General features: G+C 41.9%; 2 protein-coding genes across 5 annotated transcripts; both read right to left on the bottom strand.

Moving 5' to 3' along the window:
• Positions 1-904: 904 nt before the first annotated feature.
• On the bottom strand, positions 905-34,542 carry NUDT9 (nudix hydrolase 9). Of its 4 annotated transcripts, none has more exons than XM_036339218.1 (8): positions 34,399-34,542; positions 18,739-18,978; positions 16,339-16,434; positions 14,350-14,436; positions 8,090-8,201; positions 4,632-4,778; positions 2,767-2,851; positions 905-1,421 (listed from the first exon to the last, which is right to left on the bottom strand). In XM_036339218.1, the coding sequence occupies exons 2-8, from the start codon at positions 18,933-18,935 to the stop codon at positions 1,243-1,245; spliced, it is 903 nt and encodes a 300-aa protein (XP_036195111.1). In that variant the 5' UTR covers positions 18,936-18,978; positions 34,399-34,542; the 3' UTR covers positions 905-1,242. The 4 variants fall into 4 exon arrangements, with proteins under 4 accessions (XP_036195111.1, XP_036195101.1, XP_036195089.1 ...); XM_036339208.1 differs by lacking the exon at positions 34,399-34,542 and adding an exon at positions 33,143-33,355; XM_036339196.1 differs by lacking the exon at positions 34,399-34,542 and adding an exon at positions 32,390-32,712.
• Positions 34,543-45,175: 10,633 nt separating this feature from the next.
• On the bottom strand, positions 45,176-47,178 carry LOC118654401 (zinc finger protein 143-like). The gene has a single exon (XM_036305750.1). It carries the CDS (start codon positions 47,082-47,084, stop codon positions 45,210-45,212), a length of 1,875 nt encoding a protein of 624 aa, XP_036161643.1. The 5' UTR covers positions 47,085-47,178; the 3' UTR covers positions 45,176-45,209.
• Between the last annotated feature and the right edge of the window lie 9,840 nt (positions 47,179-57,018).

Raw genomic sequence — 57,018 nt, 5'->3', positions numbered from 1 at the left:
TAGTCCAACTGGAATGAAGATGGAATTGAGACAGACCCCACTTCAGGTTGGCAGGAGTTGCTATCATGGGATAAGGCAGTGTTGTTTTCTTTCCTCCTCCTTGCTCCCAAGAGCATCCTAAACACCATCTCTTTTCCTTTTCTCTGGGAATTATATTAACAGGGAGTCCCTCAAAAGCCTATTTCAGTCCTTAATATGCCTAACCTAACAAAAGCACTGACCCCCAAAGACTTCCCTCTGTCTGATTTCAGTTCCTTTTTAAACATCTATTTTAATTCATTTATAACATGTAGTTACAGTGGAATAAAATAAATATACATATTAATTCAAATTACTAATGTCCTGGACATATTTTTTTAAATATATTTTTATTGATTTCAGAAAGGAAGGGAGAGGGATACAGAAACATCAAGGATGAGAGAGAATCATTTATCGGCTGCCTCCTGTTTGCCCCATACTGGGGATTGAGCCTGCTACGGGGATCAAGCCTGCAATGCAGGCATGTGCCCTGACCGGGAATCGAATCCTGACCTTCTGGTTCATAGGTTGATGCTCACTGAGACACACTAACCAAGCTGGACATATTTTTACTTCAGAATTTTTGAAAATGAGAACATCAGCTCTTATTTATTGATCTTTATTAATTAAAAGAGGGCTGAAATTTCCTCATAAAACTGACGGCTCTAAAGACAAGAATAAAGTTTCCATTTGTTAAATCAGCTTCAACAAGTACATGTAAAGCAAGATGTTAAGCCAATAATTAAAAGATAATTCACACTGCATGATGGTGGTGCTCCTCCTAAAGGAATTTGATGTGGCAGGAACACCCTTCAGACCACAGAAGAGCAAGGGGAACAGAAAAAAAACCAAAACTGACAAACAATAACCAGATGGAAAGCAGAAGTCAGGGCTCATCAGAAATTTATCTTTATTCAGATTACAATTCTTCAGAGCATCGAAGCTGTTTAAATTTGGTTAAAAGCATGCTTAAATTGAATATATATAAAATATGATTATTTATGTTTCTTTTGACTGGAAAGCAGAAAATACCATGTTATATTTCACCATATTTACTAATTTTATTCTGATGTAAAATCTTCTACATGAAAAAAAAAATCGTTTTAAAAGTGAATAAAATAATTTCCAAGTCACCAACCCTGCTTGCTCGTTTGAGTTCTGTGATCCTGCCTTCTTTGCAGTACATGCTCCTCTGTTGGCCTTTGGCTTACATGAGGCTGTGAGCTACAACCCGTGGCAGTCAGTTTCAGAGTCCTCACTCCAGTGTGCATCTCGTTTCTCTGCCACAAGTTTGATGAATTGAGCGTGACTAGCATAAAGCTTGAGTTTATCACTGATGTCCACCCACTTCACTTTTCCAGCATCATCTCCAGCTTCGAGGCTGAGGTTATCCATTATCTCACCTGGTTACCAAAGAAAAAACATCACCAAGAAAAAGTAATTCATTTATTCATTTCTTTTTCAGCAAAACTGTATCTTCAAGTATTCTTACTAAAAATAAGTAAACAATCATCGTCTTAAGTGGCCAAGTGAATTAAAAACTAGGATATTCCAAATTTTCCAAATGCCCAAATTTTAACCAAGTTTCTAAATTTTAAGTGGAGGTACCAGTAAGAAAGCTTTTCTCTTTAGAAAGCAAGAATATTATCATAAAATTCATATTAAATAAGCATGAAACCTTGTATCAAAATAAATTCCAGAGCAATTAGGGATTTAAATGTGAAAAAAAAAATTACTGGTGACTTGTTTTATAGTCTTAGGATAAGTGGAATTTTCTAAGTATGACACCAAATAAAAAACCATAAAAGAAAATATTTATCAATTACATTAATAAATTAAAAATAAGTGCTCTCACCTGGAGGTTTCCCCCACTTTGCTTCCTCCCAATCCCTAATCTATAACCAACAAATTTCATGTAACCCACTTACAACTCCTCTTTTGATAGTAATGTATGGAACATTACTATCAAAATGCCACTTTTCCAGAGCATTTTTTCAATCCGCCAAGACTTTGCTTCCTGCCAATTGTCAGTTTGGCTCCAATAAACTCACAAAAATTCTCCACAGGTTTGAATTATGTTTATGTTGAAACACGCTTGTTATAAAATTATTTCAAACAGTAAGACAGATATAAATCAGAGTTATTTTATCCTAGCCATACTTCCTACCCAAATCTCCAGTTGCTTTTGTTTTTTATTTTATACAAATGGATTCACACTATATAATTTAATAACTTTAAGGCACATCATTTTAGTCCATAAATTCAATCTTAATTTTATATACTACCAATGGATTAAAGAAAATACTTTTAAGGCTTTCTTTTTTGTTGTTGTTGCTAATCCTCACCTGAGGATATTTTTCTATTGACTTATTTTTTGTAGAGAAAGTGGAAGGGAGGGGGAGAGACAAAGAGAGTGAAACATCGATGTGAGAAAGACAGGTTGATTGGTTGCCTCCCACACCAGGGCTGGGGATAGAGCCTGCAACCAAGGTATGTTCCCTTGACTGGAATCAAACCTGGGACCCTTCAGTTCACAGGCTGATGCTCTATCTACTGAGCCAAAACAGCTGGGGCAAGGCTTTTTTCTATGTATTCTTTTAATATCAACAATTTTAAATATAATCCCATACTTAGTAGTTGACTGGTTTAAGTTATTAAAATAGTCCAGATTTAATTATGCCCTAGAAGGCTGCTAGACTTAGACTGATCCTCTAACTCAGTCAGTTTAATAAACATAGGTAAAATTACCTGTTTCATCATGGTAGTTCACAGCTTCTGTCTCCATCCATGCATTATCAGTGTTCCGAGGATCGTCAACATATCCCTTATATATCTATTTTTATGAGGAGGCAGACAAAAAAAAGTGTAGGGTGAAACAGGAATTCGTGGAGCAAAAGCGTGTTAACTGTCGTTAAAATCAGCAATGTAAATATCTTGTTCCAAAGAAACATGCATATAATTAACACTAGAGGCGCAGTGCACAAAATTCATGCATGGGAGGGAGTGTCCCTCAGCCTGGCCTGCACGCTCTCCAATCTGGGATCCCTTGGGGAACATCCCTCTCACAATCCAGGACTGCTGGCTCCTAACCACTCACCTGCCTACCAGCCTGATCACCCCTAAGTGCTCCCCTGCAGGCCTGATTGACATCTAACTGCTCCCCTGAAGGCCCAATCGCCCCCAAATGCCTTCCCCTGCCATCCTGATCTTGACCCCAATTGCCCTCCCTGCCAGCTTGATCGCCTCCAACTGCTCTCCCCTGCCATCCTGATCGCCCCTAACTGCCCTCCCCTGCTGGCCTGTTCGTCCCCAACTGCCCTCCCCTGCTGGCCTGATTGCCCACAACTGACTTTCCCTGTTGGCCATCTTGTGGCAGCCATCTTGTGATGACATGAAGGCATCGTACGAGGGCAAGAGGACCACCTAGGCTTTTATTAGTATAGATAACTGTTCACTTAAAGTAGTTAAGATAGTAAATTATATGTGTTTTTACCACAATAAAAAAAATATAAATACCTTAACACCTTTAATATAGCATTCCTTATGCTTATTTTAAATTTCCCAAAGAACAATATTCTCAAGAACCTTTGAGGCAGCTTTAAAATTCACAAAACCCTCAACACCTCAGATTCTAATTTCAGAATTTAGTAACAATAATATTTGGGTCATATGGTTTTTTTAAAGTCTTTATAATTTAAGTATCTGTTAAATGAGATATATAAGTAAAGTCAGTAAAGACTAATATTTAAACTATTAATACATGAAAATATTTGGATCTAGCTAACACAAATGTGAACTGGATGATACAGATAAATAATTAAGAAATCCTAATTCTAAAAAGAAAACAAAGCAATAAAAAAAGCCAACAAAAAAAAGAAAATCGGTCCTTTTCTTATTATTAGTGTACATATACCTTATAAGGTGATTTTTAAATTTTTACAAAGGATATGTAGACAAAACAGACATGAGATTTAAATGGTTATAAACCAGAGAAACCCTGAATAACATAATTTCAAATGTAAATGTCCTTTCAAAAGAGCTGAATTCATGCAAAAAAAAAAAAAATTAATGTTTTCTGTTGGATGGGTGAGCTCAGTATTACATTAGCTCACACCTAGTCTGAACCAAAAACTAAGAGAAAAAAATTTGTTATAATAATTTAGAGGCCCAGTGCACAAAATTTGTGCATGGGTATGGTCCCTAGGCCTGGCCGGTGATCAGGGCCAATCGGGGCCTTCTGGCCGCTGGCTGGGGCCTTTCTTCCCTGGCTGCCGGCTGGGGCCTTCCTTCATTCTGCGTCGCCCCCTGGTGATCAGCGCACATCATAGTGAGCAATCGAACTCCCAGTCTCCCAGTTGAACTCCTGCGGAGGCACTCTGCATATTAGCCTTTTATATATATAGATGAGGTAATCGAACTAAAGTTGGGCTATAAAAATAAATCTATTTACAGCGTAGATGTACTACAACTTTAAGTTATTTTATGAACAGGTATTACAAACATACAATATTTCACTTTATTCAGAGAATGATCTACCAGATTTCCAGGTGAACTTTAAGAAAGTCTCACTAATGCATAGGACTAACTCCTTCCTGGGACCCACCATTTCTTACCACTAGATGTTCCTGGCTGAAGAGTTTGTGCAACTGTTCCTCTAATTGTTTTTTTTCAGCACTGGATTTCTGTAAGGAGTTGAGAGCTTCCTCACCAAATTCTCTCTTCAGTGTAGCACTAATCTTCTCTCCTGGGTCCACCATTCCCTAAGAGCACATTTAAAAAAGAAAAAAAAAGTAAGAAAAGTAATAAGCTTTAATTTATCCAACAAATATTTACTGAGTAATGCATGGATCTTTACTGGTCTATCTGCCCATAAACATGATCCCTATTCTTCCGTCATATATTCTTCCCCAAACCATGTGTTTCTAGTAGAAGCAGCCTATCAGGGTATCTCAGATATATCTGACTACAGTAATTAGACCAAGGTTAGCCTATGGTAAACTGAGTGAATCAGACTCCTTTCCAGTTAAGGAAGGTAGGCCTGGAGGCAAGAAAGAATACAGAAAGTTGATACTTTCCCCATCGTCCATTCCAGCCACACTGACCTCCTCAATGTTCTTAAGACATGCCAGACATACTCTCATCTTAGGGACTTTGCACCTGCTATATTACTTCTGTCCAAGATGCTTTTCCTCAAGATATCCACATAATTCACGCATTCACCTCCTTCAGATCTTTACTAAAGGTCTTCTCAGGGAGACCTTCTCTAACCTCTCTGTCTGAAATGGCAAAATCTCCAACACGTCCTAGTGTCCTTCCTTAAAATGTATCACCTTCTAAGATATAATTAGTTATTTATCTTATGTTATCTGTCTCCCCCACTAGAGTGTGAGCACCAAGAGGACAGGGATGTTTGTTCATGTTGCTCTGTTGCGTCCTCAATGTCTGCATTGTTAGATGACAAAATATACTGATTAGATGAATGACTCTCAAAATGATATCAGTGACAACAACTGCCTGACTAATTGGAATTTCAAATGAGAATAAAAATATAAAATCCTATGACAAAATCATTATTGCGTTTTGTACTCAGTATGAGCAAAGTTTTACTATTCGGCTTGTAATAATTAGCCTAGGCCAGGGGTGGGCAAACTTTTTGACTTGAGGGCCACAATGGGTTCTTAAACTGGACCGGAGGGCCGAAACAAAAGCATGGATGGAGTGTTTGTGTGAACTAATATAAATTCAAAGTAAACATCATTACATAAAAGGGTACGGTCTTTTTTTTTTTTTTAGTTTTATTCATTTCAAACAGGCCGGATCCGGCCCGCAGGCCGTAGTTTGCCCACGGCTGGCCTAGGCTTTCATCACGGTCAGCTGATAATCATTTCCATTACATTTTTATCTTACAAAGAAAAAACAATTCTTGCAAATAGGGGTATGTGTATAAAAAGTCATCCTCTTGTAAAAAAATCTCCATTTAACATTAGGGCATTAAATATAAAACTCTCTGCCATACATATAAACATTTTTTAAAAGTCATTTAAAATATGCTACTGGGCCCTGCCGGGGTGGCTCAGTGGTTGAATGTCAACCTATGAACCAGGATGTCATGGTTCAATTACTGGTCATAGCACATGCCTGGGTTGCAGGCTCAATCCCCAGTGTGGGGTCTGATTCTCTCTCATATTTGATGTTTCTACCTCTCTCTCCCTCTCCCTTCCTCTCTAAAATCAATAAAAATATGTAAAAAAGAAATATATATATATATTTATTATATATATTATATATAATATATATATATATATATATATATATATATATATATATATATTTCTTTTTTACATCTATACCATTGATGTGAAGTCAAAGTACACTCTTCCTGCTGATATGGAAATTTTTAAAACTGTAAGAATTATTAAATAATAAAAGTTATATAGTTTGCTATGTCTAAAGTTATCACAATTCAACAACAAAAAATGCTAAAAATCTTACCTCGGGCTTGGAGTAGGGGTTGATTTCTGAGATGGGACCCAAATTAGTGAGTACCTACTGTATAACCACTGCTCTGCATTCTATTTCTAGTAATCCTATGAAGTAGATAAGATGATCTTTATTATAAAGACTAGAGGCCCGGTGCACAAATTTTTGTGCACCGGGAGGGTCCCTCAGCCCAGCCTGTGCCCTCACAGTCTGGGACCCCTCGGGGAATGACCACCTGCTGGCTTAGGCCCGCTCCCCAGGTAATTGGGCCTAAGCTGGCAGTCCGACATCTCTCTGGCAGCCTGGGAGCCCTCGGGGGATGTCCACTTGCCAGTGAGGAGCAGGCCTAGCTGCAGTCGGACATCCTTAGCGCTGCTGAGGAGGCGGGAGAGGCTCCCACCACCACCGCTGTACTGGCAGCCATCAGCCTGTCTTGTGGCTGAGCAGAGCTCCCCCTGTGAGAGCACAATGACCACCAGGGGGCAGCTCCTGCATTGAGCGTCTGCCCCTTGGTGGTCAGTGTGTGTCATAGTGACTAGTGATTCCCAGTCGTTCTGCTGTTTGGGTCAATTTGCATATTACCCTTTTATTATATAGGATAGAGGTCTGGTGCATGGGTGGGGGTCGGCTGGTTGGCCTGAAGGGTGTCCCGGCCCAGGGTGCGGGTCCCGCTGGGGTGCCTGTCCAGCCTGGGTGAGGGGCTGAGGGCCATTTTCAGGCTGGCCACAGCCCCTTCAGGGTGGGGGTCCCCGCTGGGATGCCTGGCCAGCCTGGGTGAGGGGCTAATGGCTGTTTGCAAGCTGGCCACAGCCCGTTCAGGATGGGGGTCCCCGCTGGGGTGCCTGGCCAGCCTGGGTGAGGGGCTGAGAGCCATTTTCAGGCTGGCCACAACCCCTTCAGGGTGGGGGTCCCTGCTGGGGTCCCTGGCTAGTCTGCGTGAGGGGCTGATGGCTGTTTGCAGGCTGGCCAACCCCCCCAGCAGGAACCCTCTCCCCATGAGGTTGTGGCCACCCTGGGTGTGGGGCTGATGGCTGTTTGCAGGCTGGTCACAGCCCCTTCAGGGTAGGGGTCCCCACTGGGGTTCCTGGCCAGTCTGGGTGAGGGGCTGATGGCTGTTTGCAGGCTGGCCAAGCCCCCCAGCGGGGAACCTCACCCCATGAGGGTGTGGCCATCCTGGGTGAGGGGCTGATGGCTGTTTGAAGGCTGGCCACGGCCCCCAGTCACCCAAGCTCCCAGTGGATGCTGGCTGGAAGCAGGTATCTGGGATTTATTTAGCTTCTATAATTGAAACTTTGTTGCCTTTTTTGGAGGCCACAGCCGGCCGGGGCAATCGGGAAGCTTGACTTCCTCTATTGCCGGGGCAACCAAGCCTCCTGCTTGCTCCAGCTCCATGGTTGCTGGCCACCATCTTGGTTGGGTTAATTTGCATATAGTCACTCTGATTGGCTGGTGGGCGTGGCTTGGGCATAGTGGTGAGGGATGGAGGATAGGTGGAGTAGAAAAGGTCCATACACAATGATCTTGTGGTAAATAAAGCAAATAAAACTAAACAGAATTTGAAACATTAATTTGATTTAATTTTAATGCTCACCCCTGGAATTGCCCATTCTCCACAGTCTTTCCTTTTGATTGCAACAAACTGTAAGATGTTTTTCCCAGAAATGGGGTGGGTGATTTTATTTCCACTTTTATCCCTTTTCCACCTGTAAATAGTAATGTACGATCATAACCAATTTAGAACAAAAGCCAAGATTCTAGCTCAAGCTTGAGTCAAAGTTATAAACATGTATTTCTCTTTATAACAGAGTACACACAAATTTACCTCAAAATCAGCTTTTTTTACCAAAAAAAAAAAATTTTGTTTTAGAAATATGTCTACTTTCATAATGAAAATTCAAAATATAAACAGTTTTTACAGTACTAAAATACAACCAAAAAAATAAGTTTAAAACCAGGACAGAATTTACAGGAAGGGTCACAGAAGTTTTTTGTTTTTAAGTCCATGGATCCTTTTTAAGAATTACAAGTGCCGAGTCAGAAAATAGGGAGAACCAAGATGGCGGCATAGGTTAACGCTGGAGTTTGCTGCCTTGAACAACTACTTCAAAAGTGAAACTAAAAGACGGAACGGACATCACCCAGAACCACAGGAACGCTGGCTGAGTGGAAGTCCTACAACTAGGAGGAAAGAGAAACGCATACGGACACTCAGAGGAGGTGCAGTGCTGAAGTCAAATTCTGAGGTGCGGAGTGCGCTGAGCGGGCTGGCGGCGGAGGGCGCGGTTGGCGTTTTCAATCGGGAGGGAGTCGCAGACTCTGAGGTCCAGATACGGGTGAGTCTTTTGGGACCCAGACTCAAACGGGAGAAGCGGGACTGTCTGGCTTCGGTCAGAGCGAGTGCAGCTTTCTCTCCGAGGTTTGCAGCGGTCGCTGGGACTCAGAGAGGCAGAGCCCCTGGGGACAGGACTGAGAGCCGCCATAACTGCTCTCTCCGGCCCACCCTGTTGATCCTGTGCCACCCGCCCCGCCCAAGCCCTGCACACAGGCATTTGCTGGATAGCCTCAGGCAAAGGCTAGATTAGCACCTCCCTAGAGGACAGAAGTTCTCTCACAGCAGACACAGCTGATTCTCACAACCACTTGGCCTGGAGGTCAAACCCTCCCTGGTATTAGCTACAACAATCAAGGCTTAACTACAAGACTGCGCACAAAGACCACTAGGGGGTGCACCAAGGAAGCATAACAAAATGCGGAGACAAAGAAACAGGACAAAATTGTCAATGGAAGATATAGAGTTCAGAACCACACTTTTAAGGTCTCTCAAGAACTGTTTAGAAGCCGCCGATAAACTTAATGAGATCTACAAGAAAACTAATGAGACCCTCGATGTTATGGGGTACCAACTAGAAATTAAGCATACATGGACTGAAATAACGAATATTATACAGACTCCCGACAGCAGACCAGAGGAGCGCAAGAATCAAGTCAATGATTTGAAATGCAAGGAAGCAAAAAACACCCAACCGGAGGGGCGGAATGAAAAAAGACTCCAAAAATGCGAGGATAGTGTAAGGAGCCTCTGGGACAGCTTCAAGCGTACCAACATCAGAATTATAGGGGTGCCAGAAGATGAGAGAGAGCAAGATATTGAAAACCTATTTGAAGAAATAATGACAGAAAACATCCCCCACCTGGTGAAAGAAATGGACTTACAGGTCCAAGAAGCACGGAGAACCCCAAACAAAAGGAATCCAAAGAGGACCACACCAAGACACATCATAATTAAAATGCCAAGAGCAAAAGACAAAGAGAGAATCTTAAAAGCAGCAAGAGAAAGAAACTCAGTTACCTACAAGGGAATACCCATACGACTGTCAGCTGATTTCTCAACAGAAACTTTGCAGGCCAGAAGGGAGTGGCAAGAAATATTCAAAGTGATGAATACCAAGAACCTACAACCAAGATTACTTTATCCAGCAAAGCTATCATTCAGAATTGAAGGTCAGATAAAGAGCTTCACAGATAAGGAAAAGCTAAAGGAGTTCATCACCACCAAACCAGGATTATATGAAATGCTGAAAGGTATCCTTTAAGAAGAGGAAGAGGAAGAAAAAGGTAAAGATACAAATTATGAACAACAAATATGCATCTATCAACAAGTGAATCTAAGAATCAAGTGAATAAATAATCTGATGAACAGAATGAACTGGTGATTATAATAGAATCAGGGACATAGAAAGGGAATGGACTGACTATTCTTGGGGGGGAAAGGGGTGTGGGAGATGCGGGAAGAGACTGGACAAAAATCGTGCACCTATGGATGAGGACAGTGGGTGGGGAGTGAGGGCGGAGGGTGGGGCGGGAACTGGGAGGAGGGTAGTTAAGGGGGGAAAAAAGAGGAACAAATGTAACAATCTGAACAATAAAGATTTAATTAAAAAATAGAAAGAAAGAAAGAAAGAAAGAAAGAAAGAAAGAAAGAAAGAAAGAAAGAAAGAAAGAAAGAAAGAAAGAAAATAAAAGAATTACAAGTGCCGAAACCGGTTTGGCTCAGTGGATAGAGCGTCGGCCTGCGGACTGAAAAGTCCCAGGTTGGATTCCGGTCAAGGGCATGTACCTTGGTTGTGGGCACATCCCCAGTGGGAGATGTGCAGGAGGCAGCTGATCGATGTTTCTCTCTCATCGATGTTTCTAACTCTCTATCTCTATCCCTTTCTCTCTGTAAAAAATCAATAAAAAATATATTTAAAAAAAAAAAAAAGAATTACAAGTAGTATAAAAGATCTGGTAATATTTGCTTTTTACAGTTATCAGAAAAGCAGATTATATGATACAGATTTAGCTGTTCTCAAAAGTAGTAATTCTCAATCTTTATGGTCCTTTTTTATTTAAAAAATATCTCACTCTATCCTTAGTTTCATTTTAAGTTTTGAATTGTATATAGTGTTTTTAAATAGTATCAAGGCTATGTTAATTTCAGAATGCACTTTTTCTTACCACAGCCTCTTCCCCAGAAATATTGATAAATCTTCCCCCTTTCCCTGCCCTACCCTCACCACATTTACCTCCCTCCACCCAATTTCAAAAATTGTTCTAATAACTCCCTTAGGCAAAGAGAAAGATTTTGAACTTCTAATACTAAACTAATACATTTTTATTGATTTCAGAGAGGAAGGGAGAGGGAAAGATAGATAGAAACAATAATGATGAGAATCACTGATCAGCTGCCTCCTGCACACCTCCCATTGGGGATCGAGCCCACAACCCAGGCATGTGCCTGAAAAGGAATCAAACCTTGACCTCCAGGTTCATAGCTTGACACTCAACCACTGAACCACACCACCAGGTCACAACATCTGTTTTTAAGGATGCCAGACAGACAAATCACAAGTGAGAAACGAAGTTGTAAAATAAAATGATGTGTTCAACACACAGAGTTCCTAGTCTGTTGCTTTAAAAAAAAATTACTTATTTACAATATCTTTCACTGGATAAAAAAATAAATAAAATGTGTTTAAGAAAGTGAATGCAGCCCTGGCCAGGTAGCTCACTTTGTCAGGATGTCGTCCTGTACACCAAAAAGTTGCAGGTTCCATTCTGGATCAGGGCACATACCTAGGTTGTGGGTTCAATCACCGGTAGGGGCACTTACGGAAGGCAACAGATCAACGTTTCTCTCTCACGTTGATGTCTCTCTCTCTCCTTTCCCCCCTCTCTAAAACAAAAAATCAATTAAAAAACAACCAACCATATCCTCAGGTGAGGATTTAAAAAAAGAGAGAGAGAAAGCACAATATTTACAGCCAAATACCTGATTCAAATTTCAGATCTACAAGATTTAGGCAAGTCATTTACCCTCAGTGAGTCTCCATTCAGATATACAAAACAGATGTGTTAATACCTTCGTTGAGGAATTTTATGAGAAACAAATGGAAAAACTATTAACACCTAGCAAAATACCTAGAGTAGAGCTATATTTTTAATCATTTGTTTAGTCTTGTTGATTTTTCAACATCTTTCATTCTTTGCTTCCTTCCCTTCCCACAACCACTCCTCTATTTAGAGGAGCTCATCGTTTAATATATGCATTACTGACCACAAAGAACATCAACCTAGGAGCAAAGAACATCAACCTAGGAGTACAGCTGAAAGCTAGATGTCACCACTTGTGGGCTCTTTTATAGCCTGGACCATCATCTCTAAGGCTTCAGTTCTCTCATCTGTGTAATGGCAGAGTTATGCTCATAAAGTCTACATTTCAAAAAACATGACATAGAATTGCCATGTTTAATCAGAGCTCATATTTGGTCTACCACAGATAAAGATAAGCTAATTAGAGGCTAACTTTCCATTCTCTGGCTTCTTTTGCTGCTTCTTGTCCCCTTATTAGCATTCCTCCTTCAAATGTTTCACACCTTCCTGCTTTTAGCAAGCCTCACCAAAATTAGGAAGAAACTGATACTGCCATTAATACTTACATTATTTTATTTATATTCATTAATAAGAATATATTACTCTTCCTATCTCATTTAAACTGTAGTTTCTAAAGTAAATTAGATGAATAGATAGGCATGTTGATAGGTTTTGGGTTCAATCAGCTCTGGACTTGATCCAGGAGTAGATAAGTAGGTAGTTATATGAGTGGATGGATGGATGGATGGATGGAAGATAGATAAACAGATAGATGAAAGATAAAACTGAGGTGCAATATAAAGGAGTAAGATTAAGATCCCTTTCGGCAGAGGAATAGAAAGGGCAAGTAAAAGAATCAGATGGGGTGAGTATTGGTACCCCTTCCGATAACCTGAAAATAAGAAAAATAAGCTACTTTCCTAGAGTTAAATTATGAAATCATTATTATATCTCAGATGAGAGAAAAACAAAGTCTCCTGTGAGAAGGAAAGGCCCTTAAAATATCAAAACTAAAAAAGTAAGAATATTGAGATTATTTGCATTACTTAAAGAGGAAAAGTAACAACTACATGTGAGAAGAGAGTTGGTCAGTGAAGAAATCCTAAAAATAAGAACAAATAATTTTAATGATGACAGAGATGACAGAAAATTCCAGATGTGTTAGAAACATGATTTCTAGAAACTTATGCTAAGTCCATCTAAACATTAGATTCATCTTTTTTATACTGATTTTTGCTCACCAAGGAACCTTCAGTGTATGATTTAGCCTACCAGATAGATCTGCCTCGGAAAGAGAGTGCCTTTTCCCTGTTATGAAACCTTCAATGTCTCCAGTTCACATTTCTTAACTTTGGCATTTAATATTCTCCACAAGAGAATTGCATAAAAGTTAATTTTAAGTTTAATGTACCATTCACTATTCTCCTACAAGAATCTAACCATGCTGGTCTTTTCATTGTCTCTCAATACTCAAATAGGTATTACTACAAGGCTTTTTCTTAGGCCTCCTCCTGTCCCCCATCCAGGCCTCAAGTTCAACTCTAATCTACCTCCTTCATAACGCCATTCTCAGGTACACCGGTTTACCATCATCCTGCCCACATGCAATCTTCTAATTCTCTAAAGCAGTGGTTCTCAACCTTCCTAATGCCACGACCCTTTAATACAGTTCCTCATATTGTGACCCAACCATAAAATTATTTTGTTGCTACTTCGTAACTGTAATTTTGCTACTGTTATGAATCGTAATGTAAATATCTGATATGCAGGATGTATTTTCATTGTTACAAATTGAACATAATTAAAGCATAGTGATTAATCACAAAAACAATATGTAATTATATATGTGTTTTCCTATGGTCTTAGGCGACCCCTGTGAAAGGGTCGTTCGACCCCCAAAGGGGTCGCAACCCACAGGTTGAGAACTGCTGCTCTAAAGCATCCTGTATCACCCATGTTACTTAGACATGTTTTCTTACTTCATATCTTCCATCTTGCAAATGAAGCCATAGCTCTTCAATGACAGGGAGCAGAAATTTAGAACTGTTATACTTTTTTATATCCTCCAAAGCACCTACTCAATTCTGAGAACAAATAGATGCTCAATAAATATCTTGATCAATTAACTTTGTTTAGATAATGCCTAACCTAGTCATACAACAAACTACAGCTTCACACTTATATCACATCACTGTAATTTTACATAAAGTCCTTTTAACATATAGATTTTATGTGTGTACATATGTATATGTTTGTATGTGTACATATGTAAACGTGTATATACAAACATATATAAACATGTATACTAGTATATACAAACACATAATACATGTATACATATGTGCATACACCTATATCTGTATATGTAAACACATGGTTATAGTCTGTATTTTTTCAATCACTTAGCTCTCTGCTATTAAAATGTTTTTTAGTTCTTACCTGGTTATGATGGGATCTGCAGCATGATTTGGGCCCCATCGCCCCAAAAGCCCTCGGCCAACCAATCCTGTGCGTCCTGCAGGGTTTCTGAAAAGAAAAAGAAAAAATCAACTAAATGGGTTCATCTTTTTTAACCTAACTTGATATGACTCAATAAAAGGTAGTAAGATCAATAAAAGGAAAATAGTATCCCTCCCTAATTCAGTAGCACTATCACACATCTGTACTGAAAGCACATACTGCCTTACATGGATTGTTATTGAACTTTCTTCATGCATGTCTTCAGCTCTGGACTTGATCCAGGAGCAGGATCATTTCCAAAGCTGTTCTACGATATAAGAACTTGTCACCTGTACTCCTAAATTCAAACTAAAACGTTACTGGACTCTTAAATCTTGGAGGATAAAATGCTCTGCACCTAACCATCTATCTCTACAGCAATGACCACTTATTCAGGACGCTCACATTTCTCTTCACTTTCTCATCAGCCTCTTTTTTTACTCCACTCTCCTATAACCCTTTCCATTAAAATATTTTTTTGTTACATTTTGAAGTCCATTTTTCCCTCAGTGTGTTCTGAATTTTTATTACCAGTAATATGTATTTTGTAGCATATAATGTAGTAGTATTAAACATCTCAAAATTTCAAGTATTCAATTTTTAAAGAAAACTATTTTATAAAAATGCAACTTACCATTTAACCTAATGCCACAACCCAATATTACAAAATCTGTCAGATAAACCTAACTCATGCCTGAGCGTTTTTCTTCCAATCAATATTCCTTAAATGTTCAACTTTCATCATTATGCATCAATAAAACGCCCCAACCCACAATTTTAACCTCTGTAACATTATATCTTTTGTCCTCCTAGTAGATAAAAGCAAATAACTTGCCAAAATTTTTCTTTCAACCATCTCTTCTTATTCTGGTCTGTTATTAAAATTAAATGAATTTTTATCTTATTTTGTACTGGACTTAGAAATATTTCAGCAAGACATGCAGACAAAGACAGAAAGACAAAACACCTGGCCAGGTGACAATAATTCTACTTTGGGCCACTTGAAATGATCCTATAGGGCCTAGACTAAAGATAAATCTCACTGTTTGCTGTAGGCAAACTAGAGTTGGTTTCTATTAGTCCAAGAGTCTGGACTAAAGCAACATGCTACTTGGCTTTGCTGCCTATCCTTTTATATGTGTACGTCTCTTTTAATATATTTTACCAAGAAAAGAACCTAAGGAATAAGTCAAATACAAGGACAGTTTGACTTAAAAAAGATCCAATAACATACAAAAGTGAATAAGTTATAAGCAAAGAAAGAATTTAGCAAAACTGAAGGACCAGGTTGCAGCAAGAGCAGCATAACTATTAATTTCCTTGTCCTAGAGAAACTAGGAACACAAATTGCAACATTTTTGCAAGGTGAGAATCATGATTACAAAACTGTGAGCCTCCCTTTGTTTTATTTGGGGTGTGCTAATTTTTACATTTCTCCTAAACTTTTATAATGCCTTCTTAAAGAAAATGGAAATTTTTGGAGTTGTGTAGAAAAATCCTTTTTAAAAGTATACAAAGATTTTTGATATTACATTATTGGGTTATTTTATTTTTACTCTTGTTTGGATAATTCTTACTTTAAGGCATTATCACATTTAATAAATAATTACATAACATACAATTTTCAATCCTTTCTCTGTTAATTTATTCAATTATTTCTACCTTCAAGGTTGAGTTACAACAAGATGCACTCAGATCCTGCCTCTGCCACTTATGAACCATATGCAACATCACTTAACATTCTCTCTCTTTATTTGTAAATGGAACTAGAAATATCAACCCACAGAGTTATTGCGACAATTTAATTAGATCACATATATAAATTCTTTTGTACAATGTCTGGCACATATAAGCACTTGATAATTGTTCATTATATTTTCTACCTTTTAAAGACTCCCTATTATAAAAAGTTCCATTCCCAGTACCTACCTAGGTCTTCCATTTTCAATCTCATACCGGCCATTCTGGCTCTTTCTCTCAACATGCCCATCTTTTTCATTAAACTTGGGAGAAAAGTTACTTTCACTGTAACGAGAATACCGATGCAAAATAAGAAATAATAGTCGAGTACTACCAACAGCTTAATAATGCCAACCTGTTATTTATAATAAGTAGTATCCCTGAAATTAAAAATTTTAAGACTTAGTTTTCATTTATAAATCCATCTGACCCCTTCAAAACAGTTTCTGAGAAAAAAAAAAATCTGTTAACCAAAACACTTTTCAATACAAGGATGTGTAACATAATCAAACTGTGAAGGACTCATGGCAGAAGAACTGGACTTCCTCCCACATGCTACAAAAAGTCTATACAGTGGGGCCTTGACTTACAAGTTTAATTCGTTCCGAGACCGAGCTTGTTAAGGAGCTCATTAACTCAAATTACTCTAACAACTCAATGCAAAAAATCAGCCGAGAGACAGCTGGTATCTCAAAAAACTCGTTAGTCGGGACACTCCTAAGTCAAGGCCCCACTGTATTACTATTAGTAAGAAGGAACTGTCTGTGGGCAAATTATGGGATTTAATGATTTCTATGTGGTTCTAAAAGTAAGACTCCTTCTGGTATCTTGATGTCTCTAATTTCTTCAAATGTACACTGACTGTAATTTTTATCAAAGTAAACCCACAAAACAGTGACTTTACCCCACAAGCTTCATAATAAATACAATGTAAATTAAAATAGGAATGCTGAAAATGTTCTAGAACTTAATTTGGGTATTAGCTACAGAGCTACATAAACATAAAATTTGACTGAGCTACACCTGCACGCTTAAGAAATTTGTAGTTTATGCCACACCTCAACAAAAACATTTTAAAAATGGGTATAAGTAAACTACTTTCCTCCCCATTATGAAATCACTGACATAATTGCACTGTCAGTGAATAAAGAATTGTATAGCAGTGGATAGTTTCTGGACAATTCTGATATAAGTTTCACTTTTTTCTTGCTTTAATTCCAGTGACCACAAAATATTTGTACTCTGTTTTGGGAATAATTTCCAATTTGAATAATCCAAACATTTAAGACTTCTAACCAATCTTCCACCTAACACACAAACAAAAAGAACTAAGTGGTTAAAATTATAAAATTATAAAACCAGAATTACAATGCTCTTGGGGCTCCAAAAATTTACCATTAAAATAGAAAAAGTACAAACTTAATTATTATTAACACATTAACGTTAGTAATAAAGCTCAATTTAGATGGTGATATATATTCAAATGTTAAAAAATTGAGTGAAAAATAAGAAAATGTATTTGATCTTTCTCTATTTACACTATATAGAACCCCTGCCAATGTCATTAATTTTAATTGTGCATAATGTGTATTTATAATGCATATATAAATATGTGCATCCTCTAAAATCCGGGAAATGGAACAAGTTAAAGCTAGTAATTTTTCCACAGGTGAGCTTTATTATTAATTCATATTCCAAGTACTATTACAAAGTTACAAACACATCTTTGGATAAAATAAGGAAACTGTGGGTCAAAATCAAATGACAACAGTGGTAAAGTTTAACAACCTAATGAACTAATACTGGATCTACTCAACTAGCAAAACTTTTTACTTAACTGACTAAATGATGTCTCAAGAGGACTATGATTTACAATAAATTCACCCATCAAATATATAAAAGGGTCCCCTAGCTTGTTTTTCTATAAAGTAGAAATAATAACCCTGTTTGCCTTCCAGAATACTTGTAAGAATAAAATAATGCTTATAAAACATTTAGTGCAGTGCCTAGATCAAAGGTAGTAAATTTTTTAAAACTTATCACTGTATTTACTAAAAGGAATATAAGTATAAAATATGAGTCATTGTAGCACTTTAGTGACTTTAGTCAAAGCACTTTTTGCTCAATTATTTTGCTTTCCTCCTTCTCGCCTTTAACAATCCCTTTTCTATTTTTTTACACTGCTCTAATTTTATCATCACGCCATTCTTAGTAATTTGGAAAATATTTCTGAAAAATATTTTCCCCTCTTCAAACACAAGTCTAGCTATGTTGGAAAACAACCACAAAAGATGTTCTATTGATAACTGAGACAGAACAAATGAAAACAGACACTACTTGTCATTTCATAAAACAAAATACTCAGTAACAAAATAGACCCACTTAGAATGATCATCATTGAAATCTCAAAAAAATAAATGAATATGGACTATCTAGCTTTGGCAAGAATTCAAGCAAATGTGGAAATTAAGTATAATAAAATCAGGCACTAGATAAAAATAGTTCAGCTGTCAAAATGATAATTTACAAATACAACCATTACTTTCTATAACAGTCTTACAACCCAGCAATGCCAGCTAATTTGCTCACCTTATCTGAGGATCTGCCCACCTAGGTCCAGCCAAGACAGAGACTGCAGTGTATTCCACAGGATTATAGTCTTGCCACTCAACAAGCCAGCCTACTTTCTCATTAGGAACCTGGCTGCGTTGAACTTTTGAACCTGGGTAAGGAGATGTCCGAGCCTTCTTATGGGAATTCTCTTTAGCACCATTAGAACCAGACATGATGTTGGAGTTACGATGAAACCCACACGATGAAAATGAGCTTCTGGGAGAGGGAAAAAAGAAAAATATTTTAAATAAATAAATATATATGTATCTATAATAATAAAAGCATAATATGCTAATTAGACCGGATGGCCAAATGACCTTCCAGATGACCTTCCAGACAAAGCCAGGCTTCAAGGGCCAAGGCACGCCAGAGCTGCGAGGGCCAACGCAAGTCACGGATGCGAGGGCTGAGCCCCTTGCACAAATTTCATGCATTGGGCCTCTAGTGTGTGTGTGTACACTAATAAAAGACAAACATGCAAATTGACCGTACCCTCGCTACACCTTAAGCCACGTCCACCAGCCAGAGCACCTATATGCAAATTAACCCAACCAAGATGGCGGCCGGCAGCCACAGAGCTGGAGCAAGCAGGAGGCTTGGTTGCCCCAATGATGGAGGAAGCCAAGCTTCTCGCTTGCCATGTCGGGCTCTGAGCTCCACTCAAAGCAACAAAGTTTCAATTATAGAAGGTAAATAAACCCCAGATACCTGCTTTCAGCCGGCTGTGGCCACGTAGCTGGAGTGAGCAGGAGGCTTCCCTCCCGCCTGCCCTGGCCGGCTCTGAGCTCCTCTCAAGGCTACAAAGTTTCAATTATAGAAGATAAATAAATCCCAGAATAAAAAGAAAAAAAGGAGAGGCTGGGAGCTTCCATCGCAAGGGGGCTTGACCAGCCTGAAAACAGCCCTCAGCCCCTCACCCAGACTAGCCAGGCACCCCAGTGGGAACCCCCAACCCTAAAGGGGGTGTGGCCAGCCTGAAAACAGCCATCAGCCCTTCACCCAAGCTGGCCAAACCTCCATGGGGTGAGGGTCCCCACAGGGGCGGGGGAGGGGGCTTGGCCAGCCTGAAAACAACCATCAGCCCCTCACCCAGGCTGGACAGGCACCCCAGCGGGACCCCCACCCTGATCCAGGACTCCCTTCAGGGCAAACCAGCCAGCCCCACCCATGCACCAGGCCTCTATCCTATATAATAACAGGGTAATATGCAAACTGACCCTAACAGCAGAACAACTGGGAATGACTGGTTACTATGACACACACTGACCACCAGGGGGCAGACGCTCAATGCAGGAGCTGCCCCCTGGTGGTCAGTGTGCTCCCACAAGGGGAGCTCTGCTCAGCCACAAGCCAGGCTGACGGTTGCCAGTACAGCGGTGGTGGTGGGAGCCTCGCCTCCTCAGCACTGCTAAGGATGTCCAACTGCAGCTTAGGCCTGCTCTCCACTGGCAAGTGGACATCCCCCAAGGGCTGCCGGGCTGCCAGAGGGATGTCTGACTGCCAGCTTGGGCCCGATCCCCCAGGGAGCAGGCCTAAGCCAGCAGGTGGACATCCTCCGAGGGGTCCCAGACTGCAAGAGGGCATAGGCCGGGCTGAGGGACCCCCACGAGTGCACAAATTTTTGTGCACCGGGCCTCTAGTGTGTGTGTGTGTGTGTGTGTGTGTGTGTATGTGTGTGTATACACATATATATATATATATATATATATATATATATATATATTTCAAAGACCACAAAACATACTTTTCAATTTCAAAGACTTAAAATTCAGAAAGTACAAGTTTGATGAATATTGGTATAAAGGTCCAACACATATGAAAGATTATTTTCAAATATGAAAATTTGGAAAATATTCCTAAACTCTATTAATTGGAACCTATACTGCACTTATTTTTATTTATCTATTTATTTTTATTTCAGAGAGGGAAGGGAGAGGGATAGAGAGATAGAAACATCAATGATGAGAGAGAATCACTGATTGGCTGCCTCCTGCACACCCCATACTGGGAACAGAGCCCTCAACCAAGGCATGTGCCCTGACCAGGAATTGAACCGTGACCTCTTGGTTCATAGGTCAATGCTCAACCACTGAGCGACGCCAGCCTGGCTATACTGCACTTATCTTAGTTGAGAAAAAAAAAGACAGAAGTTTACTTTTATTAGCACAAACGTTGGGGAATAGAAGTTTATTATGAATATTCAACCATAGGAACAAATGTAAAAGAAGATTATTTAGGTATACATAAAGAAATAAGTATTTTAAGAGCAGCCTACAATCTAACACACATGTATAAAATGTATGACAAAAATAGCACAAAGGAGGAATAACTGGAAAATATAAATATACCAGTGATGGTGAACCTATGACACGCGTGTCAGAGGTGACACGCGTGTCAGAGGTGAAACGCGAACTCATGTTTTTGGTTGATTTTTCTTTGTTAAATGGCATTTAAATATATAAAATAAATATCAAAAATATAAATCTTTGTTTTACTCTGGTTGCAAATATCAAAAAATTTCTATATGTGACACGGCACCAGAGTTAAGTTAGGGTTTTTCAAAATGCTGAAAACTAAGTGCAGTCACTGATTCTGGGTTGGTTCCTAAACCATAAAGGAAAATAAAATTGCAGAACAAGTGGTGAAATTTGAATGGGGCTGTATAAATAATTTTAAAAGGTGATACAAAAACCTTATTAATTTACTTCCAACAAACAAAAGCTAGGACCACATAGTTTCACTGGTGAATGCTATTAAACATTTAAAGAAGAATTAACACCAATGCTCCTTAAACTCTTCTGAATATTGAAGAGGAGAAAATACTTCCAAATTCTATGTAGCCAGAATTATTACCTTGATATCAAAAGTAGACAAAGACACTACCAGAAAACTATAGACCAATATCCCTGATGAATATCAATGCAAAAATCCTCAACAAAATAGTAGCAAACAAAATTCAACAGCACATTAAAAGGATTATACACCGTGAGGAAATGGGATTTACTTCTGCAGTGGAAAATGTTTTAACATACAAAAATCAATCAATGTAATATACCACTTAAACAGAATGAAGAAAAAAAAATAACAAATGTCCATCTCAATTGAGGCAGAAAAAGCCTTTGACAAAATTCAATGTCCTTACATGATAAATACATTCAACAAAATAGGAATAATAGGAAATTATCTCAATATAATAAAGGCCATATATGAAATGACCACAGTTTTTTGGTTTATTGATGAAAGACTGAAAGCTTTTCCTCCAGGATTAGGAACAAGGGTCCCCAAATAACCAAAACAATATTGAAAAAAGAAAAACAAAGTTGGAGGTCTCATACTTCTTGATTTAAAACTTACTACAAAGCTTTAGTGTAGTACTGGCATAAAGACAGACAAAAAGACCAATGAAATAGAACCAAAAGCCCATAAATAAACCCTCACATATATGGTCATATGATTTTGCAACAAGGGTGCCAAGAACATTCGGTGAGGAAAGACAGTCTTTTCAACAAGTGGTGCTGGGAAATTAGATATCTACAAATGGTTGAAGATGGACCCTTACTTGGCAGCATATACAAACATTAATTCAAAATGGGTCAAAGATGCCCGAAGCCGGTCCACCCTTGCTGCTTGACAAAGTTGCTGCAGGGAAAAAAACATCTGCACAGCTTATGTTTCAAGGGACCTGGCGTATATGGCATGTTTGCTCACCCTCCTGATGCTATGTGTTTTAAACAGGACCACCTCCCTGAGAAAGGTTGTTTCCCCAGCTGAGGATTTTTCCCTGGAGTTAGGGAGAGAATAAAAGTCCTTAACTGAGAAACCAAGATGGAGGCACAGGTAAACACCGGAGATTGCTGCCTCGAACAACCACTTCAAAAATACAACTAAAAGACGGAACGGACATCACCCAGAACCACAGGAAGGCTGGCTGGGGGGAAATTCTACAACTAGGAGGAAAGAGAAAGCATGCCGAGACTCAGAGGAGGCGCAGTGTGGAAAATACAAAGGTGCAGAGGCGCATGCGGAGCGGGCTGGCGGCTGAGGGCGCGGTTGTCTGTTTCAATCCGGAGGGAGTCTCAGGCTCTGAGCTCCAGTTCCAGGCGAGTCTCTGGGGACCCAGACTCAAACGGGAGAAGCGGGACTGTCTGGCATTGGTCGGAACTCGAGGGCAGCTTTCTCTCCGAGGTTTGCAGCGGTTGCTGGGACTCTGAGAGGCAGAGCCTCTGGTGACGGGACTGAGAGCAGCCATAACTGCTCGCTCCGCCTGCGCTGTTGATCCCCTGGGACCTGCCCTGCCCAAGCCTTGCACAGAGGCATTTGCGGGATAGCCTTAGGCGAAGGCTGGATTAGCACCTCCCTAGAGGACAGAAGTTCTCCCACTGCAGACACAGCTGATTCTCACAGCCAGTTGGCCTGGAGGTCAAATCCCCCCCAGTATTACCTACAACAATCAAGGCTTAACTACAACAAGAATTCGCACAAAGACCACAAGGGGGTGCACCAAGAAAGCATAAAAAATGCAGAGACAAAGAAACAGAACACAAGTGACAGAAATGGAGGATATAGAGTTCAAAACCACACTTTTAAGGTCTCTCAAGAACTGTCTAGAAGCCACCGATAAACTTAGTAAGGTCCTCGAAAAGACTGGTGAGACTGCCGATAAATATAGTGAGATCCTCAAGAAATCTAATGAGACCCCCGATGTTGTGATAAAGAACCAACTAGAAATTAAGCATACACGGACTGAAATAAAGAATTTTATACAGACTCCCAACAGCAGACTACAGGAGCGCAAGAATCAAGGCAAAGATCTGAAATGCGAAGAAGCAAAAAACACCCAACCAGAAAAGCAAAATGAAAAAAGAATCCGAAAATACGAAGATAGTGTAAGGAGCCTCTGGGACAGCTTCAAGCGTACCAACATCAGAATTATAGGGGTGCCAGAAGATGAGAGAGAGCAAGATATTGAAAACCTATCTGAAGAAATCATGACAGAAAACTTCTCCTACCTGGTGAAAGAAATAGACTTACAAGTCCAGGAAGCGCGGAGAACCCCAAACAAAAGGAATCCAAAGAGGACCACACCAAGACACATCATAATTAAAATGCCAAGAGCAAAAGACAAAGAGAGAATCTTAAAAGCAGCAAGAGAAAGAAACTCAGTTACCTACAAGGGAATACCCATACGACTGTCAGCTGATTTCTCAACAGAAACTTTGCAAGTCAGAAGGGAATGGCATGAAATATTCAAAGTGATGAATACCAAGAACCTACAACCAAGATTACTTTATCCAGCAAAGCTATCATTCAGAATTGAAGGTCAGATAAAGAGCTTCACAGATAAGGAAAAGCTAAAGGAGTTCATCACCACCAAACCAGGATTATATGAAATGCTGAAAGGTATCCTTTAAGAAGAGGAAGAAGAAGAAAAAGGTAAAGATACAAATTATGAACCACAAATACGCATCTATCAACAAGTGAATCTAAGAATCAAGTGAATAAATAATCTGATGAACAGAATGAACTGGTGATTATAATAGAGTCAGGGACATAGAAAGGGAATGGACTATTTTGGGGGGGGGGAAGGGTGAGGGGGATGCGGGAAGAGACTGGACAAAAATCGTGCACCTATGGATGAGGACAGTGGGTGGGGAGTGAGGGCGGAGGGTGGGGTGGGAACTGGGAGGAGGGTTGTTATGAGGGGGAAAAAAGAGGAACAAATGTAATAATCTGAACAATAAAGATTTAATTTTAAAAAAATAAATAAATAAATAAAAATAAAACCCCTTAACTAAGTGCCAGGCGGGTAATTAATCACTTTAACTAGGAACAATCATGCTTAAGCTACAAAATCTTTACTTAGAATAATCTCCTTCAGTTACTTCCTTGCAGCTTAATAGAACAATAGAGTAACCTTGGAATGGGTATAAGAAAGGCACTAACCTTTGGAATAGATTTGATAGGATTAAAATCAACTGGTATAAATACAGATGTAACAAGACAATAAACACAGAACCTGGCTGGAGATCCTGGCTAGAACCTGGCTAGGCTGCTGATCAACTGAGCGCTGTCTCTGTGTCATTCCTTCTTCGCCAACTTCATCCACAGCTTTGGGAACCCCTGGACCTGCTGGGGTTGGACCCCAACACAAAGACCCAAACATAAGATCAAAAAATACAACTCTCAGAAAAAAACACAGGAAAAATTTCATGATATTTTTCCAAAGAAGACATACAGACAGACAAGATACATGTAAGGTACTCAGCATCACTAATCAGGGAAATGCAAATCAAAATCACAATGAGATACCACCTCACTCATGTCAGAATGGCTAATATCAAAAGACAAGAAATAATGAGTATGGTGTCAAGGATATGAAAAAAAGGGAACGCTTGGGCATTGTTAGTGGGAATATAAAATGGTATAGACAGGAGGGAAAACAATATGAGGTTCCTCACGAAATTAAAAATATAACTACCATACTTTCAACAATAATGTTAAATTTTAAAAAATTGAATTACCATATGATCCAGCAATTTCACTTCTAGGTATTTACACTAATTTGAAAGATATATGTATGCAACCCCATGTTCATTGCAGCATTATTGCAATAGCCAAGATATGGTAACCTAAGTGCCTGTCCATTAACAGATAAATGGATAAAGAAAATATTCCACACACAGTGGAATATTACTCAGCCATCAAAAAAAAAAAATCTTGCCATGTGTAATAATATAGATGGGCCTTGAGGGCATTTTGCTAAGTAAAATAAGGCAGACAAGAAAGACAAATATTATATCTCACTTATGTGTGGAATCTAAAACACAAAAAAAAAACCAAATTCAAACAAAGAACAGAGGCAAGGTTGGTGATGGGGAGCGGGGACAAAATGAGTGAAAGGAGTCATAAGGTACAAACTTTCAGCTATAAAACAAATAAGTCATGGGGATGTAATATACAATTTGGTGACGATAGTGAATAATATGGTACTGCATATTAGAAAGTGGCTAAGAGAATATATCTTAAACGTTCTTATCACAAGAAAAAAATTTCTGTAACTATATATAGGAACAGGTGTTAGACTTATTGTGGTGATCATTTAGCAATATATACAAATATTGTATCATATTGCACACTAAAAGTGATATAATGTCTGTTGATTTTACCTCAATAAAATACAAGTTTATTATTTTATAGTTATTTAGAAATCAGACACAAGTCTCACTGGGTTAAAATCAACATAGAGCCCCGCGGAGGTTGAAACAGCACCAGTGAGGTTGAAACGGCCCCTGTGAGGTTGAATTGGCCCCGGGAAGGTTGAGACAGAACCGGTGAGGTCGAGACGGCACCGGTGAGGTAGGGACGACCCTGGTGAGGTTGAAATGGCCCCGGTGAGGTTGCAGCGGCCCCAGTGAGGTTGAAACGGCCCCTGTGAGGTCAAGACGGCCCGGTGAGGCTGGGACGGCCCCGGTGAGGTTGAGACGGCACCGGTGAGGTTGAGACGGCACCGGTGAGGTCAGGACGACCCCGGTGAGGTTGCAACGGCCCCTGTGAGGTTGAGATGGCCCCTGTGCGGTTGAGGCAGCCCCTGTGAGGCTGAAACGGCCCCCCGTGAGGCTGGGAGGGCCCCTGTGAGGCGGGGACGGCCCCTGTGAGACTGAGACAGCCCCTGGGAAGCTGAGAAAAATACCACATGAACTCACTCATTTATGGATAATAAGAAACATTATAGACTGATGAACAAAAATGGATACAGAGGCAGAGCGGCATTGAGCTAATGTCAAACTACAGTGGGAACCCTGGGGAGGGTTGGGGGGAGTAGGAGATCAACCGAAGGACTTATATGCATGCATATGAGAATAACTAATGGACACAAGACACAGGGGGGTGGGGGAAGCTGGGGGAATGTCAAGGGGGAGAAAAAAGGAGACATGTGTAATACTCTTTGGAATACTTTAAGAAATTAAAATAAATAAATAAATAAATAAATACTTTCAAGTGAACTTGGGGAAAAAAAAGAAATGCAAATTAAAACCACAATGAGATATCACCTAACAGCTGTCAGAATGGCTACCATCAATCTATACCAGTGGTTCTCAACCTTCCTAATGCCACGACCCTTTAATACAGTCCCTCATGTTGTGGTGACCCCCAATTTCATTGTTACAAATTGAACATAATTAAAGCATAGTGATTAATTACAAAAACAAAAACAAAAAAAATCAACATAGCATATTGACTGGGCTGCATCCGTTTACAGAGATTCTAGAGGCCTTTTCTGTGCCTTTCTCAGATTCTAGAGGCCACCCCATTCTGTGGCTCATGTTCCCCTTTCTTAATCCTCAAAGCCAGCACCAACTGAATCTTTCTCTGACCGTTTCAGTAGTGATAGCCCTCTCTGACCACAGCTGGGAACACTTCTCTATTTTTAAAGACTCATGATTAAACTGGGCTCACCTAGCTAGCCCAGGACACTCGTCCCTTCTGAAACTCGTACTCACATCTATAGTCTCTTTTGCCATGTAAGGCAACATATGCCCAGGTTTCAGGACTGTGGACATCTTTGGGGAGTCATTATTCTGTCTACTACAAATGTCTATACTATTTATTATATGAGAATGAGAAAAATGTAAAAGAATCTATATCATCAGGTTCTAAATGTGGATTAGAGAATATAGTGCAGATATGAGACAAAGGAAAAGGGAAGAGGTAAGGAAAAGGGGAGGGACTAGGAAAAGAAGAGGAAGGAAAAAGGGAGAGGAGAGAGACGGAAAAGGGAAGTTGAGGGGGAACAAAAGGTGAGGGGAAAGAGGTGGGTGGCAGAAAAGGGGAGAAGGGGAGAGAAAAGGGGAAAAGGTTGAAAAAAGAGATATGAAAGGAAACAGAAGGAGAAAAGCAAGAGAGAGAGAGAGAGAGAGAGAGAGAGAGAGAGAGAGAGAGAGAGAGAGAGAGAGACACTACTCAAACACACCAAAGAAAAGGAGAAACAAAAGATCATATTTATGTATTTGGTCAATGTATGCCATTGTATTTACATGAAGAAATATTAAAATTCTTAACCTGCATTTCAAGGACTCCCTACCACACTCCTCTTCAACTCTTTATGATTTTGCTGTGCTGACCCCAGTACATAAAAGCTTCCATGTTCCCTCCCAATATGGAAAGCCACACGCTGTTATTTCTGCCTACTATAGCTTTCCTTCCTCCTCCACCTAGCTAATTTGAACCCATCCTTCAGATCAAGGTTCGCTTCCTCAGGGTAGTCTATCTCCCTAACTCCCTAGGAGAAGTAAGTTTCCCCTGCTGTGTGCTATCAGAGCTCCATTATTCTTTTCATGGAATTACCACAATTGGGATTTTACATTTATTAGGGTGCCACCTGATTTTAAGCAAATGGAGAACAGGGAGCATGTCTGTTGTAGCTCAACATTATATGCTGTGTAGAAACCAAACTTTTGTTTTAATTAGTGAAAAGGAGCTTGATTAGAGCTTCATCTTTAAAATTTTAAATTAGTTAAATAAGCTAGGTTATAACCACATACATATATGTGTGTGTATACACACACACACATACACACACACACACACACACACACAAAGTTTTAGAACAGAATTAAATATTTTGTTTTCAACAAATTCGTATAACTTCATAATACAACCTTCACTTTTCTTTTTACCTTCACAAATCATAGCGGATAATTTTGGCCAAAATATTAGAAGCCTTCATCAAAATTTTCCCAAGACCTCCTGTCAGAGCAGGTTCCTCCTTTATTCTCTACTTGCTGCACCACTGTTGGAAGCACAGGTCCTGATCCTGCCCTGCTACACTAATTGTCGGGTCTGAGCCCCTCTGCCAGGGGCTGGACATTCTTGAACCCTGGGTGGTAGATGAAGAAGCCATGAGAAGTTGTGGGTGTATAAGAGAATCTTTATTGTAGAAGCCAGTGGCCATGTAGCCCAAGTAGACATTGCTAACAAGGAACCACCAGACAAAACAGTTCTTTAAATCCTATACAGTAGATAGCCGAACACCAGCTAGGTAACAATACATCTTCCAACACAGTAGCAGCAGCCTCTGTTCCTACAGCCATTATCTGAGCAGCTGCGAGCTGTCTCTGTACCCAGCAGATAATGCAGCCTCGTACTGGCTGGTCAGTTTCAACTTTATACTACTTAGACAAAAGAGGCTTCTTTATATATAGTGACATCAATCATCTGGGTTATAGAAGAGCATGCTTACGCAGTGCATAGATTTCTGCATCCTTGTACCTGTGTATAGTCCTTGGACACCCTGATTACGATTCCCATGCTCAGAGTGGCCTTGAACATCTGGCGTACTCTCAATAGGGCCCCCACACCTCTTTTAATCCTATGATACTCAAATCATTCTTTCTTGAAACACTATCCTTTCTCAGCCTTCTCAACTTTTCTTTTAATAAGATCAGTAGTTTATTTTCCATGTATCTGTCTCTGAATTGAAGCAAGCAGCCAAGGTTACTATCTGCCCCCCCCCTTTTTTTTAATGGACTTTATTGTTTAGAGCTCTATCCACTGGACCAAACCAGTTAGGGCTCAACTTCATTTTTAGCTCACATATATATCTATATGTAGTCACAGGAATAAAATATACACCATTCTCCATACATTGCTGATAAATCCTGATGGAAAATTTGAAAGCACTCACATCTTTATATACTATCTTTATTTTTTCTAGAAAATAGGCATTTCAAAAAAAAAAAAAAGAAAGAAAATAGGCATTTCCAACTCTCTAGTTCAGCAGTTCTCAATCTGTAGGTTGTGACCCCCTTTGGGGGTCGAACGACCCTTTCACAGAGGTCACCTAAGACCATAGGAAAACACATATATAATTACATATTGTTTTTGTGATTAATCACTGTTTTAATTATGTTCAATTTGTAACAATGAAATTGGGGGTCACCACAACATAAGGAACTGTATTAAAGGGTCGCAGCATTAGGAAGGTTGAGAACCACTGCATCTAGTCAAACCACAAAAACCAACTACAGCCCAGCCAGTGTGGTTCAGTGGTTGAGCATAAACCTATGAACCAGGAGGTCATGGTTCAATTCCCATTCAGGGCACATACCTGGGGTGGCAGGCTCAAACCCCACTAGAGGGCGTGCAGGAGGCAGCCAATGGATTTTTCTCTCTCTCCCCTCACTTCCTGTTTGAAATCAATAAAAAATATATTTTTTAAAAAACCAACTACAAAACTATGACTTTCTGGATTTACCCAAATTAATAAAGGGTAGTAAAATTCTAAATGCTAAATTTCTTATGTCTCTTCCAGGATGCCTTGCAATATAAGATACTCCACATACTTGTTGGCTTAACTTTTGGCTTTTTCTTCCAAGCCAGTAAGCAGTCACAGGTTTTAGATATACTCTGCTTCCCCTAGGATTCCCAGCATTATAAAATAGAAGAAAAACTGCCAAGCAATTTCACATTATTCTAGTGGCATCTATCAAAAACAGCATTAGTGACTTCCAGGGAACACAGATGTTTATTCCTTCCCTCCCCAAATCCCACTGAAGAGACAGATAGATGTATAAAAGGCAACAACATCCACAGCAAGAAGAGAGACTAGGACACCACCAGTGAATGAGATTTCAACCAATTTCAGAAAGATTTCAAGTAGGTGGAATGATACTGACCTACAAACCAAAGTAGAGCAAGTTATATTTGAGAATATTCACAAAAGGGTGAGGAAAAGATGCCATTTCTACAAGAGGACCCTGAGAGGTTTCAAGATTGAAATAAGTGGGTTCAAATGTCCTAAGTGGACAGTGGGACAGTAACCATGAAAATCAGTCCTCTTCCCTCCCTTACAGTCAGCAACAGTTAGATTAGGATAACGCCAAAAGTTAAAGAAAATTAAGAACTAGGTCTTTTATACTAGAGGCTTGGTTCACGACATTCATGCATGGGGGGTCCCCCAGCCCGGCCTGCACCCTCTTGCAATCCAGGACCCCTTGGGGGATGTCCTACTGCCAGGTAGTCGGACATCCCTCTCGCAATCTGGAACCGCTGGCTCCTAACCACTTGCCTGCCTGCCTGCCTGCCTGCCTGCTAGATCGCCCCTAATCACTCTGCCTGCCTGTCTGATCTCCCCTAATCACTCTGTCTGCCTGTCTGATCGCCCCTAACCGCCTCTGGCCCCCACCGCCATGGCTTCCTCCGGAAGGACGTCCAGAATGACATCCAGCTGTCCGGTCTAATTAGCATATTATGCTTTTATTATTATAGGTTGGTGTTAGCACAATAGAAACTGGGGCTTACTATTTCTACAACATACTGAGGAAGTAAAGTTAAAGCAGCTATGCTCAGCAAATAAGTTGCTCCACTAGCGTAAACCCTAGGGGAAAAGGGCAGGAGGGAGTTTCCCAGCCTGTCCACCTGCTACGTGCTCACACACACTGAAACCTTCCAGTCTAGGCACCCTGGTACATGGGGCAATATTCAATCAGTCCTCCCATTCAGAGAAAACAATGCTTATTATCTACTTTTAATGTATATTTGAAATATTCATTAAAATATAGATGAATAACTGGTGTCAAAATATAAGTAGATAACCAGTGTCCACTAGATGTTTGAGAAAAAAAAAAAAAAAAGGAAAAAGAACCAAATGGTAATAGAACCACGTACCCAAAACAGATAATTCAGGAGAAAAAAGGTAATTTTTTATCATTTTTATAGTTTCAAAACGTTTTTATGTTTATAAAATAAGAAAAGGTTTCCACTAAAGAGAGTAGTTAAGTGTAAGAAAAGGCTCTTGTCAACATTTACAATTCCATGGAAATGACTAACAGAATGCACAGGTCTTAAGTTTGAATGAATAATTCAGTAGCCACTGTGTGTTTCCTGAACAATGGACTCGAAGAATAAAAACCTGGAAAGAGGAAAATAAAAGCAGGAGGCAGTGTGAGGCACAAGAAATCCCTAAATTTATCCAGAGTTGACAAATCAAGAAAGAGGTAGATCATACATACAAACATTATCTACAGTGAGGTTCAGAGGAAGAATGACAACTTTCGCTTTCATTGTACACCAATTATACGGGCCACGCATTTAAACCGTGTGCATGTATTCATTTGAATAATGATGTTTTTAAGTATTAACCAGAAGAAAATAGCACAGGACAGCACCACACCCCAACACGTGCTATTTAAACGCTCTGCGGACAATAACGATGGTGACTTATGAAGGACGGCACCAGCTTTACCTCAAAAGGCTTACAGTGGTTCTCAACCTTCTGGCCCTTTAAATACAGCTCCTCATGTTGTGACCCAACCATAAAATTATTTTCGTTGCTACTTCATAACTGTAATGTTGCTACTGTTACGAATCGTAATGCAAATATCTGATATGCAGGGCGGTCTTAGGCGACCCCTGTGAAAGGGTCGTTCCACGGCCAAAGGGGTCGCGACCCACAGGTTGAGAACCGCTGGCCGAGAAGCACATTCTGAGCCGTTCTGAAAGCGTGTCTCTATGCGACTAGAAAAACCCGAGCCGCCAGCAAAGCCTATAGAAGCCGCCGGCCGGGAAGCTGGTTCCCACCGGCACCTAAGGCCTGGGGAGGAGCCAGCAGGAGGAGGGAGGGCGATACCTGCACTCCGGGATGCCGCAAAGGCCCGAGGACTTGACAGTCACAGAGGCCAAGGCCACAGAGAGAGACACGGTGGCTAAAGTCCTCTCCAAGATGCGTCCGGCCATCAGCGCCCCGCGCACGGCTTCACGCGGCGAGATCGCTCTCAGCGTGGGCCGCAGCCTCCGCCCACCCCACAGCCCCGGCCCCGGGGGCCAGGGGCACTAGGACCCGGCCGCCCTCCCGTTCCCGGAGGGAGTCGCTGGGTCTACTGATTAGACTCTAATCTCATAAGCCCTAGGGGACCAGGAGCCCTCCCAAAATAACAGTCCGGCGCTTCCCCCAGGGGGTGAGAGGATCCAGACCGGCCGCGGACGCCGCAGCTCCCAGCCCCCGCAACCCGGGAAACAGCAGGCCGGAGCCAGAGCCGGGACCGCCGGGGCGTGATGTCGCTTTACGGTTTTGCCGCAAAGCAAAGACCGTCGGGCTGCGTCGCGCGCGCGCCTTCTCGGACCTCCCACTCCGCGCAGGCGTCGTGGGGGCGCGGGGCAGGGAATAGCGAGAGCGAAAGAAGGCGAGGAAGGGGAAGGGGAAGAGAGAAAGAAGGGAAGGGGGTTAGGAGGAGTATGTTGCCCTGTTTGGGGGGCAGGAAGGATTCCAAACAGCTGATGTACTGAGTCACGCGCGTCCTAGTCATATCTGGGGAAGCGGCGACAGGGAAGGGAGGGAGGGAGGCCAGGGATGCGGTCAGCGGAGCTGGCGCTCTTCTCTTACTTTTTTACCAGTTATTCGCTGCAGTCGCTACATTTCGCAACGCTTTGCCCGGGGTGATCCTGACAAACCGGAGGAGTAAGCCATCTGTGAAATAGGCACTCAGCCCGGAGCAGGATCGAAGGGGCGACGCCCAGGCAGAAATTAGACCAGCCGCCCGGCCGGTGGCCCCGTTCGTGGGACGGTGGTCCCAGCACCGGAAGGTCGCGGGCTCCATCCGGGTCAGGACGCACACCTGGGTTTCGGGTTCCATCCGGGCGGGGTGCGCACCGGAGGCAACCGGTGGATGCTCTGCCTCCCTCCCTCTCCTGTCCTCCTCCCTCTCTAAAATGAATAAAAAAGATCCCCTTTAAAAAAAAAAAAAAAAATCAGATAAACTGCCCAACTGAAATTTGGAAAAACAACTTGTAACCAGGATTTATCTTATGAATGTGGCAAATATTTAACTTTTAAGTACATAATGAGATGTTACAATGGTGTGTCATAGACAGACATTATGAAACCTCTATTTTAAGAGCCAGAGTAATCAAACTTGAGGGAGCACAGCTCTGAAGACTGCAGAACTCTTGTCATGTGACGACTCCATCTAAACCACTGCGCCCGGGGACTTGGCCAAGCTCCACTGCGGCTTCCAGCAGCTTAAGGGCGTCCCTGGGAGGATCCCAGCAACAACACCTGCTCACGCCCTCCGCACCCCCACCCCCGCTTTAAATGCCAGCCTCAACAAACGCAGCACACCTGGTGATTGTCAGGGAGGCCTAGGACCCCTTTCTGTAGAAGGCTTGCTATTATAAATCCTTTCTCTGCCCTTGGTGCTGCAAATCGGCCACCCAGAACTGTTTCTCAAGGACCTGAGAGCCCCCGTCTTTGAAAAGCAAACATTCAGGGGGATATGGCTCTGTACTACCTCCCAGTCCCGGGTGGAAGGATAAGGGTCCAACTTAAGGGGCACCTTTCTTCCACTTACACAACTGCCTCCTGCTTTGAAAATAAAAATTTGTTTCTCCACCGATAAGCGCCAATTAACAAACCCAGACGGCCTTATCACATAGGTCATCCACCCACCCCTGTAACACCCCTCAGCACCCCTCGGTGCCTTTCCCTTAGCACACTCCACTCTTCAACATGTCTCCAGCCTTCCGTTTCAAGGAAGTAGAATTCAGCTCATGCAGTGGTATTACTGAATTAAATGTGTCTTTACAGCTTTACCTTTGATAGTTCTTTTGGATAGTGAAGTATTATTATTAAAATGTACTTGCTTTTGGCTTAACCAACTGGAAGTAAGTCCTGCAGTCAGTGCTGAGTTGCCATGGTGACCCAGCACCCACTGCTGAAGGGACTGCCAATCAGGACTGGAGAGAGGCCTGAAGAGAGAAGCAGGGTCTGATCTGTAGCCTCTGTGGCAGCTGCTGATCAGCTCTTGCCTCCATTTCTCTCCAGGCTTCCACCCAAGCTGCTGATCAGCCTCGCCTTTCTGATCAGGCCCCATTGATAGGCTCAGAGTTGCTGACTGGCATAGAAACCAACCAATCAGAACCAAATCTGGGTCAACTCTGAGGAGCCAATGGCTGCCTAGGAGGCACAACTTTTGATACTGACTGGCATAGAAACCAACCAATCTGAACCAAATTGGCCAACAAAGGCGGGCAATTGGGGGAGAGATCAGGCCTACAGGGGAAGGGAGGGCCATTGGGGATGAGATCAGGCCAGCAGGGGAGGGCAGTTGGGGGTGACCAGGCTGGCAGGGAGGGCAGTTGGGGGTGACTAGGCTGGCAGGAGAGCAGTTAGGTGTTAATCACGCAAGCAGGGGAGCGGTTAAGGGGGGATCAGGCTGGCAGACAGAAGCAGTAGGGGCAATCAGGCAGGCAGGCGAGCAGTTAGGAGCCAGCTGTCCTGGATTGTGAGAGGGATGTTCGACTGCCAGCAGTTGGACCTGAGGGGTCCCAGATTGAGAGGGTGCAGGCTGGGTGAGGGACAAACACCCCCCCCCCGCACGAATTTCGTGCACCGTGCCTCTCTAGTGTACGTGTGTGTGTGTGTGTGTGTGTGTGTGTGTGTGTGTGTGTTGTACTTGCTTTTTAAAAAATATCTGGATTTAGCTTTCTCTGGTCAGATAGCATTGATGTCAATGTTGTCAACAACCATCAACCTCTGCTTAAGATGGAAAGGTATTAGGTAGGTTCTGTTTAAAAGGTTCAGCTCATTTCACCCTAGCCATTATGGCTCAGTTGGTTGAATGTCCTCCCATGCACCAAAAGGCCACCTGTTCAATTCCCAGTCAGTATAGGTGGTGTCTCTCCCTATATCTCTAAAATCAATAAAAACATATTTTTTAAAAAATAAAAGGTTCAGCTCATTTTAAAGTCTGCTGACATTAGGGAGGAGAGAGGTAAGGCAGTGAGTTACAAAACATCTGTTCAAAGAATGGGAAAAACAGAAAGGAGTTATGGGAACGTCTCTGAACCCTAGTCTTCGAACTCTACATTCCTTAAGGGAGGTTGCAGTGGAGATAGTTTAAAGACCCACACAACTATGCAAACAAAACCAAGTCCATGGCATGGGTCTGCAACACTATTAGTTCAGACAGCTGGGTCTCCTGGATTCCTCCCCTCACAGACTGTACCCCCAGGTCTGCTAGAACTTACCCAGTGAGTATGTGCTGCAGTCCACTCTTGGGCAGAACCAAAATGCCATCTCAAAATATTTACTGTTTTATATAACTGTCCATTTACTCACATCCCAAATTAAATGGGTGTCATCAGAACTTAAGTGATGGCTTTTGTTTTTTATTTGTTTTTAATTTATTTTTTATTTAGAAGCCACATACCAACTTTAAAAAGGGTATCATAATAGTTGGTGAGACAAGCAAAAACTACTGAGAAATACATATTTTTAAATAGGAAAGCAGTGTATGCAATTACTGGAATTGATAGGTATGCTAAAAATAAGAGTAAGAATTCCAACTGTCCCCCTCTTTTTCCATTTATTTCATTACTAGAGGCCTGGTGCATGTGAATTCGTGCATGGGTGGGATCTGGCCAGCCTTGCCCCAGATAGGGGGTGGGGAGGCCAGGGGCAGGGCTGGTGGGGGTGGGGGAGCTGCGGGCTGTTGGCCAGCCAGTCCCACCCCCTGGTCGAACTCCCAGTTGAGGGGACAATTTGCATATTAGCCTTTTATTATATAGGATACAACAACTACTAGTATTTACTGATTACTTACTATTTACCAAGCACTGCCCTATGTGCCAGGAATGCAGTTGTGAACAAGATGGATAAGGTCCTGCTCTCATGAAGCTTACTTTCTAGGAGATGGGCATCAACTATAAATATTCTAGGAATTGCAGATTAGGAGAAGTGCTATGAAGGAGACAGACAACTTTCTGTGGAAAAAAATGACAAGCAGCAGTGACTACTTGGGATTATAGGGGAGGGGTGTCAGAGAAGGCTTTTCTGAGGAGATCACATTTGAGAGATACCTAAAGACATGACACTGCCAGCCACTGGAAAAGCTGTGGAAAGAGCATTTCAGGCAGAGGGGACTCTACATGCAACATCTCTATGGTTGGGAGGACTTGGCCATAATCAAGGAATGGGAAAGTCAATGTGCTAAAGCACAGTAGAAAGCCGGGGGGCACGATCTGTGATGAAGCATGGCAGACACAAGTCACTGCTTCCCCATGCCCATTTACCCATTCTCCCTTCTTCTCTGTCCTGTGTAGAATGTGTCCAGTGAAAAAATGATCTCCCTGTGCTCCCTGCAGCTAACGGGGCCATATGACCCTCCCTGACCATCCTGAATGGAAGCTGAAGCCTCCTGTGTGGGTCTCTAGAAAGGCTATTATTTTCCCAGTGAAAAGAGACTGGCTCATTTGCCCTCCCTCCTTTATTCCTGCTGGAAATGAGGGCACAATTCCTAGAGAAGGAGCAGCCATATTGAGACCATAAAGACCAGCCATACATGTGGGTGGCAGAATAGAGTGCAAGAAGGAGCCTGGAGTCTTTTGTGGCTTCTGGGCTAATGAGGGGTGGGGAAGAGAGCCCCTGTTTGGCTACACTACTATGCTTGGGTTTATTTTATGTAAAAATTTTGACACAAGAGCCAAATCATTTAAGGTCTTCAAGGCCATGGTAAGGAATTGGGAGTTTATCCCAAGTGCAATGAAAAGCCATTAAACCTCCACCAAACTTTATTCCTCACAACGTAGAGAGGTAGATACTCTAAAGTTAGAACTGGAAAAACAGCAACAACAGGCCCGAGGTTGGAATGAAAAGTCAGCTTAGCTAGCTTCTGACTACTCTGCTACTGCCATCTCTCACTTCTTTCCCATAACCCTCTGGTTCAGAAGTAACCAGCTTCATTCTTTTGGTTCCCTTACAGCAAGGCTTTTATTCTGTTTTGTATTCTTTCACTCATAGGAGACTTCATACCTACCAGTTCTGTTTCTTAATAAGCGAATGCATATTGAAGGAAAATTAAAAACCCTGTTTCCCTTGACAAAGCCTAGCTTTCAAGATTAATCCTGTGCCAGAGACTCCGCATTCCCATTTGACAGTCACTTCTTTGTTCTAATTCATATCTGTTCTCCCCCTTGAAACACTGAAACTATTATGTCAAGGGATGGGGTGTCCCAGGGCAATAAGATACACAGAATATTAAAAAAAAAACACATCTAAAAATATTTCAAAAGTATTATTCTCATCATATTTTTTTACTTTGACCATGTAACTTGGACCCATTATTTACCTTCCCTGTGCCTGTTTCCTCACCTGTGAAATGAGGACATAGGGTACTCAACATCCTAGAGCTATGAGAATTAAAGAAGGTAACTCTTGCTAAATGTCTAACAAAAGTTGTAACAATTATTCTTTACACCTATTACCACATTTCATCCCGTGGGCTCATGTAATTGTCCCTACTGTAGAGTCGAGGATACAGACTCCAGAAGTTAAATACGTAACTTGCCCAAGAACACACAGCCTATCCAGTAATTTGTAAAGTCAGGTGTGTGTATTTCCCAGGGCTGCTATAACAAATTACCACAAACTTGGTAGTGGAAAAGAAGAGGAATTTATTTTCTCACAGTTCTGGCGACCAGAAGTTTTAATTCAGTTTATGGTGCCAAATCAGGTTGTCATCAGGCCCACACTCCTGGGGACTGTCCTTTGCTTGCCTGTCCCAGCTTCTGGTGGCCGCTGGCGGCCAGGGCTGTGGCCACAGTGCTTTTGCATCACTCCCAGAAGTCACACTGCCTTCCCCGTTTCTGTTTGTGTCACTTCTCTCTGACTCTCTCTTATAAGGATACCTGTGATTTCATTTCATGATCTTCACATTATCTAGGACCTTAATTACATCTGCAAAGACCCCTTTCTACGTTAGGTAACATGACAGGTTCCAGGGTTTAGGACCTGATTTTCTTTGGGGCCATTATTCAGCCTACCTTATCAGGACTCAAATTTAAGTCTGTCTGACTATACACTCAAATTCCTAACCAGACATTTGTTCAACAAATATTTTTTAAACACCTGTTGCATGTAAGTACTGTGGTAGGTACTGCAGATACAATGTTGAGCAAAACCAATCAAGAGCACTGCCCTCATGAATCTACCGCCTGGTTGGGGAGAAAAACATTGGTAGAGTAATCACACAAATAAATGTCCAATTGTAACTGTGATCAGTGTTATGAAGGGAGGTTTCTGATGCTCTGAGAATTATGAAAGGGAGATGTGGTCAAGTTTGGGAAAGCTCCACTTAAAAAGTAAGGCTTGAGATCTGAAGGAAGATGAGGAGACTATTAGACATAAATGGAGAGAAATATAAAAACCCTTATGCAGTCCTTCTAGCAGGATATCTGGCACATATAACTGCTCAGTAAATCAAGTTCTCTCTTCCCTACCTGCTCCCTTCACTACTATGCTAGTGAAGCTACAGGGCTATTCCAAGAGATACATAACTACCACAGTGAGACCTCTGCACAGGTTTCCCCAAAAGTCTTCCCAACCACACTCTATGCAATAGTCCATGCAATAACTGTCCTCACAAGCTATAGTGCAGCTATAGCTACATAATAAATATATCTGTAGTGTAGCTTGCATCAGCAAGGCAGGAAACAAGAATCAAATGTAGTCTATTGTACAAAGAGCCAAGCAAGTTCTGAATGTAATCATCGTTACAGGGTGGGACTGCACATGATCAGGACATTCAAAAAGCCCAAAAGAAAAAGCATTCTCTAATGGGACATTTATAAAAAATAAAAAAATAAAAAAAAAAAGAAGACGAAGAAGAAGGCCTTCTTGACTCTTGGGTTTTTAATTAGACAAGAAAGTTGTTCAAGGAGATCTTTGCGAATGTTACTATGTGTTTCATGAAAGAGAATTCAAATAATGTTCTTTTGTAGTTGAAAATAAGTGTTTCCCAAAGTTTCCATTGATATTCTGTTAGAGTTGTTATGTGGAAGAAACAAAATTTATTTAACGGCTAGTTAAAGAACAAAACACATTTTGTTTCCACATTTTATGCCAGTGATTTTTTCCCTTTCAGTGAGTTCCATAAAGTTGCAAAATAGCCTCTCATCAATAGTTATTGCTAGAGAAAGAACTTAAAAACATGGAATTACATCAAATCAAAAACTACTGCATATGTAGCAATGCTGCAAGGAAGGGTATAAGAGCTATCTGGATTTTATCTCCATAATTATCCCTACCTCCCATTTCTTCTATCTGTTGAAGTATATATGCATTTCATTTGTTACTAGTTTGGGGTGGGCATCTTCTATATTGAATTCAATATCTTATTTACTTGTTTGCTTTTAAGAATTAACTTGAATTTATCAAAAGGGACAGGTCACTTTCACCTAATATTAACAGGGGCGGAGGGGAAAAGGTCTACACAAATACTGGTAAGAATGTAAAATGGCACAACTATTTAGAGGGGGCGTTTAGGCAATCATATGTTGGGGTACAACCCCAGCAGGTCCAGGGGTTCCCAAAGGTGTGGACGGAGTTGTCGAAGAAGGAATAACACGGAGACAGCGTTCAGTTGATCAGCATAGCCAGGTTCTCTAACCAGGTTCTCTAGCCAGGTTCTAGCCAGGTTCTCCAGCCAGGTTCTCCTGTTACATCTGTATTTATACCAGTTGATTTTAATCCTATCTATTCTATTCCAAAGGTTAGGGTGTTTCTTATCTCCATTCCAAGGTCACTACTCTATTGTTCTGTTAAGCTACAAGGAAGTAACTGAAGGAGATTATCCTAAGTAAAGATTATGTAGCTTAAGCATGATTGTTCATAGTTAAAGTGATTAATTAACCACCTGGCACTTAGTTAAGGGGTTTTATTCCCTTCCTTAGTCCTGTTAATCTCTAACTCCAGGGAAAAATCCCCACCTGGGGAAACAACCTTTCTTGGAGAGGTGACCTTGGTTAAAACACATAGCACTAAGAAGGGGAGCAAACATGTTAAGAACAGTATGCCATATACGCCAGGTCCCTTGAAACATATGCTGTGCAGATGTTTCTTCCCTGCAGCGACTGTGTCAAGCAGCAAGGATAGACCTGCTTCAGGCAAATTCCCCCATTTTTATTTTTTAAATGACAGCGCGTGTAAATCAGCGGCCACCTCTCAGATTGGGTTGTTTAAGACTCGGAAGAAGACTGACAAGCAATGATAGCGAGTATAGCAATAAACATAATGGTGGATGGAGTGCACATGGAACCTTGTAGAAGGTTGCTGGCCTCTCCAGTCAAGGATTTCAGCTGTCCCCAAGTCGGTGATTTGGTTGTCCTCATTGATCTGGCTAGCGGGTGGAGTTGCTGGCGACGGGGCTTCCTGAAGTGTCAGCACGTTGAATGGCTGGATCAAAGGGTCCATCAGGGCAGCGCTTGATGGTGGTGTCAGTGTCCGGGGAGGAGTCAGCTGTGCCCTCTGGGTCGGCCGATATGGATGATACCGGGGAGGAGGAGGGTGAGGCAGAGACACAGGGTGGTGAGACATAAGGTCGGACTAGACTAGACGGTCTGGAATCCACACAGGTGAGTCTGCGTCCTGTGGAAATATACAAGCATATCCTCTCCCCCAGGTTAAAAGCACATCAGGTCCCTTCCAGGCTCCTGTAAGCAAGTCTCTCCGTTTGACGAGGGCTTTAGGTTTAGTTAGATCAGGGTTCCAATGTCTGTACATCGGGGAATTTCCCTCAGAATCTACATTTAGTATATTAATTACAAATAGAGTATGTTGTAGAACATGATGAGGAGAGGAATATTTAAACTCATTTTCTTGTAATTTTTTAATTTGTGTTTTTAAAGTTTGGTGAGCCCTTTCTACTATTGCTTGGCCCTGAGGATTGTAGGGTATTCCTCTAGTATGTGAGATGCCGAATGGAGAGCATAAGTTTTTAAAAGCTCTAGAGGTATAGGCAGACCCATTGTCTGTTTTAAGTGGTATTCCTAGGTAGGAAAAACATTGGAATAAATGTTGACTTGCATTCTTAAAGGCTTCTCCTGTATGTGCAGAAGCAAGTATAACATGAGAAAAGGTATCAATAGAAACATGCACATAGCAAAGTTTGCCAAAAGATGGGACATGAGTAAAATCCATCTGCCATAAGTCACAGGGTCTAAGTCCTCTTGGATTAACTCCAGTAGCAGGGCTAGGAAAATGAGTAGGACAATGGCCGCAGTCACGCACAATACTTCGAGCAGCTTCTCTAGATATGCGATAATATAGACGGAGAGAAGAAGCATTTTGATGGTGAAAGGCATGAGACCACTGGGCTTCTTCTAGAGCTGTACAAACTACTGGGTGAGTTAGTAAATCCACCTGATAATTTCCTTCGCTTAAGGGTCCTGGTAGGCAGGAATGAGCTCTAATATGTCCAGTACAGAAAGCCTTTTCTCGTTTATGAATGTAAGGTTGTAGCTGAGTTAACAAAGAGAAAATGGCTGCTCTTCCTTGTGGGAGAGAGGCGGTCTCAATATGAGGAAATAATTTAACAATATATTGAGAGTCAGTGTACAAGTTAAAGGGAACCTGTTGCAATTGACTAAGATCCCCTGTACCGAGGTGGAGCTCCGTCCTAATATTAAACCTACAGTTCCCTCAGGCAGCGGCCCAGACACTCCTGTAGGAATGGCTGCTACTGGTAAGTCTGGGGTTAGTATTGCATGGGTGGTGGAATGGAGGTCTAATCCTGCACTGCCTGGGTGGCCCTGAAGAGGTCGCTGACTGATTGAAATTTGCAAAGGGGTTGAGGGTTGATGCCCCTATTATTGCAGGGCTCTGGGGCTGGCCCCCTCTCAAGTTTCCTGATTGAGGTGATGGGATAGAACCTCCTTGGGAGTGGTTTATAGAGTTTAAAGGCTGACCATTTTTTAAGGTATTTTGATCTACATTCCTTTGCCCAATGGAATCCTTTCTGACATCAGGAACAAACAGTTTTTGGAGGATTAATATTATTCCCTGATGTATTTCCAGGCTGTTGAGGAGCTCCCCATCTGGCCTGAGTATTATTATTTTTAGTTGGGCATTCTCTGCTGAAGTGCCCAGATTGGCCACAAGAGTAGCAGTTCATATTTCTTTTATTATCTGTATTATTGCTGGCTTGTCCTGTGCCCTGTACATATTGAGGGTATGTCTCCCCTTTGAGGGCTGTAGCTATAGCTACAACCTGTATAAATGCTGGACTTACATCGGCACACTGTTTTATAAAATCATTTATAGTTCCTGTTCTGCAAATTGGCCTTAATAAAGCCTGACAGGTATTATTCGCATTTTCAAAAGGCAGTTGTTTGATTAGGATATTGGCTGCCTCTTCATTAGTGATTACTCGCTTGACTGCCTGCATGAGGCGAGAAAGGAAATCCTGATACAGTCCCTTGACCTTCTGTTTAACCTCTAAGGGTAATTGTTTTTCCTGTTGTACAAGGTAGGGATTTCCAGGCATTTACTGCACAACTGGTTACTTTAATAAGTGCCTCTTTGGCATATACATTTGCTCCTGAGCCATGTTAAAATCACCTTCTCCTAATATCATGTCTAGGGTTATTCCTCCTCTGGAATTTTTGCTAGTGGCTACAGCTCTCTTAGCAAGATCATCATATTCAGTTTTCCATAATAAGTAATCGCCTCCTGAGAGACAGGCTTTACAAACCTGTGACCAATCATAAGGAGTCATCCATTTACTGGCTAGGGCTTCTACCAAGGTTTGAGTGTAAGGACCTAGAGGTCCATATTCAGAACAGGCCAATTTTAATTCTTTAAGTATTTTGTAAGGTATAGGCTCCCAGGTGGGGTTTTTGTCCCACTCACTCTCATACACGACTGGGAAGCAGAGTGAGAATTCAAGATCTCCACTAGCTTCAGCTTCTCTTATCGCCCTTTGAAATTTAGACATGGAGCTCATAGGAGCCAGAGGACCTGGTTTAGGCATCCTTTCTAATTTAGGGAGCCTGTTTTGAATGGGAGGGCTTTTCTCCTCTCTACTGACTGGAAAGGACCAAGGGTCATGTTTATGATATTTATTCTCCTTCCGATCAGTAGGTATAGCTAAATTGCTCTTAGATTGAATTGGAGACAATAATGATGTGTTCTCTCTAGGTGGAGCCGAGGGACTATTTAAAGTTTGAGAAAGTTCAACCGTTTCTGCCTCTGGTGCCAAGGTGTCACAAATTAAATTCCAGAGGGAAGGAGTATCTGCCGAGACCTTCTCAGATCCATGGTATCTGTAATAAGTCTTTAATTGCTCTCCTACTTCAGTCCACGTTTCTAAATTAACAGTTTCTTCCTCAGGAAACCATGAACAGACTTCTTGTATAAAACATTCTGTCTGACTGGGAGTAACCTTAACTCCTCTGGTAGCAAACATATGTGTTAAAAGATCAATACAGAGTCTTCTTTCTTTAGACTCAGTATGGCCCATCTTCTCAATCTAAGTTCTGTGCTACCCACCCTATTACCCTACTTATCCTCTATAGGGGTGTCTGTAGCACCCTACGGTGGAGTCCTATCCATCCCGAGTGCAGGGGGGCTTACCTAGGGGAATCCTGTTCGGGCACCAGATGTTGGGGTCCAGCCCCAGCAGGTCCAGGGGCTCCCAAAGGTGTGAACAGAGTTGGCGAAGAAGGAATGACATGGAGACAGCATTCAGTTGATCAGCAGCCTAGCCAGGTTCTCTATTTTTTTTTTTTTTTTTACTGGATTTAGCTTTTTATTTATTTATTTTTTTAAATATATTTTATTGATTTTACAGAGAGGAAGGGAAAGGGATAGAGAGTTAGAAACATCGATCAGCTGCCTCCTGCACACGTCCTACTGGGGACGTGCTGCAACCAAGGTACATGCCCTTGACCAGAATCGAACCCAGGACCCTTCAATCCGCAGGCCAACGCTCTATCCACTGAGCCAAACCAGTTAGGGCTGGATTTAGCCTTTTAATTTTAAGTAACCAAACTTTGTAATTTTACACATAATCCAATGTAGTGCTAATATAATTAGCATTTCAGCGTGAAGAGCTGGTAATTAACAGGAATGGAAGCCTTAATGAACAGTCTTCAAACCATGAGACAAAAATAAAAACAAACAAATATACAGTAGAACAAAAGCTGCAGACACTCTACTAACCGGGGGAAATATTTAAAGGCTTTACATTCTTTATTATCCATGATGGCTTTTGGAATTATGATTGTGTGACATATAGAACCTTTGACATTTTAGATATAGCCTTTATTTTATTTTATTTTATTTTTTATCACAGTAAGTTAAATATCCACCCTAAGTCTTGGTAAGACTTCACTGTCTTACCTAAAGACTCTAGGAGTCTGCAATGTTATAAAAGAGTAATGTGAAAATTTACTGGATTGCTCTAATTTCATACTTCCTTGTACATAATGACTCAATTTGGAAATCTATTCCAAGGGTTATATACACAAAAGTGTCAAGAATAAAATGTTCTCCACTCTTGCATAAAAATGTGTACAGTGTTGAGAAATGGAAAAGTTATCATTTTCCTGGGCCCCAGGCTTCCTGGAGCTCTGCTGCCTGAAGATGAAAGGCTCCCCTGGCTTTATTGCTCTCGGGATTAGACATCCAGCCCTGGTGTTTCTCCTTGTTGGATCCTGGATGCTATTCTGATGGCTTCTTCCAGAGATGGCTGTTCTCCAAGCTGAACTGCAATCTGGGTACCATTGGATGTTGCCACTAAGGTCAGAGGCCTGGTTTCTGTGGTTACTAAGTGATGGCTGTGCTGCTGGTGCCCCATTTCTGACGATGCAGTGTGGAATGCTGCCAAGTCCTGAGCCACAACTGCAACCTGCTGCCCTTCTGTACCCTCGGCAGTTACCATAGCAACAGAGTGTGTCCCTTCTGAGGAGATGACTGCATCGTGAGCAGGGACTGTGATGAGCGTGCCATCCTGCATTACCATTGTGATGGTATTGCCAATGGCTTGCATGTCAGCTTGAAATATGTTGGCATGCTGAGTCCCATCCTGGGATATGAGTGTAACCTGTTGACTCAACCCAGACTGGGTTACCGTGGCTACTTGTGTAGACACAACATCATCCCTTTCTACACCTGTGACATATGTGATCTGGGGCCCTTTAAGAACATCTTCACCTTGACCTGGCGGAGGCTCAAAGGCGGCTTCCTGCTCCTCCTCGATTGGCTCTATGTCGTTGTGGGCAGTCCATCTGTGCATGGCCAGCGTGGAGATCTGCTTATATGTCTTCCCACAGTGTTTATCGTTGTAAGGTTTGGAATGAGTGTGAACAACATGATGTTTATACAAACTAGAATATTCTGTAAACCTTTTATCACACCCAGGGACTGTACACACATATGGCTTTTCCCCTGTGTGTATCCTCACATGGTTTTTATAATTGGTTGCACTGGCAAATGCCCTTCCACATCCTGGTTCTGTGCAGTAATAGGGTCTTTCTCCTGTGTGTGTTCTAATATGCACTTTTCTGATACTTGATGTTGTAAAAGACCGACCACAGCCTTCAAAATGACATTTAAAGGGTCTTTCTCCTGTATGAGTTCTGATATGTTTCTGTAGATCTCCTGAAGTTTTAAAGGATTTAGTACAATTATCTTCTAAACACCGATATGGCTTTTCTCCTGTATGAGTTCTGACATGACTTCTTAATCCATAACCTGTTGCAAATGCTTTCCCACAGCCAGGATGCTCACATTGATAAGGCCGGTCTCCGGTGTGTGACCTCTCATGAACCTTAAGATGATGAGCTGTTGTATATAATTTTCCACATCCATCATATTCACATCGAAACGCCTTCTCTCCACTCTTTTGAGATTTAGCAGTTACTCTTGCTGCATGTCCTTGGAAGACAATCTGCATTTTTTTCTCTTGCTCATTTTCTCCAATCATTCCAGTACCTGTTATACTTTCACTTCCATCAATGGATACCTTTGCATACTGTTCCAAAGCACTGATGGTTTCAGGATCAATCGTGGCATCCCCAGTATGCAGACCTGCCACTGTACCATCAGCCTGAATTGGTAGGATGGTATCAGACTGTGGGACTTGCACTGCTTGGTGGATGTAAGCCGTGGTGCCATCTTCCAGCTGAACTGCCTGTAATGCGCTCTGGTCATAACTATCTTTGGAGGTACGGTGAATAAAGGCTGTAGTTCCATCTTCTAACTGCACGGCTTGGCCATCCTCTAGATGTAAACTGTCCCAACTTTTAGGTATGGGTACATGTTGAACATAGGCAGCAGAACCATCTTCCAACTGAATGACCTGGCCATCTCTGAGTTTTCCATCTTTAGAATCGTGCTGTATATAAGTGGTAGAACCATCTGCAAGTGTTACTGCTTGTAAGCTTACACCTTCCGTATTTTCTAAATTGTCAGCATCTGCCCTAGTTACTGCCTCTGTCAGGCACAGGGTAACATGCTGAGCCTCCATTCCTCCTCCAGGAAACTCTGTCATTCCCTGAGAATCTCAATTTATTTGGGCTAACAACATTTTTTACCTCCGAGAAAATTTTCCAACAATTCCTTCGTCCGACCACCATGCACCAGGACAGGAAGAGCATGGGACTCTTAATCCCAGGGTCGTGGGCTTGAGCCCCACATTGGGTGCCAGATGTTGGGGTCCAACCCCAGCAGGTCCAGGGGTTCCCAAAGGTGTGGATGGAGTTGGCGAAGAAGGAATAACACGGAGACAGCGTTCAGGCGATCAGCATAGCCAGGTTCTCCAGACAGGTTCTGTTTTTATTCTCCAATTACATCTGTATTTATACCAGTTGATTTTAATCCTATCCATTCTATTCCAAAGGTTAGGGTGTTTCTTATCTCCATTCCAAGGTCACTACTCTATTGTTCTGTTAAACTACAAGGAAGTAACTGAAGGAGATTATCCTAAGTAAAGATTATGTAGCTTAATTGTGATTGTTCATAGTTAAAGTGATTAACTACCCGCCTGGCACTTAGTTAAGGGGTTTTATTCCCTCCCTTAGTCCTGTTAATCCCTAACTTCAGGGAAAAATCCCCACCTGGGGAAACAACCTTTCTTGGAGAGGTGACCTTGGTTAAAACACATAGCTCTAAGAAGGGGAGCAAACATGTTAAGAACAGTATGCCATATATGCCAGGTCCCTTGAAACATATGCTGTGCAGATGTTTCTTCCCTGCAGCGACTGTGTCAAGCAGCAAGGATGGACCGGCTTCCGGCAATCATAGGTTTTCCTTTAAAAAAATGCACAAGAATTTTTAAATACAGTGTCACTCCTAAAGGGCTTTCCTTTGGTACAAAAAAAAATTGATTTAAATATAATTGATTATTCCATCTTTATGGATAGCTTGCTAAAGGGATTTGGCAGACTGCTAGCTCACGCTGACTCAGCCACTCGACCTGTACCACTGGGCAAATATAAATTAATTGAGCAAGTTGTAAATTAAAAGAAGTTTAATTCTCTCTCTGAAGAGACCCTCTCCTCCCCTTTCAGAATCCGCATGCCCTTTTCGAATGTAAAGTTCTTTAATGGCCAAGTCTCTAATTAGTCTCAACACAGGTTTTACTAGTAAAGTTTTGGTAGTCCACTGGACCCGAGCCATTGGAATATTTATTGAGATTGTGTGTGGAACAGTCAAAAGCTTCTCAGGAAGCTGGAATTCTCTTTGTAGCTTTGGTCTAGGAGTACTAGGAAACAATGTCCAAAGTGGGACATTAGTGTTTAATGAGGGGATAAATCAAAGTGCCATACTAGCACATGGAAGAAAATAAAACTCCTTAAGAGCTAGGAATATATGGATCATGTGGCAGGGTCACTAAGAAAGGGTTGGGGAACTCCAGTTCATATTCTTTCCCTGAGCCCAAACCAGTCCCATGTGGACATTGTCTACCAATTTTGGAGAAAGGCCCTAGTATTCTTCCCTCTGAAGCAGCAGTTCTCAACCTGTGGGTCGCGACCCCTTTGGCGGTTGAACGACCCTTTCACAGGGGTTGCCTAAGACCATCCTGCTTATCAGATATTTACATGACGATTCATAACAGTAGCAACATTACAGTTATGAAGTAGCAACGAAAATAATTTTATGGTTGGGTCACAACATGAGGAGCTGTATTTAAAGGGCCAGAAGGTTGAGAACCACTGCTCTGAAGGAAACACCAGACAGGATTCCCCATTCATGCCATCAAGCTTTTCCTGTCCTGGTTAAGGGCATACTGAGGCAGAGACTAAGGTTCATTCATGAGACCCAAGACCCTGGCCATTTGTCCCCCTCCCTTCTCACCCCAGGAGATGTATGGGGACATCACATCCGCAAGCACCGCACTCCACCCCCACCCCCGTTTCCATGTGCAGGCCTATTTGGGAAAATAGACAAATTGCTGGTAGTCACTCTGAGGAATCCACATTCAAATAGTGCATGGGTATATAGTTTTATTTTACCTGTAACACATTAGAATGTTACCATTAGATATTGAGCATTATTATGTGTTGGTCTCATGTCTGCAGATTTTTAAAAGGTAACAATAAATGGACTTAAAAATGTGACATAGTAAACATTAATTTTAGCATCTAGGACCTAGATTCTAGGTGGTGGTAAAATTCTAGGTAAAGGTTGTGCTTTATACTTCCACACTAAGAAAGAGGGACAGTGCCCCTTTGGGGTTTGCAGGGGGCATATACATAACAACAGCTGTTGGAAATACTCCCTGGAAACTTCCTTGGTTCATCAGAATGCCGCCAGTTTTGAGCGCTGTATGTCAGGTCCAGGCTATGCTCTGAGCTTGCCTATTTCTTGGTCCTTATCACCCTGTAGATCTGTTGGGCAAGAGTTATCCATGGTGGATGAGGAACTTGTGTGAAGTTCACAGAGCAAAACCCCTAGGGCTCTGGAGCAGGACTGTGCCTTCCAAGACAGAGAGCTCCTAGCTGTTTGATTATCAGCTCCTGGCATGTTAATTGGCCCTTGTAAATACCAAGCTGCTAACCCTGGGAAGTCAACTGACTAGGTCAGTGGTTGGCAAACTCATTAATCAACAGAGCCAAATATCAACAGTATAACGACTGAAATTTCTTTTGAGAGCCAAATTTTTTAAACTTAAACCATATAGGTAGGTACATTTGTTATTAACTTAATTAGGGTACTCCTAAGGCTTAGGAAGAGCCACACTCAAGGGGCCAAAGAGCTGCATGTGGCTCTCGAGCTGCAGTTTGCCAACCACGGGACTAGGTGACTCAAGGAAGCTGCATTAATATCATGCCATGAAGACAGCCTTTAGCACACTCAGGGAAGAATTTTCAAATGACCTTCCCAATGTTATTACATTAGTAAATCTTCTTTGGTTTGTTGTCTCTTACACATTTGTCCCAAAGAAATTGGGTTCTGTGTTTAGTTCCTACAGAAGGCCCAGGTGTGCTGACGACAGAGGGATTAATGTGAACAGGGAGGCACTCGGAGACCACATCATGGAGAGCTTTGTAGAAGGGGACAGGCGTTTGGATTTTATTCTAAATGCAATGGGAAGCCTGCGTGAGTTAATCAGGAGACTGATGAGCTAATCTTCATTTTTCAAATAGCCCTCTGGCTCCTATGGAGAGGAGCTGAGAAATGGAGTGGTCCATTTCTCAATGCTAAGAAGGGGTCCAGAATATGACACTGTAGCATAAAAATTGTTTTTTTAAAATATATTTTTATTGATTTCAGAGAGGAAGGGAGAGGGAGAGAAAGATAGAAACATCAATGATGATGTTGCAGAAGACCAAGGAAAAACCAAGCAATGCTTTTAGAGAAAATAAGTTACACTGTTTAATATGCAGGCGGACTCAGTGGAATAACTTCCCAAATCTGAGTAAAGTAACATGCAGGGGGCTTCTCTTTTATATCTTTCTGGGGTCTTTGTCCCTCGAATATGAATTATGCTTCAGGTCCTTTTCTCGGGGTATGCAAGAAGGCCCCCAGGTCTTGGGGGTCTCCAGGCCATATCTGATGGTATGGTCTGGCCTGGCACCAGTGTTAATAACCCTCCCTCGGGGGCAGTGCACTGTTCACAGTTTTATGGCCTCTTTAACAGGTTCTGCGAGACCAGTTTCTGGGAAAGAGGTACAGTGGGGCCTTGACTTGTGAGTGTCCTGACACACGAGTTTCTTGAGATACTAGCTCTCTCTCAGCCGATTTTTTGCATTGAGTTGACAGAGTAATTTGAGTTAATGAGCTCCTTAACGAGCTCCTTAACAAGCTTGGTCTCGGAACGAATTAAACTCGTAAGTCAAGGCCCCACTGTAATGACTTAATTATAGGTTATCAAGAATGTACACTGGACTTGCTGGCATGGATTCAGATTGCTAGTCACTCCTCACCCCCAACCAGGCTAAGCCAAACCAAAAAGGGCTTTTTAAATTGTAACTCCCTTATCTACTGAAAACCAGAGCCTCCTTCAAAACCCAGTAGTCATAAATCCTCTCACCTGGAATTTTGGGAGTTTCACAACTAGGGAAGATTGTCACAGACATTGTCATAAAACTATCACATCCCCATGTATTTCCCTAAGGTTCCATTTGTTTCACCTAAAAGTCATTTGTTTACCCAGGAGTATCCTTCTCTCACACCCCTTTCCCTCTTAAAATGCTATTTCTACCCTCCTCTTTGAATCACATTTTTCTGTGCACTCCTGTCTTTTCTCTTGCTAGTCTGTGTGTGGGGTTGTTTTGTTTTGTTTATTTATTTGCTTGTTTTTAGTCTGTTTAATTCACAGAATCTCATTACTCAACATAGCAGAAAAATGTGCTCCTGGATGGCTAGATCATTATTTCGTAAGAACGTCACAGAGCTGACCCCCAGGGCTCTGAAGAAGGCCTTGCTTTACAGGCAGAGAACTATTTGCAATTTAAAAATCAACTCCTACAGGAGGAAGAGGAAGTAATTGCAGAAGTGAAGTTCTTCCAAACCCTGGAAGGGCCAGACGGGCCCAAAGGGATGGGATTCAGCGCCTAGTAGGGGAGTTTCCCGGAAGATGACACAGGAGCAGGGACCTCCTTCAGAGGAACGGAGAGGAGGCAGAAGCCTGGGATCCGGCGCAGAGGGTCTGACCGATCCGGTAGTTGGACAACGAGGACATGCCTTGTGATTGCTTCCGTGTTTCTCCGTTGAGTTAGGTTCACCGGCTCAGAGGAAGGGTAGGAAAGGGAGCGTAGGCAGTGTGCAGAGAGGGTCTCTTCCCCAGAGTGGGAAAAGAAGCATCCTAGGAAATTCCCTTCCAGGGAGTACTCCACACCCAGCTGGAATGTGTGCTCACAAATTCTCTCTGCGTGGTTGAGGCTGTTGATTCATTTTGTGAAAAAAGAAAATCCAACTGAGTACATTTTAAAGATCTTAACTGGTTTTATTTAATGGTCATGAATCGGGCAGCCTCCCATTTAGCAGATAGAAAAGAGGTCTGAGGAGCTGCACAAAATGAAAGACTTTTTACACAGAAGGGAGTGGGACAAAGGAGTTATGCTACTGGCAAAAAGCAGACTGGCTGTGGCCAAGTCACCTTCTTTGGGGATAGGGGGCCTCTGTCAGGTAGATTACCTCACTAGTGCTGACCAGGTGAAACAGGTTGACTGGGTTAAGATTCCATTCCTGTGAGAGGCTGAAACTGTGATTAGGTTAGGAGTTAAGTCTCTGTGGGGTTTAACATAATTGACTCAATTTGGGGCCTGTTATCTTGTTTTTTTTAACAGATTTTTTTCCCCCCAGAAGTACTCAGCTCCTTGGTGCAAGCATAGAGTAGAAAACAGCAGGGTTTAATAAGGGCTGGATCTCATTAAAATCTAATAATAGGAGTGAGAACCAATAATTGATTACAATGAAGGCGCTTGGATCAAAGCTGAGTAAGGGGGCGGGGGAGGGGACCAGGTGGGGTAATCTGGAAGCGGATGAGCCAGCTGACTGAAGGACACCAGTCAAGTAGTTGCTGTAGTGGGTGCATTCAAGTGGGGAGTTGGCAGGAGAGGGCTGGTGGCAAGAGTGTGGGAGGATCTAGCTGAGATTGGGATGTGATGTAGTTTCCATGTTTATCAAGATCATGAATACAACCATGGGCATGGGTGGTAAATAGAACCGAATAAAAGACCAAACTATCGGAGAACCAAGATGGCGGCATAGGTTAACGCCGGAGTTTGCTGCCTTGAACAACTACTTCAAAAGTGAAACTAAAAAACAGAACGGACATCACCCAGAGCCACAGGAACGCTGGCTGAGTGGAAGTCCTACAACTAGGAGGAAAGAGAAACGCATACGGACACTCAGAGGAGGCGCAGTGCTGAAGTCAAATTCTGAGGTGCGGAGTGCGCGGAGCGGGCTGGCGGCGGAGGGCGCGGTTGGCGTTTTCAATCGGGAGGGAGTCGCAGACTCTGAGCTCCAGATACAGGCGAGTCTTTAGGGACCCAGACTCAAACGGGAGAAGCGGGACTGTCTGGCTTCGGTCAGAGCGAGTGCAGCTTTCTCTCCGAGGTTTGCAGCGGGTGCTGGGACTCAGAGAGGCAGAGCCCCTGGGGACAGGACTGAGAGCCGCCATAACTGCTCTCTCCGGCCCACCCTGTTGATCCTGTGCGACCCGCCCCGCCCAAGCCTTGCACAGAGGCATTTGCCGGATAGCCTCAGGCAAAGGCTAGATTAGCACCTCCCTAGAGGACAGAAGTTCTCTCACTGCAGACACAGCTGATTCTCATAGCCACTTGGCCTGGAGGTCAAACCCTCCCTGGTATTAGCTACAACAATCAAGGTTTAACTATAAGACTGCACACAAAGACCACTAGGGGGTGCACCAAGGAAGCATAACAAAATGCGGAGACAAAGAAACAGGACAAAATTGTCAATGGAAGATATAGAGTTCAGAACCACACTTTTAAGGTCTCTCAAGAACTGTTTAGAAGCCGCCGATAAACTTAATGAGATCTACAAGAAAACTAATGAGACCCTCGATGTTATGATGGGGAACCAACTAGAAATTAAGCATACACGGACTGAAATAACGAATATTATACAGACTCCCGACAGCAGACCAGAGGAGCACAAGAATCAAGTCAATGATTTGAAATGCGAGGAAGCAAAAAACACCCAACCAGAAAAGCAAAAGGAAAAAAGAATCCAAAAATGCGAGGATAGTGTAAGGAGCCTCTGGGACAGCTTCAAGCGTACCAACATCAGAATTATAGGGGTGCCAGAAGATGAGAGAGAGCAAGATATTGAAAACCTATTTGAAGAAATAATGACAGAAAACTTCCCCCACCTGGTGAAAGAAATGGACTTACAGGTCCAAGAAGCATGGAGAACCCCAAACAAAAGGAATCCAAAGAGGACCACACCAAGACACATCATCATTAAAATGCCAAGAGCAAAAGATAAAGAGAGAATCTTAAAAACAGCAAGAGAAAGAAACTCAGTTACCTACAAGGGAATACCCATACGACTGTCAGCTGATTTCTCAACAGAAACTTTGCAGGCCAGAAGGGAGTGGCAAGAAATATTCAAAGTGATGAATACCAAGAACCTACAACCAAGATTACTTTATCCAGCAAAGCTATCATTCAGAATTGAAGGTCAAATAAAGAGCTTCACAGATAAGGAAAAGCTAAAGGAGTTCATCACCACCAAACCAGGATTATATGAAATGCTGAAAGGTATCCTTTAAGAAGAGGAAGAGGAAGAAAAAGGTAAAGATACAAATTATGAACAACAAATATGCATCTATCAACAAGTGAATCTAAGAATCAAGTGAATAAATAATCTGATGAACAGAATGAACTGGTGATTATAATAGAGTCAGGGACATAGAAAGGGAATGGACTGACTATTCTTGGGGGGGAAAGGGGTGTGGGAGATGCGGGAAGAGACTGGACAAAAATCGTGCACCTATGGATGAGGACAGTGGGTGGGGAGTGAGGGCGGAGGGTGGGGTGGGAACTGGGAGGAGGGGAGTTATGGGGGGGAAAAAAGAGGAACAAATGTAATAATCTGAACAATAAAGATTTAATTAAAAAAAATTTTAAAAAAAAGACCAAACTATCATTTGTTGGCCTTAGTCTACTCTCTTCTCTGCACATTGGTCTCCAACTGTTTTTAACGGTTGCACAATAGCAGTAGATTTGGTAGTTCTCAGAGGATGTTGAGTCAAGGTTTTTTAAAGAGCAGTGAACTCTTAAAGGTGAGCACTGGCAGATAGTCGTTAAGGCACATTACATAGATTCTTAACATTCACACAGGAGAGATCATAAAACAAAGGGCCCTGGCAGCTCCAGGAAAAATCCAAGGTGTACCCCTTCTCGGCTTGGAAGGCTTCGGAGAATAAAGGCGACAAAATAGAATAGTGTTGAGTGCTTTTGCTTACACTGAAGTAGACTGCTCAACAGTGGGAAAGAGGAATTGAATTAAGCAAATTCACTGTAATTCTCAGGGCTACAACCAAGGACAAATAACCCTGTATGCTCTTTTATTTACTTCCTCCTCTTTCTATAGAGGGATATTTTCCTGTTAAATGAATCAAGGTTTGATGAATATTCACAGTAGCCTGAGGAGGAAAACAAGTTAGAACAAAACAAAGGAGGTGACTATAGGAAAGATTCTGAACCTCTTTCTCTCAGTACAAGGTATATGCTGAGTCACTGAGTTACAGAAAACTGTAGGCAAATTGGATTAAAATCAGCATTAAATTCTGGGGCAGGGTGTAAACGCCAACCTTTATCAAATCCTGGATTAGCCTGGCCAGCTTGGCCCCGAGGCTGAGCGTTGATCCATGAACCAGGAGGACACAATTCCATTCCAGGTCAAGGCACATGCCTCGGATTGCAGGCTCAATCCTCAGGGAGGGGGTGGGGGGTGTGCAGGAGGCAGCCAATCAATGATTCTCTGGCATTTGGTATTTCTCTCTCTTTCCTCTCCCTCTCCAAAATCAATAAAACTTATTTTTGTTAAAAAATCCTGGATTAAAAATTGTACAGTTTGCATAGTGTATATAAGTTCTTAGATAAGAAATCCAGATTCAAATTCAGGTCTCATTTATGAGGCAAAAAAGAAGTCTATATATCCAGACCAACTGCTTTAACATATATCTGGTTTGACAACTTTATCATCCCATTGATGAATTTGTTGACATACTTTCCTCAGAGCACAAACTTAGGCAATTTCCTTATAGGGTGTTTTCTTACTGGCCATCAGATTTATAGATCACTGTTTGCTAAAACTTTCCACTACTGTGGAAATTATTCTTTTTTTCTTTTTCTTTATTTTGTGTTTTCTTTTTTTGTTTTGTTTTATTGCTTAAAGTTGTGGAAATTATTCTTAAAAATTATTACTGCCCTAACCGGTTTGGCTCAGTGGATAGAGCGTCGGCCTGCAGACTTTGAAGGGTCCTAGATCCAATTCTGGTCAAGGGCATGTACCTTGGTTGTGGGCACATCCCCAGTAGGGGGTGTGCAGGAGGCAGCTGATTGATGTTTCTCATCGATGTTTCCAACTCTCTATCCCTTTCCCTTCCTTCCTGTAAAAAATCAATAAAATATATTTTTTTAAAAATTATTACCTTTTGTACATATTTGACTCTCCTTTCCTTGATTCAATCAACATAGTCGCATCACCTTTATACTATAAGGCACTGAATTAGATTTACTCTTCCAGGTTAATAAAAATGTACTATTTTTTGAAAAGAATAAAATTTTGGTTATCTTCCCAGATACTATTCAAATGTTATTTGCTGCCCTACTATTAAGAAAATCACTTAAATATAATTCCTTAATCACTTACACTAACAAAAAATCACAACGAAAACGCTGAAGACTGAATGAAAGATATGCACCTGCACTACCCTCAGCATTGGGTGTGATTGGAGAATAAGGAGATGAGTTTTAAACAAACCTGCCACAAAGTAAACACCTCTTTCAAACAGTTTCCCAGGGAGGAGGTGCACTGTACACACTAGAGTTATGGTATTCCTATCACAAATGATGAACCTACTGGGACTCACTGGGCCTTAAGTAACTGACGCTCAACTGAGGGTTAAAATATGGACCAGAGGGAAAAACAGAGGCCTGGATAACCAGGATCTCCAGGATAATGTGTGATATCTGGGTGTGGGGGGAGAGTGGGTTTGAAGCATATTAAACATCAACATGGTTAATTATATTTAATACTAGAGGCCCGGTGCACAGATTCATGCACATTTAAAGGAAATAAATTAGAAGGTGGCCAGTGGGGCAGGACTGGGTGAGACGAGCCAGACACCCCCTTGAGCCAACCTCCCATGGTCCCTCCCTGGCTTCTTCGGGGTGAGCAGGGCCCCTCTGGCAGGTGGGGTCCCTCAGCCTGCCCTGGAGGGATTGGCCCAAACCGGCTCTCCGACACCCCCCCGAAGGGTCCCGGAGTGCAAGAGGGCACTC

This window comes from Myotis myotis, unplaced genomic scaffold (assembly GCF_014108235.1).
Source record: "Myotis myotis isolate mMyoMyo1 unplaced genomic scaffold, mMyoMyo1.p scaffold_m19_p_1, whole genome shotgun sequence".
Classification (NCBI taxonomy): domain Eukaryota; kingdom Metazoa; phylum Chordata; class Mammalia; order Chiroptera; family Vespertilionidae; genus Myotis; species Myotis myotis.
This window is presented reverse-complemented; position numbering and strand designations above follow the sequence as displayed.

Excerpts from the sequence above, each read along its gene's own strand:
- NUDT9 (XM_036339196.1), bottom strand. The coding sequence starts at position 32,496 with ATGGCCGGACGCATCTTGGAGAGGACTTTAGCCACCGTGTCTCTCTCT. Across the intron at positions 2,852-4,631 it reads TCAGCCAGGAACATCTAGTG|ATATATAAGGGATATGTTGA; the intron begins GTAAGAAATGGT and ends TCATAAAAATAG. Across the intron at positions 1,422-2,766 it reads GAACTACCATGATGAAACAG|GTGAGATAATGGATAACCTC; the intron begins GTAATTTTACCT and ends TTTGGTAACCAG.
- LOC118654401 (XM_036305750.1), bottom strand. The coding sequence starts at position 47,084 with ATGACAGAGTTTCCTGGAGGAGGAATGGAGGCTCAGCATGTTACCCTG.